Consider the following 71,200-nt stretch of genomic DNA (forward strand, 5'->3'; position numbering starts at 1 on the left):
AAAGATGACACTTATTATGGGTCGACTCAAAAAGAAAAGTAGGACACTTGTTTTCTTATTTAAAAAGGATAGGGTTAAGTATCAAATAAGCCCCTATCACTATCATAGTGGCTCTTATCACGTTTAGATCCCTATAGTCGAAGTTGGGCCAACTAAACCCTCAAAGTACCTAATTTTTAACAATCGGGCCCTCCGTCCTAACGGCTAAGTTTTTTTTTTTTTTAAATTCACCAAAGTCGCCGGAAAATACATCTCTCATTTTCTCTTCCCCCTTCGCCTCCGCCCTCAATGCCACCGGCCTCATGGCCTTCTCCCTCGGCCAAACTCCGGCGGTGGTGGCATACTGAACTTCTCCACAAACGCCGATGATCGCTGATGCTCTTGATAACTAGGAGAAGAGAAATGTTGATGTTCATATTTACCCAACTCGGTTTGATTAACCGGAGATGACATCCGCTGCCCAGCTGAAGCGGACATCCCCCTCTTGCCCTCAACCTGCTGCTAAATCGGAGAGGAAAAGGTCGGCTGCGTACCATCCAAAATTTGTTGCTTATGCTTTTCATAAATCAACTTGGACCTTTCATCGAACACTTGTCGCTCAGGGAAACACACCTGCTGCACCTGCTGAAACAAAGAACCCAGCCTTCTATCCACCTCATCGCCAGCCCCACTGCTCTCCAATTGCGTCCCCTCTTGTATCACCGAAGGTTGTTGACGTTCTTGAGTGAACTCACTACAATCCAGACTCTCAACATTGGCCTTCAATTGTTGGCGTTCTTGAGTTAAGTCACTGCAACCCAAACCCAAAGTGAGTTGGTGAGATTTCGTCTCCGACAACTGTGTGGGGATCCGACGCCACCATCGGCGGAGTTTGGCCGAGGGAGAAGGCCATGAGGCCGGTGGCGTTGAGGGCAGAGGCGAAGGGGAGGAGAAAATGAGAGGTGTATTTTCCGGTGAGTTTCCGGCGACTTTGGCGTAATTAAAAAAAAAAACTCTTAACGGTGTTAAACAGTCATTAGGGCAGAGGGCTCGATTGTTAAAAATTAGGCACTTTGAGGGTTTAGTTGGCTCAACTTCGACTATAGGGATCTAAACGTGATAAGGGCCACTATGATAGGGCTTATTTGATACTTAACCCAAAATGATAATACTTGTTGTAGGACAACTTAAAAAAAAAAACAGAACACTTGTCATGAAATGGATGAAGGAGTAGTATTCTGTATAATAATTTCGGTACAGCAATAGAATCAACCTCTACAATTTTTTTACTGAAAATTTTCGATAATAATACTAGCAATTTCTTGTGTATGAAAAATCTATTCGAGAATGCCAGTAACTTTGTACCAAGAAGTAAAAATGATTATTAAATTCGAACGAATCTATACTATCTTTATATATATAAAAAGCAAAGTAAATGTCAATAAATTTAATTTGAAGGGTAATTTTGGAATTGAGAAAAATTGCATCATCCACTCCTAAGTCCTAACTGCCGGAAATTTAATTGGAAAAAAAAACTGCCCAAATGTTTAATCATACAATTAGTATTCTTCCTTTTTAATCTCATTTTATAGATAAATCACATCTTTTCTATTTTCATTCAATTATATTTTACATAAAAGTATGAATTATACATCTTGATGGAAAAGTCATGAAATTATCTTTAATTTGATATATAATATGGAAAAAATAAATTTAAGATGAACAAATTATAATAATAATAATAATTATACTTTAACATATTAAATAATTTATATTTTGAATAGATATATTTTCCCTAAAATTTGGAACCGCATTTTAGCATGCTGTATCAAAAGAAAGTTTCCATTCATGCATGAAATGAAGTAGATAATTTTATGCTTCTTAAAATTTATTTTTCTTAATGATAATATTTTAGTTTTTTAAAATACTTAAAATATTAAAATTTATGCATTAAAATTTAGATAATTTTATGCATTAAAATTTATTTATATCTAACATACTTAATATATATATATATATAGAGAAAGGTTAAACAGAGAATGACAAATATATAGAGAAAGGAGAATTAATCTTGATCCTTAAAATTTACCAATCTAACGGTTATATTATTTTCGGACTTATTGCCATATTTTTAATCGATAAGGTCAAACTAGTAATATACATATTCATGAAAATCGATAATTAATACATTGAAGATTCTATTGATTCATTTATATTTGGTAAGATATTAAATATCTCAATCTTCACGTAAAATCTGTTATGCAGCCGTTTCTTTTGTCATCACATATATTCTCATTAAAATCTTTATCTTCTGTTCCATAGTCACGAAATAAAATTATATAGTACTGCTATGTCTTCGTTTGTTTGTATGGTGAATTCAATAATTTGTTTTCTTTTTAATTATTTGGTTAATGTGCCAATGAAATATATTTTTTTTCTTTCTGGGATGACTTTTTGCTAAAGATTTATTATTATGTATGTTAATTTGGATCGAGTTGAACACGAAAAAAATTACTTTCACATTTTCACTGATTTATCAGATTGTTTTTTATATTTTAAGTAAAATATAAGTATCAAATTATGTAGAATTGAGAAAAATTGTCCTCTCTTTTATGCTTATTGAAATATTTATGTCAGCAGGAAAAAATTCGAATATTTTATCAAGGTGTTCGTAATTTTTTTACGTTTGTTCAAAATGCTTCATGTTAAATATTTTATGTCAGCAAGTAAAATTTAAAAATTATATTTTAGATGTTCGTAACTTTTTGACGCCTGTTCGAAATGTTTTATGTTTTATGTTCCAAATTCCCAATTCTTTTATTTTCTATAGATGAAGGCACCAACTTTTAATCCATAATATCTCAAAGGATTCCCAGGTTGTAGCATCATTTCATATAGCAATTAAATAAACATCTTCAACAAAAATGTGTAACTTTCAAGATCCCACACCATAGTCAATTGCAATTCACGAAATCCACAACATTATGAGCTAGAACAAAAATTCAAACAACACTAGCTCACTAGCGCAAATGATGATGTTTCGAACCGAGGACACATCCAAACATGAATTTCAATTAGAGTTTGAAGTTTAACCTGTAGTCTTAATTAATATGCTATATTAACTCCAAATATTAACTCTCTCCATTGCTGAAAGTTGGCCTAAGATATAATATTTTGAACAAATATAGAGAATAAATTGAACAGCCAAAGAAAAATTGTGAACATGTGGCTGGAAAAAAATAAGATGTTTATCAAATAATGCAATAAACATTTTGAACAAATATAGAGAATAAATTGAACACTCAGATAAATATTTCGAACGTGTGGTAACAAAGAATCACAATTTGTAAATGAACAGATTACAATTTCTAAATGAACAGAACATACTTTTGTAAATAAACAGATCACAAATTTTAAATGAACAACACATATTTTTTCAATGAACAAATTATTCTTACAACTACTCCTAGTTGTTTCCAGCACCTTTTCCAGCACCTTCACTTCCAATAGCAGACTTGCAATTTAGGGTGTCCCATTTGCGGAGGCTGATTGCTGCTGCCATTGGAGGAGGATTCGGTACATCGACTTGGCCAATATTTCGTCTCCTACAACAATCTCCCTCTTGTCATAATCTAGCCTCCGTCTTGATCTCTGGTTGCTCCGCGGCGAGACGCCACATCCAAGCGCGTAGGCCTTATTCTTGCACCTCTTCCTGCAGACCTTGAGGGGTACATCGCCGGTTGTGGCGGCAATGATTTTGAAGTGATTTCCATGTAAAAACTAACTCCAAACACACAAATTCACCAAATCTATAAAACAACCTGATAATTAGCGACATTATGATTTTAAAAAAAAATGAAAGCTCCTCCAACCATATTCTCAAAAGCTACTGAATGTTCTAAGAAATCGTGTAATGAAAATACCTACCGTGCGCCGTTGATGAATAGGTTATCGTGGAAGAAGAGGTAATGTAGGATATGATATCCCCTAATAAGAGAAATATATTACTCTGTATTAAAAATATAATATGAACATGTAGAAAAAAGAATCCGAACAGATACCTCAAAATTTTCCATTAACTAAGTATTAACACAACTAAAAAACTAATTAAACAGATTATATTAACCCATGAACACAACATATAATTGTTTCGCACAGATCACACTAATACAAATACTCGAACAATTACAAACAGATAAGAAAATATGTCAAATATAGTTACTTATTTTACCTTCTTCATCCGCAGGAGCAGACGTGTCCACTCTTGGGCGTTTATTTTTTATTTTTCTGAAGATCCCTCATTTGAATTGAGAATATTACATTCAGTTTCCATTCAATAAGTCTTCTAAGAAAAAAACTCAAACACATCAAATCTAATAAACACAATACCTTGATTATTTAGATCCACCAAGCGTGATTCAAATCGGCGAACACAGTATGCAAAAACAAGCGAAACAGAAAATCATATTCAAAAAACTGAAATCCCAATATCTGAAATCTCATTTTTCCCAATAATTTCTTCATCGTCAACAACAATCAGTTGTTCGAAACAGAAAATCAAAGTATTCAAAGCAAAAATCTAAATACCTTTTGTTCAATCGGTTGTTCAATTACATGAAGAGGCCCAAAAAATAGAAAAACATCGACATACCCGTTCGATTTCAGCAGATCTTCAAACCTTGCCCCTTTTCAAACAAGTCACCGGTGATTCTTCAAAAACAGAAACGGAATAACAAAAAAAAATTATTGAACAACCGGAGTTTGAATCGATTTGTTTGTTGAAAAATCGAAACTTCAAACGACCTGTCGTTGAAAAGGCAGAAACCCTACCGATCGTGGTTCTGTTCAGAAATTGTGGGAGACGACTTGTGGGAGACGACGCGGTTAATAGGAGTAAATTTCGGACCTTCCGTTTTTACTAGCTTGTAAAGTTACCCAAAATGCCCTAATTCTAATTAAAATGTATTTTCAAACATGGGAAATGCTAATTAAAAAATGCTGGCAGATTTAATTGGAACCACACGATCCAGCATTTTCTAGGGACTAGATTTAATCTCTATTCTCTATAGATAGGGTCATTCTTTGTTTAACTTGACCCTATATATATATATATATATATATATATATATATATATATATATATTACTAATGTATGTTATTTCAAAAATTCAGATGTTATTTTAGTTTTATTTGTTATTTCTTTCTTTATTATATAAAATGCAGACCTTATTTTTAATCAAATATTATATTTTTGCATAAATTACATTGATTATATTAAACTATTAGATCAATTTACAAATAATAAATTTGATATTAAAATTATTTTTTTTACGTTATAATTATGATCTCTACGCCCACAAAAATAGCCTATTTTTGTCATTTAAGGACGTTCACAAAAATTAGTCTCATTATAAATTTGGAAAGTTTGTATCAGGTGATGGATTTGATGAATCTTTTTCTTTACTCACAATATAATTAATTATAATTATTTACACTTCTTTTTAAATATGATCATTTATTCATTCACAATACACTAACAATTTTTATTAAAATTTGTATCATCTCTTTCTATGACTATTTTTTGTGGAAGAAGAAAATATAAATATATAAACAATTTATGCAAATCTAAGATGACAATCACCGCGCATAGCGCGGGAGATACACTAGTATTAAAAAAAAGTAACTTTTAATTTCAAATTAATTTGGATGATAATTTTATAAATAAATTCAATTAAAGAGGGCAAAATTATTATTTAAAAAACTGTCAATAATATTTAAAACATGCACCAACTGCCATTAGGCATTAGGCCACGATTTTGCATGTATCATCTTTTCTAATTATCTTCAAATAATATTACTACTATTTTATTATATGTTATATTAGGTGGATTTAATAACATGTTGCTTTTATTATTCATAAATAAATGTAAAATTAATGATGATCTATCATTTGCTGCAATAATATACATATTTGTAAAAATAAAGTTTCACATTCTAAGCACATTAGTGAAGATGATCAAGTGATAAATTCGAAAAAGAAAATGAAAATATAGAAAATACAATGGAACTTAAAATAAAATTATTAAGGTTATAAGAAAGGGAGACTAAAAGATTTGTTTGATATTTTTGTTTCACAAAATAATACTTCATCCATTCATAAAAAATAGTTCATTTTTTTCATTTTGGGATCTCCACATAAATTACTCTCTTTCTCTACCACAATACAATTAATTATCATGATTAACAATAATTTATATGAATTTTTATTATGAATATAAAGATAAATAAATTTATAAAAAATTTAACAATTACTGAAATTAAAAAATATATATGTTTGCTCTAAGAAATTTATAATTAAATGTAGTATTAATTAAAGTTAGTTCAATATTATATACTCACTATGTCCCTGAAATAAGATCCTCTTTTTTCTTTTTGGGACGTCCCCCAAATAAGTTCCTTTTTCTTTCTTTCTATTTTTGGACAACTACCCCACCACTAATAATACTTTATTTATTTTTACTTTTCACTTTTTCACAACTCTCAATACTAATTATAACACTTTTTCACCTTTTCATCACTCCCAATACTAATTATAACATATTTTTGTCCACTATTAATACACTTTATCATTTTTCCTTAAAGCCTGTGCCGTCCCCAAAAAGAAACTTATTTTGGGGACGGAGGGAGTATTATTTTATATATGACCTTATAATTGGTTGATTCCATTGCATGAGTAATGCATCTATAATTAGTTTAACCTAAATTAGTAGATAATCCATGTATTATTATTAAAACATTATTAATATATAATATAAAAAAAAAGCTGTTTTTTCAAAAATATTAATTGTGATTATTTTGCCAATTCGTAAATGTTCATTTAAAAAAATTAATTTTATGAAATATTAAAGCTTTTATTTTGTTAGTGTACTATTCTATTTTTTTTATAGTACAATTATGAATGTTGTACTCCATAAAATTAAACATTTCAAAATAAACTATGTGTAATTTAATTATATATATAATTTTAATTATAACTATTATCGTGCATCGCTCGATGGCCAAATCTAGTTGTACTTTACAATGAATCTAAAGTTGGCCGGAAAATTGTTGCAACTTTGAGCCTATGTACGTATAGATATTTTAGACATTTAATCCCAAAAGTATAACTTAGGGATAATAGCATTTTAATATACAAACTTTTATATATTTTTAATTTTATACATGAATTTCACCTAGCGGGAAGAAATTCTCATGTTGACTGACGAATCCACACTGATCCTAGGTAAATTCTATATCTAAATATATAAATTTTAGTTTTTTTTTTCTTATAAATTTTGTACACGACGAACATTTTTAATGAATAATGTTTGAGGTAAAAGTTGAAACTGTAACTTAAACAAAACTCTTCCTAAACGATATAGTTTAACTAATAATGAAACATTGTTGTTTAATCATAAAAAAGCCTCAAATTTTAGATTATCATTTACAACATTATTTTTCACAATTTAAAGCTTAGAAAATTGTGAAATTACAATTTAAGGCAGTAGTTCATGATTCAAAACCATGGATTATCCATCAACTCAATTTAGGGGCTTGAGATGTAAAGCTTAGAGAAATTTTTTGCCATGTTGACAAATTATTTTGCCACATTAAACTTGACGTCATTGAAAAGGGTGATTCTATTCATAGCCCCCGTTTTACTCTTTATAACTCTCTTTCTAAAATATTAATAATAATTAATTAAGAATTTACTATTTTACCCTATATTTTATAACCCACAAATTAAATTAATTTTAAATAAATTTGAAAGAATTGTATAGTCCCAATTCAAAATTATGAGAACCATATGAAACAATCAATACAACAATTGACGATGATTGCTTCGTGGCCAAGGATCCAACTGGACAAGAGATCAATGCATTGGCTCAAACACATACACAATCTGCTGACTCCGAAATTATTTAATAATCGGCCAATAAACACAAATCCGCAAAAAAATAAATTTGTTAATTAAAAGTCATCAGATAAGAGCGAAAGACCGAAGAGTTTTATAATCACGAATTAGGCATTTGAATCATTCATCTAAACAGCACTTGGCCATCAAGAGAACTAATTTTGTCAAAAATGTATCTACAAAATTACGGGAAAACAGATCCAAAAACCACAAAAGTAACCCAAAAAAACGAATTTGAATTGGTAGCAACAAACCTCATAAGGAAGGCATTAGTGTATTCGTAATCAGCGAGTAATCATTAATAAATTCCACTTCAATCATCATTGGCTCTTTCAAAAAAAAAATCACAGGAAAACCCAATACCAGATATTCTTTCCAATAATTGAATATACAATACAATCATCGGTAAACATATGAGTAAGCAAAAAAGGGGCAACAAAAGAAACCCTATGAGGATTGGAATACTAAAATGGGAGGACTCAGTTTATGGGTGGTGATATATCAGTATGGTCGGCAAGGCAAACGATATGCCATTACAGAGGAGATCTTCCCCTTCTTTCAATCTGTTGTTCTCTCTAATGAATGCACAATTGTACAGAAATGCTACATTGAGCTGTCGAAGATGGTGAAAGAGAAGCTCGGCCCCATTGATTTCTATTAAGTTTATGAAATTGAAGTTTATGGGGGTTATGAACTAGTAATACACAAATTGGAGAATGGAGACTATGAAATTTCTTCAATTTCAAATAGGGTAAAATAGTAAATTTCTAATTAATTATTACTAATATTTTAAAAAGGGGCTATAAGGAGTAAAATGGGGGCTATGAATAGAATCACCCCATTGGAAATGTTCATCGTATGCAAAATCAAGATAAAATAAATAAGTAAATGAAAATTCAAATATTTAAAGACATGTTTTTTAAATCACATGCAAAATCAAAAATATGTTTACGCGCTAATACCCCTAAAACTTACTATATTTTTATGAATATGGCTCCAAAAATCGTATATCTTTACACATAAAAATTTGGTATAAACGAAGCTTAATAGAAAGGTGCACAAGTTGGTTGCATTTTCCATTTTGGGTCCAAGTAACATAATCAGTTGAAGAGTGATGGAGACAAATGTGTAAGATGACGAGAATGACACAAAACAGGATATCCACTACTATCTCATTCCCTGCTCCCAATGTCATCAGATAGATGCTAAAACGCCAACCCAGCATTGACAGTGAAACACAAGAATGGATCATCAGAAACAATCAAACAGGGTAAAGCAAGGACCGGCAAGCATGCGATGCGAGCTTCACAGTTCAATCATCAGCGAGCAATGTTCCATCGGAGAATACAAACCTGTCTGTTACTCCGAACAAGTTGGCAACTTCTAAGACGATTTCTTGGCATGCGGGACCCATTGGCGACATCACTTCTGGGAGACATGGCATACACTCTGGTAAAAAATCTATCTTATCGAAGGACGGAGAGTAGATTGACAATACTGCTCGACAGAAAATAAATCTGCAATATTTAGAGAAACTATGTCATCTCTGTGGTCACCGTATTCCAAAACATATCACAACATGAATTTGAACATTTGAAATTTGAAAATGCAGCTCATATTCTTTCCGTTCCGATCATTTATCTCACATCAAAGACAACTGAAAAGAGTTAATTGAGTGACATGCAAGGAACACAGGAAAGACAAAACTCAAGGTTAAACCAGCTAGAAAGGAATCCTTAAACATGTGTCCCGTGAAGCTTCCAATCAGGATGAATCAAAATAGTTTGGTAAATTAACGCCTTAGTATAACCACAAGTGAAGGATCTCACAACACGAAATCTTCAAAATAACTTCAAAGTTCATATTATGTGAGAAGCATTAAATATAAGCAAAGAAGAATCAACTACCTCAAAAGGAGTCGCCTCAAGAATGGATCAGTTAAAATTTGAGCCCAGACAGGATCAAGACCATCAGCCGCAGCCAATAATGATCCCAATTTATTTAATGAGGACAGGAGCAATTTCTCTCCTCTATTAGCCAGTTCCTGAAACCCCAGTTTTCATTAAAATAGTACACATTTATATGAGATATTAAAGATTAATAGAACTTTTAAGCATAATTCACGAATAACTAGAACCATACCTTTTCAACATCAGAGCCAGTAAACCCAACCAAAAGGGCGAATGTCTGTAGAGGAGATGTGAGAAAACTGGTGAACAAACTACCACTAGATTGCCGAGATGATTCTGCAGAAGGTAGTGATGTCACTGGAGAAAGTAGAATGGCAGCAGGTTCTCCTTTTTCTGCACCACTCATAGCCTGTAATAGATCATGCTTCGATTAGTTTTGGTTGTGCATAAAAAAGAAATGCTATTTCTCATCAAAAGAAAATCTTTTCGAGCCTTGTGTACTCATTAGCATCCACAGAAGAGGATAACAACAAAATAATTCCAAATGGAGGTGTAATCCACTTTCCATTTCTCAGGTAGTTTTTGCATCAAGATAAGTATGTCAATCACAAATATATTGGGAACCCTAAAATATATTTTACTTAATTGAGTAGGCATAGAAAACAATGATCCATTAAATAAATAGAAAGTTTAATAAATTTACACTATTTTATAGAATAAGTATACTAACACAACTACAAGGCAACTAATTAGAACTGGTAAAACATTACGCAAAATGTGTACTTATCTGTTACCCTAGTTCTATAAACAGCTGAGTAACTATTTGCATGGTGCAAGTAAATAATAGAGTAATGTAACATTCTATAAGCAAAGATTTTCAACATGGCACTATCATTGGGTTCTGGATATGTTCAAATTATACACATATCTCTGACATGATGCTCATGACATTGCCCATAGCGTCAATTCGTTGAATATTAGCAACAGATTTGCAATTTAAACTTGGTGATACGTGACGTTAGAGTGATACTCCGAGAACTTACTGAAGAAAGCTTACCTTGAATGCTTTACTATTATCACTGTCAACAATTAGAAAAATGGGCCTTCTGGTGAAGGGCAATATATCTGAGGGATATATGCAGTTCATACCTGAAATACAACATTAAATATTACTCAGTATCACAGCTTTTAGAAACTGAAAACAAACAATGTAAAAATGGCCTCTTTCTGATGAGATCAAGCTTTAGAATAATAAAATATGGTTAGGACGAAGAGGATTAAATAATTGCTAAGAGCATCAGATAAGATGCTTGAAACAATCTTTTTTCTACTTTCGACCTACATGTAAGTCATCATTAGCTTTGTATTGAATACGAATCTAATGATGATTTACATGTAGGTCATAAAAACAAGAAAAAGTATGTTACGATATCCCACATATGTTCCACATGAAAGTATGGAATGGTATATAGGACATAGGAGGGGGTCAACCCTTTACCCTTGACCATGGTTTTGGGTTAAGTTATATATCTAACAAAGTAAAAACAGAAACAGAGCACGAGAGACTCAAAAGACATAAAGTCACGTCTTTAGGCATCTTGTTTGAGGTGGCAAGGCTGTGACCTGACGCCTTTTGCAGCTCAGGCGCATAGTTATCAGAGGCCCAAGATGAACCAAGGTGCAAAAGCCGGTGGGTGGTGCACAAGGACAAGGAGCTCCCTTTATGGTGGGTGGGTGGCTAGGCGATGGGTCGCTAGGCACAAGGACAAGAAGCTCCCTTTATGGTCACAAGGGGCAAAATGTGTATAAAATTGTTTGGGGGGGTGGGGGGGGGGGGGGGGAGAACCTATACGATTTCGTTTTAAAACTCCTAGAAGTAATATAAGAGCATCTTAGCTAATAATAATCTACCAGACTACCATACAAGCCATAATTCTAGAACAAGAAGTAACGCCCAATTGATAAGAAAAATGACAAAGTCAACCATGTAGGCATGTATACTCTGCTGGGGGGATAATTCTTAGTTCTGGGGTTCTGTTTCCAATCATTTTTTTTCTTTTCAGAACACTGAATCCACGTGCACGGAAATTACATTTTTCCTGCAAAACTCAAATTTTAAAATATAAGAGGCATGCATTTTATACACCTCAGTAGGGTTGTAAATGAATCGAATATTTTTGCCGATTCGAGATTCGATTCGTATTCGATAACAAATATTCGATTCGATTCGGTTATTATTCAAATACGTATATGAAATTTTGATATTCGATTCGATATTCGTAGATATTCGATTCGATATATATATATATATATATATATATATATATAAAGTATTTTAATTATAATTTTATAATATTTAATTCTGACCCTAATTGTATATATACACTATATATATAGAATATTAACATTTGTATTTTAATTCTTGTAATATCTAATTTTTTAACCCTCTTTTTAAAAGAAATAGTAAAAAAAACAACTCTAGCCCTAATTGATTTCTAGCGCGCCTCCATTTCCAAATTCCAATTCCATCTTCTTCCCCTTCAGCGGCCTGCCCTCTTCTTCCCCACGCACGCCGCGTCGCTCGCTGCTCGCCCAGTCGCTCGTCGCCGCGCTGCCAGCACCCCGCCGCGACTCAGCCTCTCCGTCTGCTGCTGTTGTCTCCATCTCCATCAGTCGTCGCCTGCATCGCTCGCCGCGCCGCCCAGTCGCTCGTCGCCCGCCGCCAGCACCCCGCCCCGGACCGTGACGAACACAGGTGAAGAAATTCAAGTGCAGAAATAAAGAGTAATTAATAGGCTGAAACGGATACAAGAGGGAAGCACTGGATTTCTGCTGATTTAAAGAGGCTTGAGCAAGAAACTCGATTCTTGGAGGTTTTAGTATTATTTATACACACCCTTGTGTTTAATCATGTTCGTATTGTTTTGTTTTGTTGTTACCTGGGATATTTACTTTTCAGTTTTCTTGTTTTAGTTTTGATGCATTTTATCATTTCATAACTGTAGCACACTGCAACTTTGCTAGAGAAGTGAATAATTGGGGGATAACATTTGTGTCGTAAATTTTATGTAATGATACATAATTTACAGTTTTCTTCAACAAGTAGATGATTTTAAGTATTGAGTGTTGAAATAAGTGAATTTCATGTAACTTAGTTTGCTGGATTTAGATTCTTATAATTTAATCACTGTCCAATTCATGATTTTTTTGCCTGTGAGCATAAGATATTATGAAGATATTGATTCTTGAGCTTTTATGTTTGTTTGGGCAGAATGCAGTCAATGGACAACTCAAATTTAATAGAAAATACTCCTCAAGTAGATGAGATTATGGTGGAAGAGAATGAGGTGGAGAAAGAAGTTGTGGATATAAATGATGATAAAGATGATAATATAATAGGAGATGATGGGGAGAAAGATATTGTTTATTTTACAAAATTTTGAATTTGTGGCTTATATTGAATATATACCTATATTATTTATTTATTTTTTTTTCCTTCAGAATTTCGAATCGAATATTTTCGAATCGAATAATATAGAATATAAGTCGAATACTCGAATCGAATATTCGAATCGAGTATTCGAAAAAAAAAAAGGTAATTTTATAAGACGAATCGAATACTCGAATCGAATCGAATAATTCGAAAATATCAACGAATCGAATACCGAATCGAATTTAATATTCGAAATCGAATCAAATATTAGTCTCATTTCACGAATACGAATCGAATATGTTGATATTCGCTTCGATTCGATTACAACCCTACACCTCAGGTGATGCAAAAAGGGCACACAAGGCCTGGGTGTGAACCTAGCAAGCTGCCTGCCTTTCAAGGCACAATAGCTTGTGCCTCTTGCACCTTGAGCGTGCCTTTATAACACTGCTCAGTCTTGCCTTTCACAATACCGCACAGATGCCTGGTAAAAGGGAATCAATCTTGGAAGTATTTTGATGACCCATTTTTTAGGATAATTATCCATTTCATCTTTCGGCGAAACTAAAGCATTCATTCCACTCCTATCATTCCCATTCCTATTCACTCCATAAACCAAGCACGTCCAATCTCCCAATTAATCAATTAAAATGGCTTAATTATTCTTTATGGTTAGAGAAGATGAAACTATTATGCATTCAAACTAAAAATGTAACACACGCCCAATAAATAAATGCTTTATAATACTCATTTACCTCCTCCAGGTCCACGAGGTCCAATATGTAAGCAATCAGCAGTATAACCAGAATGGTCCACACTATCATATCCAGTGGTGATGGGATAAGTTGGACTGGAGTCAGAGTTGATCGAATGAAACTGAAAGCCCCTCACTATGTTTTCAGTGTAACCAATAGAACTTCCAGCACGAGTTGGAGATGAAATTACATGCGAGCTGTTTCCTGGAACAAATAAGATGTTGTTCGTCATGTTTGACGATGAGAGTAGAAAGAAACAATATGCATAGTTTCTGCATAGGTTCCACTACCTGAAGCTGAAAGGTATATTAGGAGTATTCCATCAGAAGGAAGCTCCTCGCAAACTGTCCCTAAGACCTAACAAATATGTATCGTCACACTCTAAAGAGAAAGTTCTGCACATCCAAATGGATAGTTAAAAATGAAAATTTGATTTTAGAACTCTATGATAGAGAATTTCTTTGTTCACAAGAAAGAAAGCACATGAGTAGATGAACTTAACCAAACTGCAAGTTTTGATAAATGATGGATAACATAATTTAGCATAACTGAATAATAATATTAGCTAAGATGCTCTTACAGTACTTCTAGGAGTAATAACTGCAAATGTGCAAATGACGGATAACATAATTTAGCATAACTGCAAATGTGCTTAAACAAACCTCAGAATTTTGATATGCAAAATAACATGACGTTCACTACTTAGCGGGGTCAGCATTAGGTTCACAACTCACCTTTGGCATTATTGCACAAAGAGCTATCAACAATGCAAAGTGACACCAAGAGAATTTACAAATATCTCATGCTATCGTAGAAAAGACCCAACCTGCAGTGTTGTGGTGGCATAGAAAAGGAAAGGCTAAGAGAACCTCTTGACAGTGAATACTCACCGCCATGAAATGGGTGACCGATGGGCGAAATAGGATGGCTTTCCTTGGGTTAGGCGGCAAAGTTGGATCAGTAATATCCTGGTTGACACGACTAGGCCCTGAAGCCCCATTTTGACTGGCACCAGATCCAGGCCCCATGGAGGGAGCCAAGCTTGCCTGATAAAATGAGCCACTGGGTTCCCACTCTAAATTTTGTAGCATCCTGAAAGTGTCGAGCGTGAGTTCTGAAAATTTCACCTGATGAACAGCAAAGAGCAACATTGATAGCTTTGTAAACTTAAGCGCTCAATATCATTATTTAACAAGCATGGGAATATTTTAAGTAACAAACTTTGATACTAAAGCACTTAGATATATATTCAATTTTCATTACTGGGTAGTTAGAGAATAAATAATACAAACCTCATTAGGATGGTAACTGCACAATAACACATCTCTTAGCCTTAGTTTTCTCTTCACATCCGTAACATGTGGGAGACAATCTGGGTGAAGGTCCAATACAACACTGTATCTCAAAGGCCTGAGATTCATAAAAGCTGTGTCAGCTTTCAGGAATTTAACTATCTCCTGAATGACGAGCTTCCATTCTTTAAAGTCAGTTTCCTGGAAACAAGACCATCATATAGGTGATTCAACGATCTACAGTCAAACTATGGTAAAAGTACATCGCTGCCATTGCTAAAATGTGCCAAAGATCTTCTGTCATAAAATAAAATATCCAATGAATATAGCATGGATATGAAGCTATGCATTGAAGAACAGGGTATCCACCCCTGGTAGGCACCTATTTATCTAACACTCAACAACATGAATTGGACTTTGATAATGATTATAGCTAGCAATCAATAGACATTCCATGAAAAAAGGGACCACAAGAATGATTAAAAGTAAACTTGATTCAGGCTACTTTTTAAGTTACAAAACTGATCCCAGTATGGCGTCATTAGAAGCAAAAGTCAGGTTTGAATTTGCTGTCAACTTCAGAAATCAAAAGGTAGACACCAAATATAATATTCCCTATTCCTTATAGGCTTATTGAACATGAAAACGAACTCTTAATATTTGCAAGTTGATATACATGGAAAACAAGCAGGGTAGGTAACTTGCTATAAGATTGAAGAAAGCAATGTAGCATCTGAAGCATGTCTAGAGAGTAAGAAATACAGGAATATTCAAATATGCATACATATATATACATCACAACAGTATCAGATACAATTGATTTAATTGTACGACAAACCTATGTCCAACAACCACATAAAGATATACTATTAATATAGAGCATGTTGACTGAGAAAATAACCTGGAAAGTCCTTTTGCACTCGTCAAGCAACATTTTAAGCTGATTCACCAACTGATAAACCATCTCTCGGCGGTTCAAGACCAAACAAACTGTCAGAAAACGAGCAAAGAACCTCAACTGCTTGCTAGCAAGATTGACATCCTGGTGCAGCCCATCCTTGAAATACTCCCTCGTCAAGATAGCCTCATAAAATATGTAAGCTTCTGACAAATAATTGGACTCACTAGTCCTCATATACTGTCCAAAATAAAGCTGCCCAATCCGAGAGGCAATTTCCCCAATCTCCCATCTCTTTAACCCAGCCTCCACCAACTTCTGCCGATTCTCTTGCTGGAACTTCCAAAGCTGAGTGTAGACCTTAAAAACTTTATAGAAGTACGTATCATATCTGCAACACCGTAAGATAGGCACGAAATTCTCAGGTACCGATCATTTCCAGCAATATAACGCCATTAAATTTGGTAAACCAGATCATTCAAATTTAATCCAAACAGGTTTATCTGCTGTATCGCCGTTCTAAAGCAATAACCATGCCCATACCCCTAGCTACAAACTTGGGCAACTCCTAAACTAATCAAGAAGATTTGCACTCAATTCCACAAAACGAAAATCCTCAAAAATCAAAAATAAAAATAATAATACTACCAATAAGAAGAAACGATTAAGACTATGAAAAGGTTTACCTGGTGCGTTGATAGTAAGGCAAATCGCGGATCTTAGAGAACTTTTTATCGGCCTTGGCTACCAGAGTCCAGTACACTTCGGTCACAGGAATATTGCTACTGCCACTCTGCTGCGGCTGATTCTGAGACATTTTTTTGACTTGTTTCCCTGCAATTCTGATATGAAACACCTTCTTCTACGCCATTTCAGTATTGCTGTCTGGTCTAGTTTAGAAAGAGAAAGTATCGGAATCGGACCATCGGCAGTGAATTTACTGCGAGAGAGGCTGTTAGAAGCAAATCAATTTGGGGTTTTAGGAATTTGGGTGGTAAAAATAATTAAAAATATAAAGAAAGAAAGAAAAAGAATTTGAGAGGAAGACGTTTTGGTTTGACTGAAACTTCAGACAAATTCGGCTAAATCTCCTAAATTTATACTCTCCTGGTCCGTATTTTATTTTCGATTCATTTAATTTGGTATGTGTTTTTCTTAGGCCTGCTTATTTGGATACTGTGTATCGGTTATATTCGAACCGAACCGAAATCCGTCGGTTATTGGGTAATCAATACCCGATATTTGGCTCAACGGTGCAATTATCGGGTACGGGCATTGAGAATTTTTGGTTATCGGATATACCCGATAACTGATTAAATTAATTTAAAAATTAAAAATTATAATTTTATTGATATAAATATATAATTTACTAGTAATTTAATGGTGTAAATTATTCAAAACTAATATATTCCATGAAAGGCTGAAACTTAAGCTATTAATATAGTGAATATTTAGTATTTATTTACGAGAGAAGCAAGATATTAGTAACTAAAAATTAATAATCAAATTAACTTAAACTTAATAAAATATTGAACAATAAATATAAACCCTATTAAAATCTTAAGCATTAACTTAAGTTACTTAACTCAATCAATGAATCAAATCATAACTATAGTCTATATACAAAGAGTATTTACGTGAATTATACCTCAACATCTTTAACTAAGAATTAGATTACAGTGGAGAGTACTAACAACCGAAAAGGAAAGAGCGCAATTCCCGGGATCTGTATCCTCCTGCATGTAACGCTCTTATTCCCCGCATAACTGCCCCTCAAATCCCGCAACGTCTGGTACTCAATGATATTAGCAACGCGATCTCCGCGTCGGATTCAATGCTGATAGACGGCCAATCCGCCTTCCACGCTGAGGAGCGGAAACAACGTCGGAGCGTTGCATCGGAAGTTATTGCTACCTCTTCCGCGTCTGAGATCTTTCCCGCCGGTTCGTCCGAGGATGTCTCAGATGCCCACCTCTCTCGATCGGCGGACTCCGGCTTCGGGGTCGGCCGGACCCAATGAATCTTATAAGTTGGAATTGCAGGGGGTTGGGCCACCCCCTCGCAATTTCTACTCTCCGGGAACTCGTGCGAGTTCATAGGCCCGACTTCATTTTCTTATGCGAAACTATTTCCCACAAACATCGTATTGAGGAGATTAAGTTTAGACTAAACTTTGAAGGGTGTTTTGCTATTGATTGTATTGGCAGGAGTGGTGGAATCTGTTTACTTTGGAAATCTTCGGCCCATTGTAAGTTCATTGGCTATTCTCAAAATCACATCGACATGATCATCACTGATACTAAAGGTGATTGGCGTTTCACCGGTTTTTACGGCTTCCCTGAAAGAGGTCGTCGACGTGAGTCCTGGAATCTCTTGCGGCGCCTGGCCGTCATCAACTCCTTACCGTGGGTTATTGCAGGAGATTTCAATGACCTCCTTGATCCCGGGGATAAAAGGGGTCGTGTGGATCACCCAAACTGGCTCTTCTCTGGCTTCAGATCTGCTATCATGGATTGCGGTCTCTCGGATATCCCTCTTACGGGTCACCAATATACGTGGTCCCGTGGTCTGGGGACTGCTCACTCTGTTGAGGAGAGACTCGATCCTGGTATGGCTACGTCCGCCTGGAAACTTCTCTACCCTGACGCGATTCTCATGCCTCTGTCGGTCCCTATTTCCGACCATGCACCTCTCCTCTTGAGGTGCAAAGGTGTGGCTGCTCCTCTGGTCTCCCAGCGCTTCCGCTTTGAAAATAAATAGTGCCTTCAACCGGATTTTCCCAAGATTGTTCGCGATTGTTGGACATTCATGGAATTACTGTCACAGAGAAGTTAACCGTCGTCTCGGAATCTATCTCCATTTGGGCAGCTCATCTCACCCGCCATGATAGACTTGCCAAGTCCAGACTCCAAATTCAGATTGCTAACATCCAAGGGCATACAGACCTCCAATCCATTAAGAAACTGAAACATGCTCGGCAAGCGCTCGCTAATATTCTTCTTAAAGAGGAGACACACTGGCGTCAGCGCGCGAAACAACATTGGTTGCAAGAGGGAGACTGTAACACCAAATTCTTCCACACTATGGCTTCGGCGAGACGCAAAAAGAATAGCATCGTTCGGCTCCAACGTGATGATGGCAGTTGGACGGAAAATGTGGATGATATAAAGCTTGTTGCTCGTAGCTATTTTGAAAACTTGTTTGATGAATCTAACGCTGTTACGGACTTTCATCATGTTCTTGACCGCCTCAGTCCAGGAATCGATGAAGCTATGAACGAGGAGCTCACCAAACCTTTCACCCTGGATGAATTCAAAGCCGCTGTGTTTCAGATGCACCCGGATAAGTCGCCGGGACCGGATGGGTTCAATCCTAATTTCTACCAAAATTGTTGGGATGTGGTTGGCGTGGAGGTCTTTCATAGCTGCTGCACTTGGTTGGAAAATGAGAGCTTTCCCCCAGGCCTCAACCACACCATGGTGTCTCTCATCCCAAAGGTGGACGTGCCTTCAAACATGAAGGAACTCCGGCCCATTGCCCTCTGCAATGTCATCTACAAGATACTTTCCAAAGTCTTATGCAATCGGCTGAAGAAGGTGCTGCCCGGTCTGATCGATCGATCTCAATCTGCGTTTGTGGAGGGACGCTTGATCCAAGATAACATATTGATTGCTTTTGAAGCCATTCATTCAATGAAAAAGAAAACTCGGGGTAAGCACGGCTTCTTTGCTCTCAAAATCGACATAAGTAAAGCATATGATAGAGTTGACTGGAATTACCTTGATGCTATACTTTCCCGATTTGGTTTCTGCGCTAAATGGAGAGCTTGGATGAAAATGTGTGTTGGTACAGTTTCGTATGATATCTTAGTTAATGGGGATCCCGTTGGACCTATTATTCCAGGAAGAGGCCTTCGCCAGGGAGACCCGCTCTCCCCCTATCTCTTTATCTTGTGCGCAGAGGGCTTATCTGCTATGGTTCGTCATGAAACAGCGAGGGGCTCTCTTCACGGACTTCAAATCGGTCGGGGAGGGCCAGGTATCTCTCATCTTCTTTTCGCTGACGATTGCATGTTCTTTTAGTCGGGCCTCGGAGATGGAGTGCTCGGTGCTTAAAAGTGTGCTTGGTGCTTATGAATCCGCCTCTGGCCAGGCTATTAATTTCCAGAAGTCTGGTGTGTTCTTTAGCTCGAATGTGGATGCGGGCACTCGTGATACAATCTCTCATTCCCTGGGAGTTTACTCTCCTTTGAACACGGGCCGTTACTTAGGCTTGCCCTCTTTGATTGGACGCAAAAAAAAGGAGATCTTTCAATATCTTCGGGATCGACTTTGGAACCGTATTCAAGGTTGGAATGGGAAGAAACTCTCAAAGGCGGGGAAGAAAATTCTCATTAAGGGTGTCGCGCAAGCCATCCCGTCTTTTTGTATGAGTATTTTTTCTCTCCCGATTGGCCTAATGGATGAGTTAGAGCGCATGATGAACTCCTTCTGGTGGGGCAATAAGGGCGGCGTTGGAAAAGGGATTAACTGGCTGAAGTGGGAGCGGCTTTGCGTTGATAAAAAACTTGGCGGCTTAGGTTTCCGGAGTCTGCAGCTTCTCAACATTGCCATGTTGGGCAAGACGAGATGGAGATTAATTGATGAGCCAGAGGCGTTGGTTTGTAAGGTGCTCAAGGCAAAGTACTTTCCGCGGGGAGATTTCCTCACAGCAAAAGTGGGCCACAACCCTAGCTACGCCTGGCGGAGCATCTGCTCTGCGCAGGATATTGTTCGGCGAGGTGTGAGATGGAGAATCGAGGACGGATCTCGAGTGCGGGTGTTTGAGGATCCGTGGCTCAGAAAAGATGACTCCTTCTTCGTTGCTTCTCCCTGCCCTCCCGATTGTGCTGGTATCAAGGTGAAGGAGCTGATAAACTTTGATTCTGGTACTTGGAATAGGGAACTGCTGCATGAGCTGGTTAATGTGGGAGATGCTCGACATATTATTAGCATTCCCATCTTCTCTACACCTCGCGATGACAAGCTTATCTAGCATTATTCGAATAACGGAAGATATTCAGTTAAGAGTGCTTATAGACTAGCTAGCTCGTTGGTCCTTGACGACACTCACCAGGTTGAAGGGCAATGGGCAAGCCTGTGGAAGCTCAAAGTCCCACCAAAAGTCAGAAACTTCCTTTGGAGAGCAGGCAGAAATAATCTACCCACTAAGGATAAGCTCTTTTCTCGTGGGATTACGGTTGGAGGCGAGTGCGTGCTGTGCCGGACCGGCTTTGAGAACCTTTGGCATTTGTTTTTTCAATGTCCATTTGCTGATGAATGTTGGAGGATAAGCAACTTGCAGCCGCTCATTGAGGCCGTCGTTGATAGCTGTAAATCCTTTTCTGAAGCTCATTTCAAGATTATGGGGGGTTCGGTGGAGGAAACCACTGCTCGGATCTGCATGACTCTTTGGCAAATATGGAAGGATCGCAACACTGTGGTGTGGAAGAATGCGACCCTAAGTCCAGCTAACTCGATTTTACAAGCGGCACATGCAAGGGCCGAGTGGCTGCTGGCCTGGTCGCGGCGTCCCCAGCGCAACTCTCAGCCGGAGGCGGCGACGATCTGCAAGGGCTGGCATCCCCTTCCCCTCGGAAATGTCAAATGTGATGTGGATGCAGCCTTCTTCAAAGATGATTACTCGATGGGTATATGGCTCGTTCTGCGCGATCATGAGGGTGCCTACATCCTTGGCAAATCTGTCAAAATGCTGGGGTTGAGAAGTGTGGAGGAAGGTGAGCTCATTGGCATTAAGGAGGCCCTCTCTTGGCTCAAAGACCTGGGTTACACGTGCGGCTGGATTGATTCGGATAGCAAACGGGCATGCGACGCCGTGAGCTCGGGGGAGAGGAACATCACGGAACTAGGCGTTATTGTTGCCCTTTGTCGAGCCGACCTGCTGCTCTCTCCGGATATTCGTCTCCGTCATATTAGGAGAAATCAAAATACCATCGCTCATTGTTTAGCGAAGGCCGCGAGGGATATTACGACACAACATGTTTGGAATGAGCCCCCAACCTTTGTGGTGGGTCATCTCCATGTACCATGCTCTTGTGATTAATAAGATATCTCCTCTTTTCCTCAAAAAAAAAAAAAAAAGAATTAGATGCAGAAACTATTTATTTTTCTTAATTCTAGGTGTTTGGTGAGATTATGAAGTTTTTTGTCTTAATATTTAAAATTTTCTTGCTGGGCATTTTTCATTAATTATAATGGCTTTTTACAGATTTTTACCGTTGAAGTTTCTTTCTTGTGGTGGTGATTATAGGTTTGGAAGTATCCAATTGTTAGAGAATGCTTGATAATATTAAGAGGTGATTGGTACGGATTAATGAAATTCAATAGGAATGGAATGATGGTAGGAAAGGAATGATATATAAAAAAATATTAATTCCTATGCTTGGTATGTGTAAGAAATAAGAAAGGAATGAAATCTTGATTACTTTATTGATTCCATTTATATGATTGATATACGAAAATAACACGGAGGAATGGATTAAATATATTTATATTTACAAAATTATCCTTCTACATTTGGACAACCATATCATCGGTGCAATACCAGAACACATTTCAATTTTCCCCACTTAAATTATAATGACAAGTGTCTTTGGTATATTTATTTAAAAATAGCAATCTGTTTAGCTAATACATTACTGACACACGAAAACATAATGGTCATGCATTATATTTTGTAGTCTATGTGCATTAAACTGAAACACAATAATCTAACATAGAGTTTCACAAAAAAATCAGCCTAAATTTCTTGCATTGCTTAAACTCGCGTCGCGTAAATTGAGAGGTTAATTAATAATCCCCAAGTCAATATAACAAACAAGCTAACAAATTGTCAGATACTGTAAGATTTAGACCTGTTAAATAACTACCTCGCATATGAGTTTTCATTCACAGGAATCTAACTAAACTATTGTTGATTTCAAATCAACTTCCTGGTAAGACCCCAACTAACACCATATACCATGATATTCCATAACAACAAATATGAAGAAAACAATAACGCTAAAATTTTAAGCTAAAAAAAGATAAACTCACCATGTTTGACAACATCACTAATAAAACCACACAAAATTGATCAGTTTGACGTCGACTCTCCATTCAATAACTTGAATGCTACTAACTAAAACATTCAGACATAAACAACAGGATTCGCAAAAAATAACTTACTTGTCTTCCTGAAAACTATTCAAACTCTCGATGTAAAACTATTTAAAACTTCACCATTCAATATAGCTCTAACCAGTTGCTCTTTATTTTCTTCATCCATGCTAAAAAACACATCAATCAATTCAGGATGAGTTGCAATATGGCACACCGCTTTGATAACTTCTGCAACGATGAGATTTGAGATCTTCTTTATCTCAGAATTAATCTTTTGCCTCTTTTCGGAAATTTCGGCATCAACTCCAAAAGCTTTACTGAAAATTTGACTAGCATTGGCAATTTCATTTGCAATAATTGAAGCAGCTTCTTTAATTTCTGATGTCGCCGACTTGTCAACTTTTCTTTTCTTCTTCTGATGGTGAGTTCCTTCATTTCTTGGAGAGTGCAAAGGAGAAAATGAAAATGATGCATTAAAATCTTCTGTTATATCAACAATATTATCTTTATTGGTGTTATCATCTTCTCTTTGTATGTCTTCCATCATATCCGTTGAACTCTCTGCATTACTTCCTGTTGCCCGATCTTTCCCAAAAATAATAACCAAATCATCAAAGAAAGGGAATGTTTTATTTCGCCAAGTTGAATGCGTCGGATGACTCTATTTAAAAAATCAGAACATGTGATAAGTAAAATAACAACAGTTAACTAATTTAATAAATGAACCAAAAAAAAAAAACGAACCTGTAGGTATGCATCCCATACTTCATTTTCTAGCAGTAACACATTTTTTATCTGTATCATATCCAAAACCACTTGTGTTGTTTCCATTCAACATGTCATAAACAATATTGAAATCTTTCTTTAATGTCTTGATTCTTGACTCAATATGAGGTTTTGCCTTCAAACCCGAGTTGGGTAAAGAAACTTGCAACTTTTCTTCAACAAAAGTCAAATAACCAGTTTTGAATCCATTATCAGCCTTATATGCTCCAAGATTCGCCATATCGATAAGAGCCTCAATAAGTTTAGAATCTTCAAGAAAGTTCCATTTTCTTTTGTTTTTACGTGGGCCTCTTTCATCTTGATTTTGAGCTTCCATTCTTTTCAAAATAACCATATAGCAAATAAAAAAACGTTATCAAATAAATATCTAACATGATAATCATCAGTGTTAGAATATTAAAAACTCCCAACAAACATTCATTTACAAAATATAGAAACACATTAAGTAATATATATATATATATATATATATATATATATAAACTCCAATCAAAATGCTTCACATAAATAGCTCAGATAGTATTAAATATCAATCTTCTAATTCAAACTCCACTACTTTATCTATTGTTTCTTTGCGATCTCCAGGCACGACAACAGGTTTTGATCGAGTCTCGACTGCTACCGGAAGAGGGGTCCAGCAACTGGTACCCATCATCGAAAGATGTGCTCCGTGTTGACGTGGACATAGCGTTCCGGGAAGCGGGTATGAGGCCTGGAGTGGGGTTCATTGTTCGTGATTATCAGGGCAAAATTATCTTGGCGGGATGTCAAACTATTGGATTTACCACTACTATCCTCATGGGCTAGCTTCACGCCCTCATGCTCGTCGTGGGGCACTGTCTTGAGAACGATACCGACGGTCAGATCGAAATTATTAAAAATCTTAAGAAACTGGGATGACGGGACTGTGAGAGCTATGAGGCCGCCACTATGGTGAAGACCAGACCGAGCGGCGGAAAGCAGTAGACCGACGGCCCTAGACGGCGGCGATCATGGCCGAAAAAAAAAGCCCTAAAGATCGCCAATTAGACTTTGAATCTATCACCATTCCCAGAATGTACAAAGCTCATTTTGTTGGGAGATGAATCTAGGCCTAGATTTGAAAGGCATCATCACCTCGCAAAATTTTAAAACAATAATCGCCTCTCTCATCACACCAAGTCTTCTTCGTGAAGTTTCTGGAAGATTCTTCTTCGCTAATGCATTTTTCTTAATTTGCTTTTTTTGAAGAAATTTGGTTGTGCGCTTGGATCTATAGGTGGGTAATGTATTTTTCTTAATTTGCTTTATGGAAGGAGTTTGACTGTGCGATTGGATTTATAGTTGTAATGCATTTTTTCTCAATTTGTTTTTTTAATTTGTGCGGTAATACATGAGTTATAATTAATCGTAGGAAATGAGTAAATTTTTAGTTCAACTAATGTTTTTCTGAGGATTAGAAGTTGATTTTTAGATTTGAGAAATAAAAAATAATTTTTTATTAATATTCTTGAATTCACAACAAGATCTATGAATTCACAACTTAATGTTCTTGAATTTACAACCTCATCTATGAATTCACAACTTAATGTTCTTGAATTCACAACTAAAACTAGAATTCACAACCACCTCGATGAATTCCCAATCCGAAACATTAATGTTGGTTGTGAATTCTAGGTTTAAAGCTCGAATTCACAATTAATTGTTTTGGTTGTGAATTCGAGTTTTAAAATTAGAATTCACAAAGCTTATGATCGCGTTGAATGGAGTTTTCTTGAGATGGTTTTAAATTCGGTGGGTTTTCTGGCTCGCATGAAACGGGTCATTCTGGAGTGCATATCCACGGTCTCGTTCTCGTTTGTTATGAATAGTAAAGTGTATGGATCTGTGGTCCCTTCCCGAGGTCTTTGGCAGGGTTGTCCGTTGTCCCCTTTCTTATTTCTGTTGTGTGCTCAGGGGTTGTCTGCTATTTTACATGAATATTCGTAGGAGGATGTTTACTGGAGTGCGTGTGGCTAAGCATAGTCCGATGGTGTCTCACCTATTCTTTGCGGATGATAGCCTCCTGTTTTTCAATGCCAAGGCCATTGGAGCTCAAGCTATCCGTCAAGCTCTGGACCTCTATTCTGCCGCATTTGGTCAACTTGTGAACTTTGAGAAATCTGCGGTCTCCTTTAGCCCGTGTGTGTCTCGGCAGGATATGGATAAAGTGGTTTCTATTTTGGGTGTTAAAGAAACCAATGGCCAAGCAGTGTATCTGGGTCTTCCTACGTTTGTTGTGCGGCATAAGATGATTCAATTTGATTATTTACGCGAAAGAGTTTATAAAAAGCTGAATTCATGGAAGAATCGATACTTCTCTGTCGAGGGAAAAGAGGTCCTTATTAAATCGATTATCCAAGCAACTCCCACATGTACCATGAGCTACTTCAAGATACCGAGTGCGGTTTGTCATGACATCGAGATGGCCTGTGCTAATTTTTGGCGGGGTGAGTCGGATATCGGTAAATGCCTTTATTGGGTCTCCTGGAAGGCTCTTTGCGAACAAAAATCTAAGGGCGGTATGGGATTCCGCCGGATGGAGGCTTTTAATCGAGCTTTACTTGCGAAACAAGTGTGGCGTCTTGTGAAATTCCCAAGTTCTTTGGTTGCGCGAGTCCTGAAAGGAAGTACTACAAAGATGATGATTTTTTCGCTGCTAGAGTCCTCTCTAATGCCTCCTATATCTGGCCCTCGATCTGTTGGGGGGTGAACTGATGAAAGAAGGCTTCAAATGGCGGATTGGTGATGGCAGCAAGGTCCGTACGTTCTTGGATCCTTGGATCCCAGGTCATGGGAGTGGGAAAGCGGCGGGCGGTCATCACGCGGTTCCGCCCATCATGGTGAAGGACCTTATTCTTCCTAATGGTTCTTGGGATGTTGATCGGATTCACCATGAGTTCCGGCCACATGAGGCTCGTGCTATTCTTTCCATTGAGAGAACAAACCCTCCCCGCACGATGATATTTTTTAGAAATTTGATGAGAAATGCAGGTTTTCGGTTAAATCAGGTTATCTTCTGGAGGTGGGTTTTTACTCCCCCAATGAGGCGACATCAACTGCAGATGATAAAGTTTTGTGGAACGTTATATGGCAAGCTGATATCCCTCCAAAGATCCAGGTTTTTATGTGGAGAGCAACTAAAGATCTTATTGCATCTTACTTCAATCTAGCTCGACACCATATTCCTACTCGTGGTATTTGCTCATGGTGTCACATCGATTGGGGAACGACAATGCATTGCCTTCTTCTCTGTGGCAGAGTTCAGAGCGCTTGGAAATTGACTAAGTGGTGGCCGATTATTCATAAACTTGAGAGGCTCTCTCTTGAAGATATTTGCAGGCTCGTGAATGAGAAATGTAGTAGGGAGAACTTTGATGCTTTTATGTTTGCCTTTGGTGGGTGTGGACGTGACTGTGTAACGTCAAACACGATTTGAGCTTTCGAGGGGAGCTTGAGTTAGTTGAGGGTTGTAGTGTTTTCCTGCATTCTTTCAAAGAGGCTAGATGTCGGGTGAATGCACAAATGGTTTTGTTACCGAAAGAGGGGGATAAGCGCTCGATTCCGCTAAAACCTGGGCTCCTTCGCCTCGACGTCGATGTCTCCATCCATGCCGACTCGGGTGCTACCGATGTGGGTTTTCTGGTCCGCAACCATCTTGGTGTCATTATCGCAGCTATGGCCCAGAGAATTGGAAGGACCGAAACTATCTTGATGGGCGAGTTGCATGCCCTTCTCCTTGGTGTTAGGTTCTGCATGGAGAACGACATGGTTCCCGTCACTGTTTTAACAGACTCTTTGCTTGCTGTTCATGTGGTGCATGAGAAGAATGATGGTCTTGATTCTCTTTGTGATGAGTTCTACGATGCTTTCCTTCACGCGAGGAGGTTCGCAGTTGTGGATTTTTGCCATGTCCGTAGGGAGGCTAATAGAGTCGCCCATTGTTTGGCTAACTTTGCCGCTTCTTCTACTGGTGTAACTACATAGAAGTCGGATTTTCCAATCCGGCTTTCAGATATTGCTCACCATGATTTAATATAATGCTTCCTTTGGGTAAAAAAAAAAAACCAGTTTGATGAATTCGTGATTGAATTGCTAGTATTAGTTATGAATTTGAGTTTTAAATCTCAAATTCACAACCAACTCTATTGCTAGTTGTGAACTCAAGTAGTCGTGAATTTGAGTTTTAAAGCTTGAATTCACGACTAACAATATTTCTAGTTGTGGTCCTTGTGGATTCACGCTTTAAAACGTAAATTCACGACTAACAAGAATTCACACTTTAAAACTTGAATTCTCGATTAACACTATTTTTAGTTGTGATTTCAACCTTTAAAACTCAAATTCACGACTACTTGAATTAACAACTAAAATGAATGCTGGTTCTGAATTCGACTGGGTGTGAATGCGCGGATAATTTTTAAATTTTTTATATGCAAGGGTAAAATGGTAAGTGTGGCCAATTTTTAATTTTTTTTATCTTAGTTGCCAATTTTTAAATTTACTATTCCAAAGTGGTTATTTTCAAAATCCGCTCTAAATTTAATTTATCATACAAATCAAATCCACAAAAAAATACTAATAAAGTAAATAAAAAAACAAAACAATAATTAAAAAGAATAAAATAATTAAAAGTAATTAGAAAAACATAAAAAAATTAAGAAAAAAGAGTTGGTTGGGGTCGGTCTCATGGGGGCCGTGGGCGGTTTGCAAGTGTAGAAGTGAAAGATTTTTTTATTATTATTAAAATAATTGAAGTGGTGGCCGACCATGGAATAAAAAGATTGTTGCTAGAGTTATTCTTAGGCTAAGGGTGGGAATAGGGTCGGGGTCGGGGTCGGGTTCGGGTACCCTATCCAAAAAAAATCGGGCACTTGAACCCGATTTTACATGAAAAATGCTACCCGACTTCGAACCCTATCTAAAAATCGGGTACCTTAATACCCGATTTGGGTGGCTGAAGCCGAGTCGGGTATTATTTACCCGAAATTACCCTACATTTTTTTTTATTAATAACTGGTTCTCCAATTTCGATACTTTTATGTTCTACATCATAGGCTCCTATCAATCTCCTGCTCAACTAGTCCTTCTTCCCCATTTTTCTCTCCTGAATTTTTGTTATCTAAACAATGCATTTAGAGTAGCAATTAGCAAACATCCGAATCCCACGGCAAAAAATCAAGCACATCCAAAATCAAGAACATCAATAACATGCACAATTTTATTCAAGCACCAAAAGCTCAAAACTAAGCCCACCTTCTAGGTGCGCCAGTGAGGGACGTCGGGACTGCTGGAGCGCTGCCACCGGAGCTTGAATTCGGAGGCGAGCGAAGGCCGAAATCAACGTCTTGCATCTGGCCGTCGCAATTTGCTATAGCGGGGTCAGGTTCAGGTTGAGAAGATGGCCTTCACGGGAGCCGGGAGGGCGAAGGGCCGGCGACGCCGGCTTGGGTTTAGAGAGAGTCAGATGGGGAGAACTGACAGAGGCACACGATTTCAGATGTCCTTTCAATTTCATAGTTCATGGTTTTTCGGTTTCATATTTGATTTTAGGTACTAATAGGGAATTACTATTATTAATTAGGTACTTAAAATTTATAAAAAAAAATCGGGTAATTCGAGTATACCTGAATCCCGGATCGGGTATACCCGATACCCAAACATCACACTATCGTAATACCCAACCCCAACTCGAACTCCAAAAAAATCCGGTATCGGGTTGGGTCGAGTCGGGTAGACCAGATACCCGAATCCGATATTCCCACCCCTATTCTTAAGGATACACTCTAGGTTGAACACATATTTGTATTAAATAGTAAAGTTTATGACATTTTCACGGAGAACACATTTGAATATTTTAGATAATTTGATTTTTCAAACTATTTCCAAACTTTTCAACTATGATTTTGAACATTTTTCATTGTTATGAGAATAAATGGTAATTAAAACCTTGAATTTACTATTCCCTCTATTTAGGAAGATTGTGCATTTTTTTTTCTATACGAGTTTTAAAAATAGCGAAGAAATGAGTGTATGTTATTTATAATATTGTGAATGGAGAATGAAAAGTATGCACATTCTTATGGAATAGATAAAAATGACAAAGTATACACACTTTCGTGGGATTCATACTAAAAATCAGTTTAATGTGAATTTGGGAAAAATGGGCATCGAGACATTTAAACTACCTTTTCATTCAATCGAACATCCTAAACATTCGAAAATCGTTTGTTTAAAAATTGACGTTGTCTCCAAACATTACCACACAATTTGTATAAATGATTTTCGTATGTTGTAGAATTTATTGCAAGTCTCTCCATACACTATCGCTGATTTCAATAATAAGTGTTAATATCCCTAAATAAACCTTTCAGATGTATACCATAAGAATTGGAATCAAGTCATCCTCCTTTCTCAAATGCAGTTTAAGAATCTGCAGAAATATCCAATTTTCGAAGGCACCGTTCAACCGTTGTATTCAACAACATCGTAGAATGTTGAGACAAAAGGATTAGATCTTTAACCCCCAAACTTTCCCCGCATTGTTGTTCTATAGAATAATAGCACTACAATTGTTAGACACATCGAATAAACTCAACGACTTAATAGCATAAAAAATGTATTTACAAATATTTTTTTAACCCCCAAAAATTATTTTGTCTACTATCTTGTGTGTATTGGATATAAAATTATTTTGTCAATTATATTATAATAAAATTCTACAACATCTAATTCTATTTTAAAACTTGATCTTTGAGTAGTATCCAAATTCTTGAAAGTAAATTTGTGTCTTTGATCCTAAATTAAGCGCTATTGCTTGAGCGGTTTCAGATAAATAACACCTTTATGCGATGCTCGTTGAGGAGGTTTTATTCTCTCACGACTGAGTATTCTTTTCTCTTACTTGTTTTTTTCTTGTGCGGGGATTTTATGTTAACAAGGCTCATTTTTCTCTTCATAAGTTTTTTAGTCGTGTTGCTTTGCTCTATGAAGTTTCTTATTATATATGGGTTGTACGAACTTATACTTTAAACTTTTTGGAAACAATAAAATTTATTTACACATATAAGAAGAAAAAAAAAATCTAATTTAGAACAAGTTTCTTGTCCATCTATGAGTTAGCCAACAATAGGAATTGAAAACATTGTTATTTGAATATTAACGATTTTAGAACAAGTTTATTGTCCATCTATGAGAGCATCCACAATGCTTGCACCCATAGTGGGTGCAATACCATGGGTCCCACTTCTATTGCACCCACTCCCACAATGGTATTGCACTCACTATGGGTGCAATAGATTTTATTTTATTTTTGAATTAGTTTTATTCTAGTTTCCATTTTACAATAATTAAGAAATTAAAATTTCATTGAATTAAAATTCAAATCCTACATTGTTAGAAATAAAAGAAATACAAGAAATTGAAATCCTAAATTACTTAAATTAAAACAAACATAAAATAAAAAATCCTAAAAATCTACGGGATGTTGTGTCGTTTTTTTATCTCCGCCACCTTGCACATGTGAAACGCCAATTCGTCGGGATTCATTTGAGAGGTGTCCCGGCTCATCAACATGCTATCGGCGAGGTCACGTTGAACTTGGGAGAATGTTTCCATTGCATTCACCATATTCGCCATGTACCCGAGAGCTTTTTGGTTATCCTCCGACGTCTCTTCGGCCTTTTTCTTGCCTTTGCGCTTGTCTCGCTTGGCCGCCTTTTGGCCTTGGGGCCGGGTGGAGATAGAGGCGTCACTAGAAGTCGTTGTTGGAAGACCGTCGGACCCCTTTGATCGTTTGTCCGAATGGACATCGGAGTGAACATCCCCGCCGAGACTTGAAAATTTCTTCGACTCGCGCAAAATCTTCCATGCATGCGAATACCGGAACGGAACACGGTACTCGGCTAGCCACATTGCCTCTGCTTGCTCCAGGATTTGAATATCACTCATGCCTGATTTCCATTGATCATGGCATTTTTTGTGCATGGCCTCAAACCTCTTCGTATCCTTCGACACCCGTTGAAAGTGAGATTTGATTTGCGTGACGTCGCGTGAAATAGATCCTTCGGGCCTTTTAGCGTTGTACTCGGCGCAGATGGAGCCCCAAAACTTCGCCCCTTTTTGATCGGCACCCACCACAGAGTCGTGGGTGTGCTCGCAATACAAACGGCAAATTAGCACCGTTTCTGCCGGATAATAGTTGCTACGTTTGGATGCCGCTGGCATAGAAGCAATCTCCTCCACGTCGGGCTCGGGCTCGGCAACGGCGGCAAAACGGGGGTTCAAATTGGTGCCCGCCGCTTGAAAGGCATTGGATTCTTGCGTGAACGGCGAGAATCCTTGCCTGGAAGCATTTGATTCGCCGGGGGATGGATTTTGAGGATGTTCACGCCAATAGTTGCTCCAATCGCCTTCCATTGCTATTTGTTGAAATAATTTAGAAGATGAGGGGAATGGATGAATGAGGAGAATGGGTGAATGATAGATGATGAAGAAGAGAATGAGGTTGTATATGTATATATAGAGGGAGTATAGAAATTAAAAAAAAAAAAAAAATCATCAACGGAAAAGAAAAAACGGTCGAAAACGGCTACTTTTTTAATTTTTTTTTTTTTTTTCGGCCGAAAAGGGGCGCGTGTTTTACACGCCCCCTCCATCGCACCCACTATTCACGAGTGCGAACGCACGCCTCCCTCCCATCACACCCGGGTGCGGCATTGCTGGTGGGTGCGATAGGCCGGGTTCGATCCGGCCATCGCACCCACCATTGTGGATGCTCTGAGTCAGCCAAAAATGTAACCTTATTAGTTACAGTATTACAATATCAAAATTGGGGAATTGAAAAAAAACGGAGTAAATAAAATTGGAGGCTTATTAGTTACAGTATTACAATATCAAAATTGGGGAATTGAAAAAAACAGAAAAAATGGAATAAGATTGGAGATGCGGGGTATCAAAATTGGGGAATTGAAAAAAATAGAAAAAATGGAATAAGATTGGAGGAGATGCGGGGTATCAAAATTGGGGAATTGAAAAAAATAGAAAAAATGGAATAAGATTGGAGATGCGGGGTATCGATCCCCGTACCTCTCGCATGCTAAGCGAGCGCTCTACCATCTGAGCTACATCCCCTTTTTGACTATTATTTCACAACGTATTTATATTCACAATGTTACCTTCCATATTATTGGTGCACAGCACCGAAGACTGCAGATTTTTTACAACGTTTACAATTTTTTTCAAAGTTTGAAAATTTAAAAAAAAATACACAAATTTTGGGACCAAACTTATACTGAAGTTGATGCTTAGGTAAAAATAGATATCAACGCAATATCCACTCGAATTTAAATAGAATCTTTCTAATTTTCATATATTTTTCAAAATATCATAAAATTTGAGGTTTTTTTCTTTCTTGAGGGGGAAATTTGAGGTTTTTTTTTTAAAAAAAAAATGGGTTTTGGCAAATGAAATCACGAACTATTTTGAATTTATAATTGTAACTTGACTTTTGAAGTGTGACGAATTAAATCACTACCTTTTCAATTTTTACAATTTCATCGTCTAATTTTTTTTCGATCGCCAAAGTGTTCAATTGGAGCTTACATGGATTAGTAAAGAAGATGTCATATTTGTGAGTCCTAAACGACATCGTTTCGTACAATTTCAATTATTTTATTTTTTTTGAGAAGTTTCAATTATTTTTTTTCCAAATTATAAAGGGATCGTATTCTGTATTTGTAACATAATTTCCAATATTCAACCATTTTATTGCAAATGACGCCGTAACATAAATATTGCGTGGAGAATTAATCCATGTAAACTCTAACTCAACAATACGATGATCAGAAAAAAATTAAGGGGACGAAATTGTAAAAATTAAAAAAATAGTGATTTAATTCACCACGCTTCAAAAATCACGTTAAAATTACAAATTCAAAATAATTCATGGCTTTATTTGCCAAAACCCCCTTTTTTTTAAATAATGTTTCAAAATATTGTGGTGATAAAAACTGTATTCTCATCTCCTTAATTTTTTCAATTCAGCCAATATGATACGTGTATAGTGTATGTGTGTTGAACTTGAAAACGAAAGCCTGCGGGTCCCTTATGAACCATGTTGCTGCGTTGCCGCCGCAGTCGCGCCATCTCTTCGCCGGACTCCGCGCCTTCATCGACCAGAAAAACATCTCCAACGGAAAATGCATCCACGCCCATCTCCTCAAAACTGGGATCCTCCCTGCATGCGCACCCTTCTCCATCAGCCTCCTCATCTTGTATGCCAAATGCAGCCTCTTCTCCGACGCCCGCCGCCTGTTCGACCAAATGCCGCTCAAGCATGATGCAGTTCCGTGGAACATCCTTATTAATGGCTACTCCCAATCGGGCCATGCCCGCTACTCATTTTCTGCTCTCCAACTGTTCAAAGAAATGCTCCATAGCAGTACCCTTCCCGAGTCGCATACTTTCGCCGGTGTTTTCTCCGCCTCCGCTGTCTTGGAGGACGCGGTTATGGCCCAACAGGCGCACTCTTTCGTGGTGAAGCTCTGTGATTATTGTGATGTCTTCGTGTATAGTTCTATGCTGAACGTTTACTGCAAGTTGGGGTTTCTAAGCGATGGTCGCAAAGTGTTCGATGAAATGTCTGAGCGGAATTCGATCACCTGGTCTACTTTAATTTCAGGCTACGCGTCGCAGAGGCTGGGGAGTGAGGCTTTTGAGATTTTCAGAGCGATGGTTTCTGGGGGAGAGGAAGAAGTTAATGAGTTTGTATTGACTAGTGTTCTGAGCGCTTTCACGTCGCCTCACTATGTGAATTTGGGAAACCAAATTCATTGCTTAGCAGTTAAGAACGGTTGCTCACAAATTGCTTCTGTAGGGAATGCAGTTATTACTATGCACGCCAAGTGCGGAAGCTTGAAGGATGCGGTTCGGGTGTTTGAGCTTTCCACGGGTAAGAACGAGATCACATGGTCTGCCATGATCACCGGGCACGCGCAGATGGGGGCTGGTGAGAAGGCACAGGCTATGTTCAAGGATATGCATTCATTTGCGATGAAACCGAGCAAGTACACCCTTGTAGGGGTGCTTAATGCTTGTAGTGACACTCAAGGAATTGTTGTAGGCAAGCAGGTGCATGCGTATTTGGTGAAATTGGGATTTGAGTTTCAGATGTATATAATGACGGCTTTGATTGACATGTATGCTAAATGCGGCTTCCTAGTGGACGCCCAACAGGGGTTCGACACACTGGATGAAGATGATCTTGTGCTGTGGACATCCATGATTGGAGGGTACGTACAAAATGGTGATAATGAGAGTGCTTTTGGTTTGTATTGTAGAATGCAGAGGCGAGGGATTCCTCCCAACGAGTTAACATTGGCGAGTGTGTTGAAGGCCTGCTCGAGCCTTTCAGCTCTGGAGCAAGGGAAACAGATGCACGCTCACGTGGTTAAGAATGGCTTCACTCTTGAAATTCCAATAGGAAGCGCCCTCTCGACTATGTATGCAAAGAGTGGGAGCCTTGATGATGGGCATGCCGTCTTTAGGAGAATGCCTGCTAGGGATGTGGTGTCGTGGAACGCAATGATCTCTGGATATTCTCAGAATGGTCGAGGGATTGAAGCTCTTGACCTTTTCGAAGAGATGCTGCTGGAGGGCGTCACACCTGATTATGTTACCTTTGTTAATATCCTCTCTGCCTGCAGCCACATGGGGATGGTGGATCGAGGAAGGGAGTATTTTCAGGTGATGTCACAGAAATTTTCCATGGCTCCGAGGGTGGAGCATTATGCCTGTATGGTTGATATATTAGGTCGTGCCGGGAAGCTCCAAGAAGCAAAAGAGTTTATTGAATCAGCGGGCATTGATCATGGTCTCTGTTTGTGGCGGATCTTGTTGAGTGCTAGCAGAAACCATGGTGAGTATGAGTTAGGTGCTTATGCGGGAGAGAAGTTGATGGAATTAGGGTCAAAAGAGTCGTCTGCGTATGTGTTGTTGTCGAGCATTTATTCAGCATTGGGGAAACCAGATGATGTTTCGCGAGTTAGAAAAATGATGAGCAGCAGGGGGGTGAGCAAAGACCCTGGATGCAGCTGGATTGAGCTCAAGAATCAAGTTCACGTGTTTCTAGCCGGAGAAGTGCTGCACCCGGAGATTAAGGGCATACGGGAAGAGCTATCGAGGTTTAGCAGACTGATGAAGGATCCTGAGCTTTACCAACTCAAATATGATCCGTTTTTGGGAGAATAGAAGCTAGGGAAATAAACCAAACGAATGAAGGAGGCTGAGATTCACCAACTAGAATATGATCCATTTGATCATTTCATGTTTCATAGCCAACGTTGTGGATATGAATTCAGATTATAGCAGTTGCTTTCCAGATATGATCTCAGTAGAGAAGACAGTTATCTTTCCATTTCCTTCATTTCCTATTGAAAATGGAAGCTCACCAATTCGACCGGAAAAAAGATAGGTAAAGAAACAATTTTTCAAGCCTTTGTGCTGTGTTATTGGGACAAGTTTTCTTTGGTTTCTCCAACTATATCTCAAGAACATATAACTTCTCCTCGTAATCATGCTAGCAACTTTTCTTTAAAGCCACGTTGTTTTAAGTTTAAGATTGAAACAAAATCACATCATGAATTTGACATTTCTTAAATTTAAAACAATGTCATTAAACTCCAAGTGAAATGAAAAAAATTCATAGAATTTTTACATAATATACATGTCAACTTCGAGCTTTTACGTCATAGTTCGAAACTAAAAGTGTAAGTCATACTTCCTCTGACCCAATAATAAAGACACACTTTTCTTATTGGGTTGTCTCAATAATAAAGACACTTCTAATAATAAAGACACTTCTAAAACTAGAACACCAAGTTTACGTGGTTCGGTTCAATTGAACCTACGTCCATGGCAGAGTCACCAACAAATTCACTATAAATCGAGAAGCGCTCAAGATTATCTTTTTCTCTTGAAGAAACCAATAAAACTCTCGAAACATAAAAAATAGCAGCAACAATGAAAAACAACAAAGCTCTGCTTTATACAGCTGTGAGTTAGTTAACAAACTAACTTTACTCCTAGTTTGCATCTGAGTCCCTCAAGAGTGTATAATTGCATTATATCCTCCATGCATACGTGGAATGTGTCATCACATATCAACCGTTTTAAAACTAACCCTTTCTATAACTCACATAATGAATATCAAGTATTAGAGAAGAGTTATTGAGAAAGAAATTAGAAGAAAGAATCCACTATATAAATCTATACAATTCAATATAAAAAGTAAACTACACCTACAAGCGTGGACTATTCGATGTGCCAACTGCAATGAATTCAAAATTTAAACTCAACAAATAGAAAATATTATGAAAAAATCGTTATAGAAAAAGTAAAGAAATTGGATTTAATTTGTATTTGAATGATAAATATAAAATTTACATACACTACCTACTATTTTTTATTCTATTTTTTCTTTTCGAAAAACCTACCCCTCCGCCACTGAAGTGGTAAGGTAATAAACATTTGATCATCAGGCTTGCTCTGTTCAGTAGAACCACTTTTAGTAAATCACAAGTATAGTTTATTACTATCAATTTATTATACTACTAGTTTTCTAAATCATTGGACGGTGCAACTAACTGTAGAAAACTAATTCGAAGTCATTGTTTATGAATTAGCTTGTGATGTTTTAATTTGCCTTGGATTCTCAACTAAATCGGCTACTTGAAAAAAGTATATACTGAATAATGATGGCTTAATATATACCCACCTAATTGCAGTTAATGAATTAACAGATCATGAAGAATAACCCGCCTATCAAAAGTTTCAAAATTTAAATGTTGGTGATTAATTAATTATAGGGTGTCTATAAGAATAAGAATATTTATTGAGAGTTTGTAAATTTTGTGTTATACGTAATTTCCTAAAATTATTTAAGATAAAAGTGAGAGAGAGAGAAAGGGTTGGTGGAAAGCCGCTTTTGTTATTGGTCAAGTATTGTTATTCGCTTTCACCAACTAACTTGAAATCTACTTCAAATTGGTTGAGCAGTTTTTCCAACCAACACCGTTTCTTTGCTAAACAAACAATCATTTTACATTTTTAACTAGGAATCAATCACAACAGCTAGCCTTCGCATTCATATCCGTTTAACAACTTTTTATTATGTATGGGTTCGCTCTTAAAAGGGAAAATATATTGAGCGTGTGTTAACTTCGGTGGCAAAGTAGTTAATGCTTAAGGTCAAATATTTGAGTTCAAATTAAAGCAATTTGTACAGAATCTGTCATTATAAATAAAGAAACAAAAGTAGATGAGACCTAGTTGATGACAAGTAAATACTTGTATATAAATTTATAAAGAAATAAAAGTAGATGAGACCTAGTTTAATACTTGTATATAGAGTTTGAACTATATTGAATTGTTTATTTAGCTAGTCTTTTTTTTAAATACAAGATACATACTATGAATGTAATATAAATTTAAAAGAATCTAAATATATAATTCACATAAATGATCAAGCTAATAAACTACACATCCAAATAAATTGAAAGACAATCCCACACTTACCAAAATTCTCTCAAAATTTTTATCACTCAACTTTACCACTTAGACTATACTACATCAACTTATTTACCTTAGTTTTACTTATAGAAATGTAAGATATATTATCAAAATCTGTTTCTTGAAAAAGATACACATACATCAACTTCAAGTGTCACCTTAGTTTCCTTCCCTTCTAAGCCCTCTTAATTAGGCTTCCACTTCTCTCAACCCAATCAATTCCCCACACAAATATTACACAAATCTGAGCTTCAAAAGATTAGATTTGATGAGATGGGATCCGCCGCAGGGAATCAGAACAATGAGTACAAGGATTGCTCAGTAGGAATGTGCAGCATCTACTGCCCGCAGTTCTGCTACTTCATCTTCCCCCCGCCGCTGCCGCCGCCCGACGACGACTCCGCCTCCCCTTTCTCCCCTCTCATCATCGCCGTGATCGGCGTCCTGGCCAGCGCCTTCGTCCTCGTCAGCTACTACACCATCGTCACCAGGTACTGCACCAGGGGCCAGGGCGCCGAATATTCAGGCGACGAGGCGCAGGCGGCGGCGGCAACGGGGGGCGGGCTGGAGGAGGCGGCGATCAGGGCCATAACGGTGCGCAGGTACCGGAAGGGCGAGGGGCTGATCGAAGGGGCGGAATGCGCGGTTTGTTTGAGCGAGTTTGAGGAAGAGGAGTGCCTGAGGCTGCTGCCCAAGTGCAGCCACGCCTTCCACCTCCCCTGCATCGACACCTGGCTCAAATCGCACCCGAACTGCCCCTTGTGCCGCGCCGCGGTCGTCGCCGCCGAGGTGATTGTGGCGGCGGATGAGCCCAAGAGCCCGGAAGCGAGTGCCGGAGGTGTGAGGCAGTTGAGAAGATCGGTTTCTTTGCCGCATGTTGTGGTTGAGATGGGCGAATTTGGTGAGGATTTGGAGAGGAAGAGATGTCTATCTTGGAGGGAGATATGAATTTCCAGTTTAACACTATTGTATATTGTATTCCTTCACATGCATCCATCATTTCTCACCACCTATTATTTTGTACATGCCTAATTTTATTAACACCAGACAAACTAAGGTATGTTTTGGTTCTAATTTTTTCAGTTTTGATTTTCTAGTTCTTGTCATTTTGAATGTAGATTGGGTTTTGTGGGAAATCTCATGATTTTGGTACGCATGATGACTCGATATTATAGATTTGAAAAATAATACTCCCTCGAATTATGTCAATTTTGCCATTTTTATAGTCCACCAAAATTACGGTACTTCTCTTTTCAGAACACGACCTTACATTTTTTACTTATCTTTTATCCTTATAACTAATTTTATTTATATAAAAAGAATTACTCCTAATTCAATTTCATGCAATAGTGAAACTCTTTATCTACTATATAAAAGTCACTATTCATTTTATTAAAACATGTGCCCACCAAAAATGTAATAATTTTTGTAGACGGAGTGACCAAGTGAGTAGTAATTTTTTAAGTAAGGTGCGAAACAATAACTATTGAGTATGCTTGTTTTCAGTAGAGACGGATTCATAATTTATTAGTACATTTATTTATTTTATTTAAATTTAATTAAAGTATATAATAAATAAGTAAACCTTTAAACCTTCACTTCCCAATAAATTTGGATTATTATGTAGCAATTCTTTTGGTAATAGACTTAATCTTTTATGTAGTATTTTTTTTTTTACGTATTTTATGTTTATCGTTATTTTGTGTCTTTATAATAATTGAAAAAGAAAGGATCGGTCCCTGGTTTTCAGACTTCGAGTAATCTTCAGTTCTTTTATTTATGCTATTGTAATGTCTACATTAATTGATTGACAATTATTGAAAAACATAAAATGGAGAATTTAGAAAAATAAGAATAAAAAATTCTTAAAATTCCAAATAGTAACGAGGATGATTGTGAATATATGTGTATATATATTATTGATACATTATGCTAAAATATATGAGCACCCAAATATTCTCCTTTGTAAAAGGTCTTAAATTTAATTCCGCCTACCTACGTGCGGTGATATTTTCCATAATTAATTATATTCAGCTGTTATGGTAAAAAATATGGGAATTCAAAAGATGCAAGTCGAAAATGAAAATGTGTAAAACAAACATGCCTTGAATAATTTGCATATTACGCTGCATTAATTTTCAACTTCGCTGGAAAAATTATCCACTTCATAAAACATGTAAAAAGAGTGAAAATGTGTAAAAGAAAAATATACATTTTCCACAATTTTTTCATCAATGATAATGCAACTATAAAGAAATGGGAAAAGAGGAATATAACTGATATTCATGGTGTTTGGTTGAGGTAGTCTTGGGTGCATTTGGCCACACCAATTTATTTATTTAAGTTTAATTATCAGCATCTAACAAGTTATCTTCTTTATAGCTCCATCTGATAAGTTCTGTGGAGGCTACAAGATTTCTATGAAATCCTACATGTAAAATTTTGATAGTTATATTCCAACTTATTTATACATTTAGTATATGTGTGCTTGCATGCGTTGAAAGGATCCCTTATGTAGATGTTTAACGAAAAAAATAATAATAAAAAATAAAAAACATCTCTAATTCTTTTTGAACTGTCTCAACTAACTTGATCATTTTCTTTATATGGTAAAAAAAAAATTCTTTATTCAACTTTTTACTTTTTTTTCACCTACTACACTTAACACACTAAACAGTAGTTAAAATTTGTGCCGAAAAGAAATTAAAGTGATCAAATTAGTTGGGACGAAGGGAGTAACAAAATTAAATCGAAGTTTCAATTAGTATTATATGTGTGAATGTGTAATTTTACAATAAATACAGATACATACATATGCCTGACTTATTAAAATGACTTGTAAGTTGAATCGTCTACTTGAGTAGTTTTATATAGTATAACTAATGTATGTGTGAATGTGTAATTTTAGAATACATACAGATGTCTTAGTTATTGAAATGACTTGTCAGTTGAATCATCTAATTGAGTAGTTCTGTATATGCATATATTGTTATATTATATTTTTCATATAGAAAATTAGCAAAATGTAAATAATGAGGTGACACGTACCATCTCATATATTCACTTTCACCAACTAACTTGAAATGTGCTTTGAATTGGTTGAGCAGTTGTCCTTCCAATTTCCAAAGCCCGACCAGTAATATTTATTTGGTGCAATATCGTTTACAAAATGGAATAGATGCCTTTCCTAATTAATGGCTGTCAAACAATTTTTTTTTAAAATTTGATATTTTTTGTTTTACAAAGGTCCACATGTAGTTACCTCCGTCGTCGCCCAATAGAAAGGCGACCGATGTCGTTGGGGTGGCGAGCAATGTAACACCCCAATTTTCATAAACTTTTCAATATAAAATCTTTGAAAACTAATAGATAAAATAAAATTTCTTGAATTATAAAAGTTTAAATCAATTTAAATCATCTTGCCAAAACTAAAGTAGTATCATAAAAATAAAATAAAACTTAATAAGTTCAACTGATATGTTCAGTGTAAAATCATTATCCCTAGTCATTCTCCACTTCCATGGCCACTTCGACTCTGAAACTGCAAAACTGAAAAGATAAGGGGAGAGCATATTGAAAATATACTCAGTGAGGAACATAACAAAATATTCATATACGTCACATATATAATCAAATCACGTTATCATACTTGCAAACATACGCCAAGAGACCGGAGTCCCTTGACAAACATAATCATAGTTTGAGTCGATGGCTTAAGTCCCATGACCAAACACATACATAAATCAATGGCTTAGGTCCCATGATCGATCAATGGCTTAGGTCCCATGATCGCACATAACATAGATCAATGGCTTAGGTCCCATGATCGCACATAACATAGATCAATGGCTTAGGTCCCATGATCGCACATAACATAGATCAATGGCTTAGGTCCCATGATCACACATAACATAGATCAATGGCTTAGGTCCCATGATCGCACATAACATAGATCAATGGCTTAGGTCCCATGATCACACATAACAACAGAGTCATAAGACGCACGTAAACAAGTAATCAAGTGATAATAAAAACATATATAACCATATGAATAAGCGTAAAATCCCTCACCTTTAAAGTCGAAGCTAAATAAATTCAATCAAAATCCGGAACGAGGTCTTAATAGCGCCGCACCAGAAGAATTCGTCAAAATCGCAGCTGAACAGACCAGTCAGCTTCAAGCCTTCGTTTGAAGCCTCAAACGTCCTCAAATCGTATTTTTCCCAGAAATACGACTTCTTCGTCTTCGAGAGAGATTTCCGTGGCCGCCTGTTTCGCTTGAATCGGAGTTCTGTGGAGGAAGTTATGGCCGTTCTCCTGAAATTGCCAGAACTTGATTTCCTGCGAAAATCTGACTCCCCACGTTTGTGGCCCTCTCTGCTCTCTAAAACCCTAATTAATTAGTGTGTCCGTCTCTTTTAGGGTTTGAAAATAGATCCCATATTTATACTAGTTTCTAAAGAGCTTTTGATAAATATAAAAAAATTATTTTCTATGTATATCTCCTACTAAGATAAAGAATAAAGATGATAAAAGGAGTTTTAATTCTAATAGGAATCATTAATAATAATAATAATAATAGTAATAATAATAATAATAATAATAATAATAATAATAATAATAATAATAATAATAATAATAATAAGCTATACAAGAAAATACCATTAATTAAACTTATAAAATAAATCTAAGTTATCGGGGTGTTACAAGCAAAGAGGACGATATCGCCAGCATCGAGCCTCTTCTTCATGATGAAGAGATTCCACCCGATGTCAACACGTTGATCTGCTTGTTCTAGTACGAGTATCGAAATTGCCACGATTTCTCGACCTCGTCCGCGATGCCCAACAACAGCCACTTCTTGTTGTTGTGAATTAATGAGCTTGTTTAGTTATGACGAGGCAATTGAGATTGTTGATGTTGCTCGATGCCAGAAGCTTCTAGAACAAGGGCTCTTTGAAGAAATTGTGTTTCGAGGCGGTGGTGGCGGCAGTAGAATTTCCGCCGCCATCCATCACTATTGTTGTCGGCTCGTCGATCAAAACCATATCTATGACTTTGTTGTTGAGGTAAAGAAGAAACACCATGCTCTGGCCAGAGAGCATAGTGCGGGGACGGGCAGTGTGTTGGGAACCTTGTGGAATATCCTAACCCTTGTTTTGATGATACCAAAATTCATAGGACTTATATGTAATAGACTAGAATCGTTTTTGAACTCAAGTGTTAGAGTTCGTTTCTAGTTTAGTTGCGGTGTCGAAGACTGAAGACTGAAGACTGAAGAACGAAGACTGAAGACTGCAGATACCAACTGAAGTATCAGTTGAAGAATCAGTTGAAGACTGATTATTTAATGCGCGCAAAGGACTGATACTAAAGTCAAGTATCAGTTGAACATTCCTCCTAGGACTGATCTTCCAACGTTCAGAGGAAGCCACGTACGCACAAGTACAGCCGCATTAAATGCAGAGATCTCAGAATATCTTATCTCTGCAGAGGTCATTCCTATCTGGTGGTTACTTTTCAGAGACGTCACATCTCCTGTCCATCAAAGAGAGCCGTTTCCACACAGACAAGAAACCTCGAAGATTGAAGCCTCAACCCAAATTCGAATTGCTCTCCAACGGAAGAAATCTTGAGGACGATTTACGCCAACGGATCTATTCAAGAGTTCTCCTACAAATAGCGCTCGAGGATCATTTCAACCTTCACCGATTCAACGACATAAGCTGAAGCTCTGCCAAAATTGCTACTCAGCCTAAAGCTTAACCGCCCCAAAGCTTGAATCGAAGAAGAGAATTCCAAAGCCAAAATCAGTCACTGCTGATTACATACATTCTCTTAGACCCTAGGTATATATCTGTTTACCCAGAAGCCAAAGGTCAAACTTGCTTCAAAGAAGTTGTTCTTTGTAAGTATAGTTGGCACTCGTTCAAACCTCCCCCCCCATAAGAGTGTTTGAGTGGTTCGGAGTTCAGGGAGGTACTCTGAACTCTGAGTGAAAAGTCTGAGCACGAGGTGTGCTTAGCAGGGAAATCCTACGTGAGGTAGTGTGGGTGCTGAAGAAGGGTTTTTCTTCAGTTCACGGTTGTGTGCACCAGGCAAGCACACGGGTACGGTGCTGTAGATATATTCTCGATGGTGTGGTTGCCCTAAATGAGATTATAGAGGTAGTTAAGAGGAAGAAAAAAAGCACTCTGCTCTTCAAAGTTGATTTTGCAAAAGCCTATGATACGGTCGATTGGAATTTCTTGGATATCATGCTCGAGAAGATGAATTTCAGCGTAACTTGGAGAAAGTGGATTAGTGGATGTCTCAGTTCAGCATCAACAAACATCCTGGTCAATGGCAGTCCTTCTGGAGAATTCCAACTTGAAAGAGGCCTTAGACAAGGCGACCCTCTCTCACCGTTCCTCTTTCTTATCGTGGCCGAAGGTTTGAATCTCCTTATTGAAAGATCAATCCGGGCTTGTCTGTTGGTACCTCTCGAGCTTGGGCAAAGTGGATTCAGAATTTCGCATTTTCAATATGCGGATGATACGATGTTTGTGGCTCCGGGTACAAAAAAGAATGCGTAGGCCTTTAAATGTATCCTTAGACTCTTTGAGGCGCTGTCGGGTCTATCTGTTAACTTCGAAAAAAGTCGTCTGATTGGCATCGGGATTGAGGAAGCTCTCTGCGTGGAAATGGCTGATATCATTAAATGTAGTGTCGGTGAATTACCTACTAAATACCTTGGCATTAAAATTGGGATGCGTCTTTCTTGGTCTTCGGAGTGGAAATACCTTGTTGATAAAGTCAAGAGCAAGATTGATGGGTGGAAGAAACGCAAGTTTTCGTTTGCAGGAAGACTAACCTTGCTTCGTTCTGTTTTGGCCTCAATTCCGATTTACCAGCTTTCATTCTCAAAAATTCCAAATTGTGTGTTGTCAGATATTCGGACTGCTTTTTGCAGGTTCCTTTGGGGGGGAGGACCGGAAGCCAGGAGAATACATTGGGTAAAATGGGAAGACATGTGCGTCGACAAGAATATGGGAGGGCTTAATATTAAAAATCTTTCTTGGTTTAATTTGGCTCTTATGGCTAAGTGGATTTGGAGGTTTCTTTCGGAGAAGGATCTTCTTTGGACTAAAGTTATTAAGACTTGTCAGGGGGATCACACTTGGGATGGGGGAGGGTTTCGGGTGACTGGGAATAAGGCAGCTAGACATGGGTGGTGGAAGAAAGTGGTAGAGATGAGTGGTGGAGAAGGCGGGAAGTGGTTTAGAGACAATATGGAGGTGAAAATTGGGGAGGGGGACGGTTTTCTTTTTTGGCATCATTGTTGGGCAGGAAATTTTAGGTTGTCTGAACTGTTTCCTCGGTTATTCCATCTTAGCAACAACAAGGGGGGAGCGATTAGTAGTATGGGTACTTGGATTGAGGGGGAGTGGAGATGGGACTTGAAGTGGAATCGTGAACTTCGACAGAGAGAGCTTGATCAAGTTCAACAGCTTACTTCATCCATTTGTAATGTTCGTTTGATTGCAGGCTCGAAAGATAGCTGGTGCTGGAAAGCTAGCAAAAATGGAGTTTTCTCAGTTCAATCGGCCTATAATGTTCTTGGCCTGGAGTCTCGATCGATGGATGAACGTAGGGTCGAGAATGAAATGGCATTGATTTGGAAAGCTCCGGCTCCGGCAAAGGCAGTTATCACAGCCTGGAAAGTACTTAGAGGAAGGCTTCCTACTTTCGATAATCTTAGGAGGAGACAGGTGAATTTCCAGTCGGGGAACCTGTGTGTGCTGTGCAACTCTTGCGAGGAGTCGATTAATCATCTCTTCTTTTCTTGTCAAAAAACTGATGCTATTTGGAAGGATATTATTTCTTGGCTTGGCAAGCAAACAGCGTCCCAGTCACAGGCGAAAGCACACTTTAACGCCTTCATTAATTTGGGAAATAAAGATTACGTTAAGCTGCTTCTTAGTGTGTGGATCTGCACGATTTGGTGCTTTTGGAGGAAGAGGAATGACTGCATTTTCAAACAAGGTATGTGGAATAGGGATAGGATTTTTTCTGAAATCAAGTCGATACTTTGGGGTTGGAAAATGGCTTTCAACCTGGTGACGCCATACTCGGAGTTTAGAAGGTGGTTCTCTGCTGAAGCTTTGATTACTTAGACCTCCTGATTTGGTTTTTTGGTTTTCCTTGTTTTTCTGCTTTCTCCTGCTCCCTTTCTGTATTCTGTATTTTTTGGTACCTCTGGTACCTGCTATCTTTTTAATCAATTTATTTTTTTCTGATAAAAAAAAGCACACGGGTACGGTTTGCAGTGCACCAGTGAAGCACTTGCGGAGTGGATTGTTGGTCTGATCAACCAACCGTGGATGTAGGAAAGGGTTTTTCCGAACCACGTAAAAGTCTCTGTGTTGTTTACAGCTTTCAGTTTTACATTCTTACTTGTGCTATTTCATTTGATAAAACTGAACACTGACTAACAGCAAAGAGAAACCTTAAACCAACAACCTGCTCCACCGAGGCTATTACGAAACAAAGTTCAATTTCCGCTGCGTATGATATTGATCTGACTGAACTATCCTCTGATAGTCAGGAAGAGTGATATCATCTCTATCTTAGCAAACACGACTGAAGCCCTTACTTGCATCAGTTAAGTTCCAGCAACTTAACTGATAACTCATTACTGAAGAGCTTTCAGTATCAGTCGTCAACCCTGTTGGTCAAAACTGATTTCAGTAAAACAGGAGTCTTTGTTTGCATGCAAAGTTTCGTTTTGATCTCTGACTGAGATCCCTCTGATTGAGGTCAGTAGATTGTGCAAAAATATCCTATAGGTGTATTCCCCCCCCCCCATACACCTATTCGAGACCCTCAGGACCTAACACAGTGCTAGCCCAAAAATTGGCGGGAGAAGTTACATGTTGGACTATTTTGTGAAAATAAAAAACAAATCGAATTTTTTGGACATTCGTTTGCCAATTGTTAGTCGGGAGAGGCATTTGCCCCATTTGTGAATTATGGGAAGCAAGTTGGACGAAACATAATGTTAAGGAGTCAGTTAATTTTTTTGTGTGTAAATATTAGGGATGTTTTTGCTACTTAACCAACAAACTATAACTCATAAATGGTAACATTAGTCGGCAACACGGTGGAGCCACAATGTTGGTTGAAACTCCCTCGACCACCAAAACCAAGGTCTATTGCATCATAGAATTCGCCAAGAGTGGCGAGGTCTTCACCAAGATTGCCAAAGATAAATTTAGCAAGGATCTCAGTCGGAAGCAATTCATATCTATCGTTGATTACTATCACTCACATGACATATTCCACCGCGATATGAAGCCCGATAATCTATTCCTCAACAAGAATTGAGATTTAAAGATCACTGATTTTGGCCTCAGTGTCTTCATGAGCCAGACCTGACGAGACGGTATGCTCCACACGTTGTGCAGCCCGCCGTCTTATACGGCGCTAGAAATCCTTGTGAAGAAAGGTTACGATGGCGCAAGATTGCAACAATGGGTGTGAATTGAGAAAGAGAAATGGAGAAGATGGAGAGAATTACGTGAAAGGTGGGAGAAGGAGAATAAAATAAGGGCAATGATGTAATCTTAATAAAAAATTGGTTATTTTAAGTTTCTTTAGGAAAAAGTTCATATAAATAAAATAAACTTTGCTCCCTCTTTTATTTTGCACATGACTTTTATTTATTTTTATATAAAATCATCAACTTTCGATTTTATTCAATGTTTTCATAATTTTAAATTTGTAATGCATGGATTTTGCTCTGTCTTTCATTTTGCACATGACTTTTTGATTTTTCCTGTAAAATCGCCATTTTTTTTTGTTCAATGTTTTCACAATTTTATAGTTCGACCAAATTGAAACCAATTTGGCGCTTATGTGGAAGTCGGGCTTGTGCCGACCTCTCATCCATCATTATAGCGTCGTTCATACCTAAACTTAGGACGAAATTAGGGAAAATTTTGATTTTTCAAATTTGTTTAATCTCAAGCGAAATTAGGGCGAAATTCGTCGATAAGCTGTAGCATTTTTATGGCGAGACAATCTTACATTCCAAGTGGCATTCTTCACGTATACAATATGTCTTCTTCCTCATCTTGATATACTATTTTGCAAATTGTAGGATATTTGAGCGATTTTTTTCAAACGACTTCTATAAATTTTCATTTTTTCTAGATTCTTGCACTATATATATATATATATATATATATATATATATAGGGTGCGGTTATAGTGAGAACCACAATTATCGTGAGAACAAAAGAACCAATAAAATTACTGCATCTGCTATACAAATTAATGCATCCGCTATTAAATTTAATGCATCCGAAAAAAATAATTTTTTTGCTCCCTTCAGGATTCGAACCCAGCACCTGCATCCATCCACCAAGATGATGCATCCACCGTAGATCTTGATGATCGAATGGCTTAAAATGGTTCTCCGTTCTTATTTTATTAGTGGTTCTTATTTGAACCTCTCCCTATATATATATATATATATATATTAAATACTATTGTTCAATCTAAATTGGTGTAGATTGCAACATGACAAATGCATGAAAAAAAAATAAAGAACCGAAAATGAAAGAATTTGTCGAAGCCATTTGAAAAAATTGCCCAGATATCCTAAAATGTGTAGAACTCTATAAATCAAGATGAGGAAGAAGACAAATTTGTATACATGAACAATGTCAATTTGAATTTAAGATTGTTTCGCCTAAAAAATACTACTTATTGCTAAATTTAGCCCTAATTTCGCTTGAGATGGGATGAAACATATTCGAAAAAATCTAATTTCGATTTAAGTATAAATGACGTCGTAATGATGTAAAAGAGGCTCATACATGTTCGAGTGTCACATAAACGTCAAATCATATTCAATTTGTACAGAATTTGACAAAATCAAAAGTTAGCTATTTGACACAAAAAATTCAAAAGTCATATACAAAATGAAAGAGAGGAGCGTATTTATATGCATCTCTCTCTCTCTTAAATCTTAGGTGTGTATTTTTTATTTTTGTTATATAAGAATTAATAATTTCATGTACTGACTCCTCTTAAAAATCTCACGTTATAACACAACTTAAAATTTATTAGTTTAGTGAGTTATGAGTACAAAAGATGATCCACATTATTTACAGTGTTGTGGGATAGAAAGAGACTCATATATAATATTTATTGTAATTAAGTTGAAACACCAAGTTTAAAAAAATAATGAATACTACCTCCGTCCATAAAGAGTAGTGTTAATACATAAAAATGCCCTATCTTATAAAAAAACTTGATCTTATGTCCAAATTTGAATGAACTTCCTAATAAATCTTGGATGCTGGCAATTATGTATTACGTCTTGGTCAATTGCTGAAAAAGTAACAAATTATTTCAATTTTTTAAAATGTTGATGTCGGTAGTGGTAATTTAAAATTGAATGATTTTTAATTTTTTTATTATTAAACTATAGTTTAAAATTTTGAATTAATTCATTATTTATGAAAAGAAAAAAAAAATACATGGTTCGACTATAAATTAAATATGCTACATCACAATATAGGTTGGCCGGAAAAGTAGATTGCCGGCCGACGATTGAGGTTGGTGCGGAGATGGCAACCTTTGTTTTCCCCAAAATTAATACAATTGCTTCATAGTACATTATTTTTGCAGCTTTCGTACCTTTAATCGTGAATGTATAGTCATATTTACTACAATGAATTTAGTACAATAATATATGACACGAATTTATAGTTTAAAATCTTGAATTTATCCATTATTTATGAAAAAATACATATATATTTCAACTGGAAATTAAATATGGTACATTAGAATATAGGTTGCCAGCCAACGGTTGAGGTTGCTGCCGCTTTTTTCCAAATTTAATGCAATTAGTTCATAGTACTACATGATTTCTGCAGCTTTCTTACCTTTAAAATTCATATGAATGTATAGTCACATTTATTATAGTTAATTCAGTACAATAAATAAAGATGATTAATTTATGCTCTCGTCTATTGTTCCCGTGAGAGTCAAATAGTACTAATTAATTTATTAACTAGTCAATTATGAATTGACAACACAATAATTAAGTACTAAAAAATCTACAAAGTAACAAATTATAAATTAATTTACTAATAATTTGAATTAGTCAAATAATAAAATTTGAATTAGTGAAAATCGAATTTACTAATAATTCAAAACTAATCAATTAACTATTAATTAAGTCGTGTATCTAATAATCAAATAGAAAAATAATATAATAAAGTTGTGTATATCCATTAATATATTTTTCATAATTTTAAGCCACTAATCATCAAATAGTAACTAACTAAACAACAATAATTGAGTTATATCGAGAAATAAATTTAGTTAAATCCAAAATTAAGTCATTAAACCAATTACAAACATAATTAACACAAAAAAAACGAGCTTGTTGCCCGTAAATTTTATGTTTCCGAGCGGTCGATAATCTCATAATCAAAAGGGTAAATATCAGTTTTTGGCCCATCGTTTGGGCGTTTTCTCAAATATATCCCACCCTAAGCATATTTACAAAATAACACTCATCGTTTCATTTTTTTCTTATTTGTGGCCCGCAAAAATAAGCCGGCGATCCGGTATTTGACATGTTCCGGTCAAGTGACACGTAGATACTACACGTCAGAATTAAAAAAATAAAAAATTAAACAGAAAATACACGTAATTAAGGAAAACAAAGGCGTGTCTAACTTCTAATCCCCCCCCCCCCACCATCTTCTTTGCTTCCCCTCCCCACCGCCAACTCCTTCGTCATCCTCTGCCCAAATCCAGAATTCAAATCTAGTGCTAGACAGTGTTGAAAATGGGGGACAAAACCCAACCATACATGTTAAATTATTCCATCGTACATCTACAATAAATTCAATGGCATACTAGCATTTTCGTAGCGAATTTCACAATAGACTAAAATATTGAACACAACCTGCATATGATTTCCAGGTTATGTATTATGGCCAACATAAATAGTTGTAAAAGAAGATTTTCGAAGAAGAGACAACGACGGCACAGAAAGCATATCATGTTCTTCTACGATTACCTGCAACGGAGTACAGGAAAGAAAAATTTCCATTCCAGAAATAACTAATAAACAGAAGAAAAAATAATTTTCTTACTAATTTAGGAGCGTGAAGCGAGAGTCTGGTGAGGCGAGGGCAATCGGCAGAGAGTGACAGACATGAAGGCGAGGGAGATGGCGGCGGGGGATAAAGCACGAAGGAGATGGCGAGGGAGGGAATAATCGATGGATGAGTGTCGCTGCCGTGTGTTGATTGGAGGTAGTGTTTATGGGTAGAGTGATGAAACATCAATGATCGATTCTTTTCTTATTCTCTTTGTTCTATTTAATGTAGATAACATTAAGGAAGATGCATGTATTTATTTAATCATCTCACTTAATCCTATGTTTGACTACATTAAGTAAAATATTGAATAAGGATAGTTTAGTAAAATAATATTTTTATTTAATTTAAATTTAAGAAATGGACTATTATTTTGGGACATCCTAAAATAGAATAAGGGACTCAAACGGTGGGACGGAGGGAGTAACAATTTTCTTCCACTGTCAATACACTTAATAACTTTTTCTTTAAACCCGTGTCGTCCCCTACAAGAAAGTTATTTAGGGGACGAATGAAGTATACTCATTATGAATGCAGATAAGCATATTTTATGAATAAAGTAATTTTTATTTTTATAAGGGTTAATAGTGTTTTATGTCCAGAGTTTTCAGTGTTTTCTATATAATGTTTCGAACCTTTATTTTTTTCTAAAAAATCTCAAAATTTCAGTTTTTTTCATAAAATATCCCGCTAAATAAAATTTGATGACGAAAAGATGACAAAAAACTTTGAACTTTCAACATCTTCCAACAATGATGGTTTCTAATATGATTTTCCAACAATAATTATTTCTAAAATATTTCATTCGGGGAGATAAATCATATTTTCATCATCGAATTTTGTATAACATAAGTATTTTATATTAAAAAAATTGAAAATTTGGAATTGTTTAGGAGAAAATGAAAGTTCGAGACATTTTATGAAAAATGCTGAAAGTTCGGCACATAAAACATTATTAACACTGTTTATAATAAATAATTAGTGGGATATTTGACGGCTTAACTCCCAAAGCTTCTTCACTCCGCCTCGAAATTTACATGGCCGCCGACGAAGCGGCGGAGAGCAGGCTGTCGGAGTGCTGCATATCGCACAAGTTCTATAAAGTCGCCTCTAAATCCCCCAACAAGATAGCAGTTATACACGCGTCCGGTTTCGCCCGAAATGCCCGTGATTCCGCTCAACCAGATGGTGATAGCACCAAATTTGCTACCGCGGAATCCCGACCTCCGCTTTATGATGGCGACCAGTGCTTCACTTTCTCTGATATTCTCTCCGCCGTCGACAATCTGAGTTGGCGGCTCAATCGAGTCCTTCACGGCACCGGTGACCCGTCTTTGATTAAACCTCGGCCAGGTATAGGCGAATGGTAAATAGTGTTGTTCAAAAATGTTTTGGACTAGACATGTATTTGCTTGCTGTAATATACTAAGTCCAAGTGACTAAGTCGATCGATTTTTGCTATATTACTCTGGGGAATGGAGGTTTTTGCATAATGTCCCATGCCATGTCTTCAATTTGAGATGATTGCTCCTTGCAATGGATAATTTGTATGAATATGAGGTGGGGAACATTTTTTTACCGGATTAAGAGTAAATTAGATAAGGAAACATGTCGAGAAGAATAGAGAGTTTCTGAGCGGGAACAAACATGTCGAGAAGAATAGAGAGTTTCTGAGCGGGAACGAAGTAATTAGAATCAATTTCATGCTATATTAGCTTATCTAATTTTAAAAGGATAACATGCACATTTAGGGGCGGACGCAGAAAATTAATTTGGAGGGAGCTAAAATCAAAATTTTCCGAGAACGATGGGTGCTAAAAAAATAAAATAAGTAAAAAAAAGATATTGGTTGGGGGGTGCTTCAGCTGGACCCTAGCACCACCTGGATCAGCTATCGTGCACATTGACATCTCGGGAAGTAGTGATTAGCTATTGGCTCTTGAAATTGTAATGCTTTGAGTAAACATTGTCATGTAGCCAACTAATTAAAATCAGAAGAGATGGGAGACAATATGGTGCCCCTAAGTTAGAACATGGCTGAGAGCTATTAAAGTATTACTGTGTAGGCTAAGAGCCTTAAACTGACAGAAATTTTATGATCCTATCTTTAATTTTTCAAGATTTATGAATATATGTAATTGTACAGAGATATTGTCTAGCAGGCTTGTATCATTTTAATTGGAAATGGTATTTATATTTGAATGTATTGCAGTTAATATTCTTCGTGAAAAGTCTACACACGTTTCTGAATATTTGGCAAGCTCAAGTCGAAGCATTCAACGGCCAACTAAGAATAGGAACATGCCAAAAGTGGTAGGAATATACATGGAGCCGTCTGTGGAGTACATTGTTGCCGTTCTTTCTGTTTTAAGGTGTGGGGAAGCATTCATGCCTCTAGATCCCACTTGGCCGAAAGCAAGGATATTGTCATTAATATCCTATTCAAAAGCTGATCTAGTCATTGGGACAGATACGTCAATCGAGGGGAGTTGTTGTCACAGGCTTGATTCATCAAAATGGCTTGTTGATGAAGGACAAAGTCCTGTTTTGTCTTTTTCTTTGAAGGAGACCATCAACGAACAGTCTCGTTTAATATTAGGGTGGCCTTGTGAAAATGAAAGCTTAAGATCATTCTGTTACTTGATGTATACATCAGGATCTACTGGAAAACCTAAAGGTGTATGTGGCACCGAAATAGGTGAGCTTTCATTATGAGATCCTCTCTTGGAATTTAGACTTCCAGATAATTATGACATGTCTAGATATTTTAATTTGCTCACCACACCAGTGCTCTTACGGCGAATCAAACTATTGTAGGTCTTCTCAATCGTCTTTTATGGATGCAAGAAATGTATCCTCTACATGAAGGAGATGTAGTGCTTTTCAAAACATCAATAAGCTTCATTGATCACCTGCAAGAGTTTCTTGGATCTGTACTCTCTACGTGTACGTTGGTGATACCTCCTTTCAGTCAGCTGAAAGAAAATATATTTTATATCATAGACTTTTTACAGGTACATGATAAATGCTGTGCTGCAAAGTGATTTGTATAATGCTTGACGTGAGACCAAATTGAAAATCACTATGTTCCTGAATAGAGTGTGCATCTGCTGCTTCTAAAGAGAACAGAGAGATGTAGCGATATAAAACTTATATACTATTGTTTTCCCAAAACCAAATGTATGCTGTGATATCATCAAAGAGACAGCTAAATTATATATTTTCACATTTTGATTGTGTGAACTACTATTTAAAAGAAGCTATTAGAATCTATTTCCATAATGCTGTTCATTTCTCTTCTTAGTACCATAATGACTCGTTTCTTATCTTTTTATTTTTCTTGTCTCCCTTCTCTCATTCAGGGATACTTCATTAGCAGACTTGTAGCAGTACCCTCCTTAATGAGGACAATCCTTCCTTGTCTGCGAGGTTCATGTTTAGCAGCAATTCAAGATTCATTGAAGTTACTTGTGCTAAGTGGTGAAGTTCTAAACATTCCCTTGTGCAATATGCTTCTGAAGTCACTACCCCAGACGTCGATTTTGAATCTTTATGGGAGCACTGAGGTTAGATCTGAAAAACATGGTACTGGTTTAAGCTTTTGGTTGGTACTTGCTGCAATGTTTCTTATTATAAATCTAAAAATAATAATAGTGTTTTTAATTTGGAAATTCTCAAAACTAAAGCCTTTGAGTATTAAATTGGATAAATCTCATAACCAAATCAACAGTAACAAATTAGCTCTATTGTCTGTGTAGCCTTTCCCCTTTCAAATTATGTATGTGACTGCTTGAGTAACTTATCTTTCCATATGACATATGCCTGCATGAGCACAGCCCTAAAGCAAACTAGTAAAGGTTAGCCTCCATGAAGACAGCCCTGCGTAAAGCTTAACTATTACACTCTTTCTAAATACTTTATGACTGGCAACATAAATATCAGGTGAATACCTTGCTTTTGAAAATTTTAGTATGTCCAGTAGCTGTCTCTTTATTTGAAGTTGAGGAGAGCTCTATCGTGGTTTGGAGATAAATTATTTTAATATGTCTACTGGCTATTCCTTTTGAATTGCTTAAGCTTTGACATGATGTGGTCATTTGACATTGTAAAAATGAAGTTCATTCAGTTTTAATGTTATAAGATAAACCCCTTCATCTCAAGTAGCAAACAGGATGTTTGATAATTTCTTTATTGGTCATTGTACTTGAAATTGTTTATTCTAACTACAGTGATTCTCGAATATACACGTGGAAGCTAATTTTACATCAGTAGCTGCTTCTATTCCAATTATATATATGTTCGTATTTTCCAGCCATTTGGAGCCACACTGCAGGCACCTTTTACTGATTTGTTCTCAAGAAAAAGCTTCTGTATTCTGGATTTATATCTCATTTCATCTCTTATTTTTATTTTATTTTTTATTTTTTATTTTTTTTCTGTACCTCTTAGTTCTCAAAGAAGATTATATTACAAGGTTTGTGTGTTTTAATTGTGCTATTGTGGTGGATATTTATATGAAATATGTTCATATCTAGGTGACAGGTGACTGTACATACTTTGACTGCAAGAGATTGTCTCTGCTTCTGGAAAAGGAGGTGCTAAGCAGCGTACCAATTGGTTTGCCTATGCCTAACTGTGATGTGGCTCTTGTTGGTGAAAATGCTCCACATGAAGGGGAGATATATGTTGGTGGTCTATGTGTTGCAGCAGGTTACTTCCTTTATCCTAATCTCAAGCCCTTAGTAGATGAGAATTTGTCTTCAGAACATGATACTAGTGTGTGTAGAGTTCAGCATCACTTTAAAACTGGTGATTTCGCCAGAAAGCTCCCTAGTGGTGATTTGATTTTTCTTGGAAGGAAAGATCGTACAGTAAAGGTTAGTGGGCATCGCATTGCTCTTGAGGAAATTGAGAATGCATTCCGGGATCATCCTGATGTAGCTGATGCTGCAGTGTTATCCCGTGAGGTTGATGGAGAATTCTTACTTCTGGAAGCTCATGTGGTGATGGAGAAAACTGCCAAACATGATAAATGCTTGAAAAATTCCCTTAGGAATTGGTTACTGGGCAAGCTTCCAAGGATAATGATACCAGCCAGCATCTTGTTAACCAAGTCATTACCTTTGACTTCTTCAGGGAAGGTTGACTTCCTTTCATTAGCTGCTTCAACACTTCCCGACCAACAATCCGTGATTGATATCGGAGAAATTCCTCAGGACCACGTCATTCAAGTCATCAGAAAGGTTCTCCTTGCAGATCACATCAATTTTAAGCCTCCTTACTACGAAACATCCTAACAATCATTTAATTTTTCTGCCTCATGTGTGCTAGGAGAAACACATTTGTATCATTAAGCATATATTGCTATTGTTAAGGGCAGAAAAATAGATTGAGAACTTGATTTAATACAGAATCTTATGTGTTACAAAGAAGAGGTGCATTTTTTTCGTTTGATGTGTCTGATCACCAAGTGGCAATCAGTATCATTATTTTTTTGAGGGGGAAGTGACTATCAGTATCTGTTTCCTATTAATGGTATTATTTATTGAAGAGTCCATGTATGTTTTTGCTGTTTATTTCTTATCACGGATGACAATATAAAAGTTTGCCACCTAGCACCTTAAGAGAACATGATGATGTAATCTCTAGTTTCTGATTGCAGGTAGCAAATTAATATTGTCTCTGGAAGCTTTAAGACTTCTTTTACATATAAAGTCGTTCATAAAATGAAATATCAATGTAGGTAATTCCTGATTTTGCCTTGAGGCTCAATGGTTTAGGCATTTATGTACGGACTGATACATTTGTTGTCATGCTTGTAGCCTTTGTGTAGCTTGAGATGAGGAAAGCAAATTAGATCAATCACTGCTCTAAAAGCATAAGAATTGAGAAATAAGTAATCCCTACTTCTTTATATTTCCATGAAAAAAATTCTTTTGGCTAGATGTTTATACAGTATTCCATTATGTAACAACCTCTTGTTCTCGGATCTATCCTAATTTTTTTTTAATGGTTATAGTTTAAAACTACAAAAATCAACAGTAATTCCTCGCTCTTTCACAATTTTCGGATTCAGTTCAAATTTCAATTACCAATTTTAGGATAACTACTTCCTATTTTCTCAATCTTTGACTTCTACACCATTTGAATTGTCATATTGTAGCGGGTACATAGAATAAAGCTGAGTTTCAGACAAGGCAAGAATGATGACATCAACACCATGTGAATTATCATATTGTAGCATGAATAAGGAATAAACTGGAGTTTCACATAATACAAGATTAGATGATTAACATGGACAGTTTCCTTGCAAAATATCCTCTCTCTCTCTCTCTCTCTCTCTCTCTCTCTCTCTCTCTCTCTCTCTCTCCTTTTGTCATTAAATATACTTCTGAATAAATTTCGTTTTTACATTTTGGTCCTGCTTGCTTGCTGGTTGATGAAACCTTTTCACTTTAGAGTTTGGTTCTCTAAAGAAGTATCTTGATTTTCCACATTCAGGTCTTTTCTGAAGCGTTAATGGTTGAGAAGGTTTCAGTTCATGACGATTTTTTTGTGATGGGTGGTAATTCTATATCTGCAGCCTATGTCTCATTCAAGTTGGGAATCCATATGAAGTTTCTATACACTTTTCCAACTCCGTTGAGGCTTCAAATGGCCCTTTTGTCACCCAGGTCTTATCTAGAAACTAATACTGATTTGGCAATGGATTCCAGAAGGCTGGAAGGCGGGCTTTTACCAAGGGAGTCAAGGATTTCCAGTACTCTTGTCGACGAGACTCCTAAAATATTAATTCAGGCTGATACTGATGGGGGCATTTATAGTCCTACCAAAAAGTCAAAGACTGAATCAAATGCATGTTCCTCAGAGAAGCAAAGCCCTACCAATAGTTTGTGGAATCCCACTGCGGTGCAAACTGAATGCTCGTTTAGTCGATGCAACAAAAGCACACATGGAAGACAATGTGACAGAAGTTACATATGCGATAGTATATGGTCCAATATTGTACCAGGAGATGGAAAAGGATTTATGCGAAAACATTGGAAAGTTGACATGGGTTCTTGTGTTGATGCATCACCTCTTGTGGTTTCCAGAGGAAGTAATATATATTTATTCATTGGATCTCACTCGAACAAGTTTGTTTGTATTGATGGAAGAAGGTAATACTTGTAGTGCTACTAATTCAGAAACTATGTCTATGTTTCTGTTAATTTCTGATGTTAATTTATAAAAGATCTGCTGGAAGTATCTGCATTAAACTATTTTAAGTATCAGTCTCTTGATATCTAGAAGAGCTCTTTAATTTTGAGTTGTTTGATTGAGAGTCTCAGAATAGCTGTTGCCTTAGTTTTTGGCATAAGGTATAGTTTCTGTACATTACTCCTTCTCACTCATACATTGGTATATAGTGCTTAATGAACTAGCTGTACAGTGGACTGTGCCACGGTTTATGATTTGTTTTCATATAATCTTTCCAAGTGTTTTGTTATATGTCTATAAATAATTGATCATCATCAAATACTCTTTTGCTTGAAAATCAATACAATTAATGGTTTGCAGTGGGATTGTTCAATGGGACACCAAATTAGAGGGACGTGTAGAATGCTCAGCTGCAATTGTTGATGAATTTTCTCAGGTTCAGTCTCATGTTGTGTACTACCTTGTTTATTCCTTTCGGAAAACTTTAGATTGATATGGGTGGTTTTTGTAGATTGTAGTTGGTTGTTACCAAGGAAATATTTACTTCCTTGACTTTTCAAATGGCAATGTCAGCTGGAGTTTTCGAACAAATGGTGAGGTATGGTAATATCCAAACCTTGCTTCCTTTCATCATTTATGATAGTGTAGAATAGCCAATGCAATTTTGGATAAGATTTTTCTTTTTCTTTTTAATTTTCCTTTGTTTTTGTGTATATGAAGTCTATGTTACATTATATAAGTATCATTGCATGGAGGAGCTATACTAACTGTGTGTTTGTAGGCATTTCTATCAGTGCTTCTACATGTGTAAAAACTGTTGAAAACTACATCCCCCTGTAAAGACTGAAGACAAATAGACCTGAAACAATTAATGATCTTTTATTACATATATGACAAGAACTTATGTAGTTGCTTAAGATGTCAAATACTAAACCCTACAAAAAGAAGAGAAATGTACTACTGTCAGTCCTACCCAATTTCACCTTAGTCCTCTGGGTTGTCTAAACTGACATTGATATTGATTTATTATACAATAGATGTTTGTTTGATTTCCCAAATGATTATGAAATTCAGACCTTAAAATTTAGTTCTCTGTACATACTACAAATTTACCCCTATGAGTTTACTAAGAAATTGCAGTTGTGCTAGTGTGCTATATTGAGGTTAAAATGAAAAAAGAAAAATGTAACTGCTTTTGAGGATAGAAGGAAGTAAATAAGCAGTATGGCGGAGGGCAACTTGCACATTCTTTGCTTACTTTGTTTTTTATGCAATCTATGTTGTGGCTGGGCTATACGAAATGTAGAGCGCATTTTAGTGTCCCACATTGGTTGGCAACTTGTTATCAACTTGTAACTATTTGGCAAAGCGAGGATGAGTGCTGAGTACTTGCTACTGACGAGGTCCTTGGGCAATACATGCATCCATTAAGACAGTTATTTCCTATCTTTAAATCTTGACATTCATTTTGTTGTGCAGTATCATAGCATTGATTGTTTTAGGATCGGAAATCTTTCGAAACTGGCTGGTTGGTTGCATACTACTATTTATTTAGTTGAACTGCCCTTTTCTTGCTACCAGTTATAATTTGTGAAAACTTTTCAATTGGCTTTATTGGTTCGTATTTCTTCTTAACTTTCAAAGGTAAAATCGCAGCCAGTGGTTGACAAGTGCCGACATTTGGTTTGGTAATCTTTCTTTCTTTTTCTTTTTGTACAAACTAGTTTTGTTACACCTTAATATATAACAATCTTTTATCTTTTGATCCTGAATCTTGAATCCAATCTGTTGCATTATTGTTTGTTCTGATTATGTGTGCCTCTCTTGTCATAAGAAACCATCCATGATGTACGAGGACCTAAGGAAAGACATCAAAATGTCTAAGAAACAATAACCAGGATTGTGGTCTTTCAACATAGAAGTTGATATTTTTGTTTCCTTGCATGCTTGAAATCTTTTTTTGGTTTTTATTCAATTTTTATCTGTATAGATATAAATGTGATGCTATTGCCAAGTGAATGAAAAGGAAGCTTTATTTTGTCTAATACACTTTTGTATATGATTTATCTGACAAAGTAGCTGATATGAACTTGTATCATGAAGCTGCTGCACATCATTTTCTTGGTCAAATGTATTTACCTATTAGTTTACACTTTACTAGGTGTGGATCTTATGATCACAGTCTGTATGCCATTGACTACAAAAGCTACTGCTGTATTTATAAACTTCCTTGTGGGGGCAGTATATTTGGTTCACCTGCTATAAATGAGGTGAGTTTGGCAAATTCATTATGACATGCATCTTTATTTTATACCATGACTATTCCCTCATCTTATCACCATTTCCTGTAGCCACAAACCAATTTATGCTCTCTTGTATTTCCTGGGTTTGTTTTCTATACAATATTGTTTTTGTCTCGGCTAAGTTTATGGACATGTTCTAGCTATTAGTCTAGCTTTATCTGTGGACAAGAACGAGAAATAGAACTGAAAACAGATTGCAATAATTGAACACAAAACACCTCAAAGAGGCCTACAGCTAAGCAGTCCCGAATCCTCCAGAAAACCAGAATGATGATAGCTCCATCTAGAACCCTATTAAGACAAACCCTAACAGGCCCAAACCAAAAGCCCATTCACGTCAGGCTTGGCAAAGAAGACTCAGATAAAACCAATAATAATAATAATAAGCAAAAACTAAATAAATCAAATAACTATCATAATTCAATAATCGACGATAGATATCTTCCCACATGCGTAAACCCTCTACGGCGCACGTGCTATCAAAAGGTCTGAATGTGTAAAGGGGCATAGACAATCTTTTAATCCCGCTAAGTTACAAGTCCATGGCCATTTTTGGAAGACAATATTCACTTTTGCATGTAATAAGATTAAGCGGGAAACACCACCTTAAAAGAGTCTTACCTATTTGTGGTTCTCAGGGAAAGGAATGTATTCTCCTGTCATAATATTAAGGCTATCCTCTATCATGGAAGGACTATCTCTGTTACAAGTCCCTGTCTTGGATTGCCATAACTATCGGTGGACTTTAACAGACTTCAACAACCAAATGCTGGCCCATCTTCACCTAGATGTTGTTACGAAACTAATATTCTCAAACTCCTTGGCAGCCTATTTTTTCTTTAGGTATTGATTTTAGGTTGTTTTGTAATGTTGAATATACAAATTGCGAATTTCTGGACAATGTTATATTATATATTTAACCATGTTAATATGGTAGGAGACAGTGAGGGAATTTCCTTGTAGTCTCAAATCTTGATGTGGTTATCTGTTTATTAATTTTTATACTTTGCAAAATCAACCAAGATGGATTGCTATCACCCAGGTAAGGATTCAAATATCAGTTGATGCCTTTAATAAAGTACCATATATAGACTCTCACTTTACTTCCTCTATAACTTGTTCCAGACATATATAAATGCATGAATCAACTTATCATCTTGTTATGTGCTCTAAGAGTTCAGTCAATGAGTATTTGTATTTACATATGCTCTATGGGCGCCAAGATACTTTACAGCTTCTTAACATGAGTTCATCTGATCTTCCTTAGCTGTGGACTTTTTTTTTGGTTTTGCAGATGCAACAAACGCTTTATGTAGCATCCACCAATGGTCATGTTACAGCATTGGAAATTAAGGTTTTGAGTCCTCAAAATCTACAGTTTTTCTATAAGATTCTCTTTTCGGTATTTGTCTTCTGCCTTTATCACCAAATTTAATAAACGCATTAACTAAAATCAAACTTTATCTGAGTTCTTGGCTGTTAACATTTTAGTGGCTTGTAACAACTAACTGGGGCAGATTGAGAAATCATGCATCTAGATCATGTTGGTGGAATGGTTAATTAATTTTAGCACAAAAATATTCAGTTTGTCTGAAAAAACTCATAGTTAGACTTAGATATGAGAAGTTACAGATAAGCTTTCTTGTGCTCCACTATTTATAACATTTATCTTTGGCTGCTCCTCTAAAATATTTGGCATTTGTGTATTAAATAAAACAATTTAACATGATTATGCATATAAGTATTCTGAATCTTGTGTTTATTGCATTGCATGTGATTTTTCATTATTTATTGTTTTCAGTTACCTGGCTCAGTAATAATTGAGCAAGCATCTTGTGTAGGCTAACCACCAATTTATCAACTATATGTATTTATTTATTTATTTTATTCAGTTTTTCCTTTATTTTCTCTTGTTGGGGGACTGTCACTCTCTCATCTGAGATGCAATGCAGATGGCTTTTTCTTATATGAGATTTTATATGTTGTGTAGAATCTGCCCTTTAAGAAGTTATGGAAGCAAAATGTCGGGGCACCTGTTTTTGGCTCTCTTTCAATCAATAATTCTGATGGAAATAGTATGTACATTTTTCATTTAACCATCTGGATCTGTGGTTTGTGATCTCCTTTATCAGTACAAAGACTTGTTTCCAACATTATGATATCATTTCTTTGCAATTTGATTTGTTTAATATTTTAGGAGAAAGATCTTTTATGTCCATCTGCTTAGAAATTATACTTTACCTTCATTATCATTTTTATGCATGTATTATTACCATTCAGTGCATGGTCATACAGTAGTGAACTTGTACTGTTCAGTGTTCATTACCTTGCATCTACTGGTGTTGAGATGCCTCATTCACATGTGTTTGTTTCTTGAGTTGCAGTAATTTGTTGCTTGGTAGATGGGACTGTTGTTGTCCTCAGAACCTGTGGGTCCATTGTTTGGAAGGTACGGGATAACTTTCTGCTTAGTCATGTCCTCTACCTTCTTGACGTTAAATGACTTTTAGGGGGAGTTTACTTTGAAGGATTAGCCTTGATACATAAAAATAGTAAGGCTAGTCCCTTGTTTACTTTGATGGATTGAAGCTTTGGGATATCCCAAGGCCCTTGATTATTTCTATCATTTAAGCTAGTTTTGCTTGATTCTTATCCATTGAAAGGGTGGGATTGGAGAAATCCTACTCTTGTGGATAAAAATACTCAATCATACTTCTTATCATTCATGCAAAGTAAACGCCCCCTTATTCTATTCCATTTAAGATTTTGTATATTAGATTATTAGTGTTGGGTACACAAGTTACTTGGTTGCTGAGAGATTCTTGAGTTATTAAGCATCCTTCTGCTTGAAGAATATTAGTGGCCTCTTCCTGGTTTACAATGGTCGACGCATTTGTTTCTCATTTTCCACTGTTGTTTCTAACATTTTTTTCAATACTCAACCTTTGTTTTCCTTTATTCATGTTTTAGTTTACAGTTAGTATGCAATAGGAAATAACTGGTTTCTGATGGAGGCTAGTCTATATATTGTGGGTGCAACTTTTTTATGGACAATCAAATAAACTGTTTGTGCCGAGCATGTGGTCAATTCATTGTTTATTATTTATAGTAATAGGTTTAGCCACTTGGAAGCATCTCATTGATGCGTGACACTGCACTGCGTGGATTTTTTTTTCATGGAGAATAAAGAGAAAAACCTATTTTGATCGTGATGACACTCCTGTAGAATATTAGTACCTTATCCTCATTCAATTGTCTTGCTTCAGGTCAGTACTGATGGGCCAATTTTTGCTGGACCCTGCACAGCTCAAGCATTGCCTTCTCAGGTTGGTTTTTAGTTCCAGACGCTGTTTGCGTAGATTATAACTGTAAGGTTGGGCATACTGCTTAAAATAAACCGTTTTACTCTTAAATATGTTGATATTTATTATAGTAAAGGAGAACTAACACCAACATGAAGAACTCAAATAATGGATTTAACTGAATAATCAATGTTCAAAGGTAAAAACAACTAGTATTAGAAATGAAACCTCTTCTGCCCAAGTGCTTATGCGCCCTTATTGCTATAAGAAAAGGAGCCCGCAGCTCAAAACTATTACTGACTACCCAAAACAATGAAACTAACTCAAATAAAAGACAAGGGGGGAGTGAACGACGCATCTATGCTCACGCCCTTCTCAAATAAACTAACAATATCAAATATGGTAGGTAGTTATTGATGTTAAGCTGATTGGAAATTATAGAGGTTAAGCTGAACTTAGCCTCAATTTAGTCTCAATGGGAAGTTCTATAATTTGAATCTTTACCTTTTTCTCATAGTGTACTTGTCTCCTTCCAAAATAAACAAGCTCAACCCTTTTCTCCTATATTTTATGCATCCATTTTTCTACTCCGTATTGCAGTTGAATCTCCTTGGTAAGCATGACAGAGAATCTATCATTGCTATAGAAAAAATATTGACAGTTGAATCCTGAAAACCAATTTTTTCATTCTAGAAAAGTAAGATTATCTTTCCCTGCCAGCATTATAAATCAGGTGGCAGAGACAGACACAAACTTTTGTTGCTAGATTGTACATTAGTGTATATTGTAATGGTGAATTTATTTATTAACAAAGTACTATTAACATGAAACCTCGCAGACATTATTGAACTCTTTTATCTGACATGCTGTGAGTTTCATCAGTAATGCAACTTTGAGTGCAAATTTAATTTGTGTGCAGGTGCTCATATGCTCTAGAGATGGATGCATCTATTCCTTTGAGATGGTGAGATCGGCTTTCTGCATGTATTTAAGCCCCTCAGTCTTTGTTAAGTTGAATTCTCGACCTGTTTGTTTCTCATTTCCACATCTGAAGAATCAACTTGAATATGCGGGATTTCCATATAGCTTGGGCCTGATAGGCTCTGAACTTGATTTTTAATATGGTGCATCTTTTGATTTGGAGCAACTCCCAAAAAGATTAACCAATTGTATTGTCATACAGGAGACGGGTATCCTGATCTGGAAGTACGCATTAGGACACCCAATCACATCATCTCCTTATGTTGATGAGAACACCCACTTGATGTCCAATAACACCAACTCATTTGACAGGTGATTGTTTACAGTTTCGTGTTACATTGGCTTGTGGAGTAAATTTGTTCTTAACATCATAATTATTCCTCGTTCGTTTCAGGTTAATTTGTGTCTGTGACAGTTCTGGTAGTATTTATGTTCTTAGAGTCAGCTCCAACATGGACAAAGTCGAGGAATTTGCTCGACTGGACCTGGAAGGCGATATCTTCTCTTCCCCAGTGATGATTGGGGGCAGGATTTTTGTGGGTTGTAGGGATGACCATGTGTATTGCATTAAGCTTGACGTCAAATAGCTCAAACCTCGACTATCCATCTCCACTTCCTCAGCCTCTTGGTTCTACAACCATCTAATAACTGGTAAATGTTCTTCCGATGCTTATAGTCAAGATTATGGTTTAATGAAGGGGATTAAGATTGAAAATTAGATTACGTTAATGATCTAAGAAGAAATTTAGCTCCTTTTACACATGTAGTCGTTTTACTTAATTTGAGGGTCATGTAAATATACAAATTCCACAATTCAATTATACAATCTGGTTACCGAACAATACAGATAAAATAACCATATGAATAGGTATGTATTGTACAAAAACACAATTATATTGTAAGCATGTTAGGCTGCTCGGTTTTCATATAAACCTAACATGATGCTGTTAACTTAGCATGATTGATAAGATGTACTCCCTCCGTCCCAGCTGAAATGTCTTGTTTCTTTTCGGCACGGAGATTAAGAAATGTGTATAAAGTAGATAAAGTGGGTTGGTGGAAATTATTTAAATATTAAGTATAGAGAGAGAGTGTATTGCCAAAAAAGGAAACATGGCATTTCAAGTGGGACAACCCAAAAAGAAAAATAGGACATTTCAGCTGGGACGGAGGGAGTATATGATTGAATATTTCTATCCTTAAAGACTGATTTCTACTATCTTACCTTTTCAATGGAATATGAATCAAGCAAAACAAGCTTAAATGATGGGTTATCAAGGGAGATTTCAAAGCTCTAATCCATCAAAGTTTTTAAGTAGGGAGTTAGTCTTATTATTTTTACATGTATGGGCTAATACTAAAACGCTCTTTTGCTAGGTAGGTTCTTATTGGTCACATGCCCTCATGGAATGTATGTTGTTAATTTTATTTTTAGAATATAGTTTCTTGGTGGCATGACATGCATTGATGCTATATACATTAAGCTTAATGTGGTGAGTGTGGTGAGGGCCGACGTAGGCCGACCATTTCTTGATTGGACCAAACTCATTTTATATTTTTAAAAGGAACTAATTGTATTTGTTTTTAATATATTGTATATGTCAATAGTTTCTCACTAAGAAGCATTTAGCAGTAAAAGTTTGAGTGGCATTAGACTTTTTTTTAAAGATCCCGCTACAAGGGACTCAAACCCAAGACCTTTGGCCTTAAGCATTAATAGATATTATATCTTTTGAATGTTCTCCTTTATTATATATAGATAGATGCGTTTTCTTTAATTATAAATTTATTATGGGAATGAGAAATAAAGGGATAAGAAAAAAATGGATTATTTTATCACATTTTTTTTATCTCATTTATTTCAAAAGAAAAATGTAGGATAATATTTTCACATAATTATCTAATGATAATCATCATGAATTAAAGTGAAAAGGATAAAAAATTAGTGTTAATATATAAGAGTAGCCACTTTTATATAGTAAAAATAAATTTTACCCACTCAAATAAAAACATAAAAAAATACCCACTTTTTGTGTTAAAAGGACTAAATTACCCTTCTATATAAATGGGCAAACCCTAATTTCCTTTCATTCTCTCATTTCTCTCTTTTGTACCCGCTCTCTCTCTCTCTCCTCTCTCTCTCTCTCTCTCTCGATCTTTCTCAGCGTTGATTTCTCTCTCTCTCTCTCCCTCAGCTTCTCGTCCTCTCTCTCGATCTCTCTCGATTTCTGCTTCCGATCGCGTCCAGCGGAGCCTGGCCTCGGCCGCACCGCCCCGTCGTTCACCACGCCACCGCCCTGGATCTGCAGCGCCCACGCAGTCTGGAGAAGCACCAGAGACTTCGACTTCTGCCGCGCCGCCGTCTACTTCCTCCCGGCGCTGACCGCTACGAGCCGGAGGTGGCGTACAACGACCGTGCGAAGTCCGCGAAGGTCGGCGTGAAGGGAGCCTGGCCTAATTTAGTTTCCTGATTTGGTTTTTGATTTAGTTTTTGATTTAGTTTCCTGATTTGGGGAAATCGTGCCCTAATTCGAGATGAACTTGGGGCTTTTTTAAATTTTTCTTATTTTGGGGATTTTCGATGTTTACAAGCGATGTATTTCGTTTCAAGAAAGGAAATGTAATAAATTTTCTGCATAAGCTTTGCTTTGATTGAATACTAAGTATATTGGATCACAGATTGAAGTTGTTGATGAAAATCGCGCAATTTTGTACAAATGTTCTTGAATTCACAACTGAATTATCGGCGTTAGTTGTGAATTCACAATTGAAATAGTGTTGATTGTGAATTAAAGTTTTATTGGTTGTGAATTCACAACTTGAAAAAATGTTGGTTGTGAATTCAAGTTTTATCGGTTGTGAATTCACAACTTGAAATAGTGTGGGTTGTGAATTCACGCGAATTCACAACTAACACTATTTATAGTTGAACTCACAACCAATACTTGTTATTCAGTTGTGAATTCACTGGTTGTGAATTCGTGTGTATTTGTAAAAAATTATATGCAAGGGTAAAATGGTAAATGTGGGTATTTTTTAAAGTTTTTATATTAGTGGGTAAAATTTATTTTTACTATATAAAAGTGACTATTTTCAAAATCCACTCAAAAAATTATTCCTATTTTTTTCTATATTGCTAAAAAATACTCCCTCCGTCCGCCAAAAGTATTCCACTTTGGCCGGGCACGGAGTTTAATAAAATGTGTGATGATATTGATGTAGTGGAGAAAGGATCCCACCACTTTATGAGATGTGTGGTTGAGATTGAATTTGGGGTGAGTTTTTTGTAAATAAAGAGTGTTTGTAAGGATAAAATATAAATGTGGATGGTGGGACCATGGCTTAAAAAGGAAAGTGGAATACTTTTTGCGGACACCAAATATAGTAATTGTGGAATACTTTTGGCGGACGGATGGAGTAATTATTATTCAACATAAAGAAATAATGTGTCAAAAGAGTAAGAAACTATTAAAATTATATATTTTTCATTAATAGAACACTACAAAATAATCGGGCGATTTGCGACGAAAGTTTCCGCTAAAAATGAAAATTTCATCACTAAAGTCGATCAATGACGGATTAATGACATTTATTTTGAATCTAGATTCATGATCGCTAGCAAAAAGTTCACAAGTCGACCAAAAATTCACGAGTCGAGCTATGTAGAACAACGATATAAAGCTTCAAATAGTAGAGCAGGGCGATAGACGGTCGCGATGGATGATGGATAGTGGGGCAGCGAGGGAGAGGGTGGGCTGGGGGAGGGGGGAATATAGGTGGGGTGGTGCGATGAACGGTGGGGCGACTATAGAAAAAGATCGGAAGTGAGACAAGGTGGACTTGGGAGAAGAATTTAGGGATTTGACCTGGACAATTGATGAACAACTTATTTCTTGTTTTTTATTTTTTTTTTATTACTACTCCTTCCGTCCCATTACAAATGTCTCATTACTTTTGGACATGGAGATTAAGAAATGTGTAATTAGTAGATAAAAGTGGGTTGATGGAAGATGTTTAAATATTAGGTATAGAAAAAGAATATGTTGCCAAAAAGAAGAATGAGACATTTGTAATGGAACAACCCATTATGCAAAGTGGGACATTTGTAATGGGACGCAGGGAGTATTAATGATTTTCATAATTTTAGTAATGTATGTGTGGTGAAGGCGATTTCGAATATTGATCTTATTTGGGCTAAATTTTTGCCAAGGCATTGAATGTGTTTTTATAATGATGAGTCTCATGCGACTTATAGACTATTACCACTAAAGGTATTTTGATAATTTCAGCTCTGAATGAGGAGGGGTATTTTCGTCATTTCAGCTCTATTCCTCTTGAGGCCTAAGGATAATTTCGTTTCTTCACATCTTCAAGTGCCATGTCAGCTGACAACAAATATTCAACCGCCTTCATGTGTCAGGGGTGGTTGTTAGACTACCTGCGAAAACAGTTATGGGACCACTTATTGGTGCGCCACGCAGTGTCAATTTTAAAATGTTTTTTTGTCTTATTTCTCTAGCTCTGAATATCCCGAGATCAGCGCTGTCAGCGGGTGTCAAGTTTTTCTCATATTATCTCATTCTTCGTGCGAGCCCGGTGCGCACCGGCTCCCGAGCTCCTCACTGTGGATGCTCTAACAATAAGTATCCCTAGCTAAAAAATAATAATAACAATTGTTCAACTGTATTGATTTTAGGGTTAAGGTGCAGATTCACTCTTAAAGTAGAGGCCCCTAGAGCGTTTATCCCCCCATTCTCGACCTTGGCGCAAGTACCTCCCCATAGTCCAAGAAAAGGGTGCAATTAAATCCAGACCTCTAACGCCGTTAAGTGCCGTTAAAAGTCTGGGTTTAATTGCACCGTCTACTTCAGGGGTGGATCTGCACCTTAACCTTTTTTTTTCAATTTCGACAACCCACCTTCGGCATCAGCTTAGCTGCCTCAGTACTCATCGGCTCCGACTTGCATCTTGTCAACTCGCACGCGCCCAATTTCTTGGTCGTCGACTGCCCACCGCCTGACATGAGCAACGCCACCAGCTTCTTCATCGCCCCGCACAACAGCATCGACGATCAAGAGATTGGGTGCATGCGAGCTGACAAGGTGCAAGTCGGAGCCGATGAGTACGGAGGCGGCTAAGCTGATGTCGGAGGTGGGCTGCCGAAATTGAAAAAAAAAAGGGAAAAAATGCAGATTGGCTTCCGAAGTAGTAGCCCCTATATAACCCTCTTACTCACTGTGTATGCAACTAAACCCCTGAACTCTGAGAAAAGGGTGCAAATTCCCCCCTCTGACCTAACGCCGTTAAGTGTCCGTTAACATTTGGGTTTAATTGCACCCTCTACTTCAGGGGTGGATCTGCACCTTAATTTTTTTTTTTAAATTTCAGCAACCCACCTCCGGCATCAACTTAACCGCCCCCCGTACTCATCGGCTCCAACTTACACTTTGTCAACTCGCACGCGATCAATCTCTTGATCGTCGATTGCTTACCGC

General features: G+C 36.7%; 6 protein-coding genes, 1 long non-coding RNA gene and 3 other non-coding genes across 17 annotated transcripts; 5 read left to right on the top strand and 5 right to left on the bottom strand.

Annotated features, from left to right (window-relative positions):
* Positions 1 to 3,262: 3,262 nt before the first annotated feature.
* Positions 3,263 to 5,058, bottom strand: LOC131015880 (uncharacterized). 2 transcript variants are annotated; one of them, XR_009098714.1, is made up of 2 exons: positions 4,810 to 5,058; positions 3,263 to 4,689 (listed from the first exon to the last, which is right to left on the bottom strand). It is a non-coding gene; the product is annotated as an uncharacterized LOC131015880 (long non-coding RNA). The 2 variants fall into 2 exon arrangements; XR_009098715.1 differs by having other exon boundaries at positions 4,783 to 5,058.
* Positions 5,059 to 8,184: 3,126 nt separating this feature from the next.
* On the bottom strand, positions 8,185 to 8,262 carry LOC131019247 (small nucleolar RNA U83). The gene has a single exon (XR_009100167.1). It is a non-coding gene; the product is annotated as a small nucleolar RNA U83 (small nucleolar RNA).
* A 146-nt stretch (positions 8,263 to 8,408) lies between these two features.
* Positions 8,409 to 8,505, bottom strand: LOC131019246 (small nucleolar RNA Z43). The gene has a single exon (XR_009100166.1). It is a non-coding gene; the product is annotated as a small nucleolar RNA Z43 (small nucleolar RNA).
* Positions 8,506 to 8,959: 454 nt separating this feature from the next.
* LOC131015881 (uncharacterized) lies at positions 8,960 to 17,325 on the bottom strand. The gene is made up of 10 exons (XM_057944351.1): positions 16,908 to 17,325; positions 16,225 to 16,612; positions 15,324 to 15,524; positions 14,922 to 15,158; positions 14,322 to 14,388; positions 14,032 to 14,235; positions 10,901 to 10,992; positions 10,076 to 10,252; positions 9,841 to 9,977; positions 8,960 to 9,450 (listed from the first exon to the last, which is right to left on the bottom strand). Exons 1-10 carry the CDS (start codon positions 17,036 to 17,038, stop codon positions 9,246 to 9,248), a joined length of 1,839 nt encoding a protein of 612 aa, XP_057800334.1. The 5' UTR covers positions 17,039 to 17,325; the 3' UTR covers positions 8,960 to 9,245.
* Positions 17,326 to 18,504: 1,179 nt separating this feature from the next.
* On the top strand, positions 18,505 to 22,323 carry LOC131018835 (uncharacterized). Its single transcript, XM_057947538.1, has 4 exons — positions 18,505 to 18,931; positions 19,048 to 20,173; positions 20,304 to 21,180; positions 21,337 to 22,323. The coding sequence occupies exons 1-4, from the start codon at positions 18,505 to 18,507 to the stop codon at positions 22,321 to 22,323; spliced, it is 3,417 nt and encodes a 1,138-aa protein (XP_057803521.1).
* A 3,798-nt stretch (positions 22,324 to 26,121) lies between these two features.
* On the top strand, positions 26,122 to 26,898 carry LOC131018836 (uncharacterized). Its single transcript, XM_057947539.1, has one exon. It carries the CDS (start codon positions 26,122 to 26,124, stop codon positions 26,896 to 26,898), a length of 777 nt encoding a protein of 258 aa, XP_057803522.1.
* A 6,346-nt stretch (positions 26,899 to 33,244) lies between these two features.
* On the bottom strand, positions 33,245 to 33,317 carry TRNAA-AGC (transfer RNA alanine (anticodon AGC)). Its single transcript has one exon. It is a non-coding gene; the product is annotated as a tRNA-Ala (tRNA).
* Positions 33,318 to 34,124: 807 nt separating this feature from the next.
* LOC131015882 (pentatricopeptide repeat-containing protein At2g33680) lies at positions 34,125 to 36,757 on the top strand. Its single transcript, XM_057944352.1, has one exon. It carries the CDS (start codon positions 34,293 to 34,295, stop codon positions 36,432 to 36,434), a length of 2,142 nt encoding a protein of 713 aa, XP_057800335.1. The 5' UTR covers positions 34,125 to 34,292; the 3' UTR covers positions 36,435 to 36,757.
* A 1,962-nt stretch (positions 36,758 to 38,719) lies between these two features.
* On the top strand, positions 38,720 to 39,827 carry LOC131015883 (RING-H2 finger protein ATL51). The gene has a single exon (XM_057944354.1). It carries the CDS (start codon positions 39,027 to 39,029, stop codon positions 39,699 to 39,701), a length of 675 nt encoding a protein of 224 aa, XP_057800337.1. The 5' UTR covers positions 38,720 to 39,026; the 3' UTR covers positions 39,702 to 39,827.
* Positions 39,828 to 52,903: 13,076 nt separating this feature from the next.
* Positions 52,904 to 70,385, top strand: LOC131015884 (putative acyl-activating enzyme 19). 7 transcript variants are annotated; one of them, XR_009098717.1, is made up of 18 exons: positions 52,916 to 53,272; positions 54,132 to 54,617; positions 54,737 to 54,933; positions 55,282 to 55,485; positions 56,455 to 57,162; positions 58,421 to 59,079; positions 59,480 to 59,555; positions 59,631 to 59,717; positions 60,764 to 60,807; positions 61,281 to 61,389; positions 62,717 to 62,776; positions 63,413 to 63,497; positions 63,807 to 63,871; positions 64,689 to 64,748; positions 65,644 to 65,688; positions 65,908 to 66,017; positions 66,100 to 66,356; positions 69,995 to 70,385. XR_009098717.1 is itself a non-coding variant. In XM_057944355.1 (17 exons), the coding sequence occupies exons 1-17, from the start codon at positions 52,957 to 52,959 to the stop codon at positions 66,290 to 66,292; spliced, it is 3,504 nt and encodes a 1,167-aa protein (XP_057800338.1). In that variant the 5' UTR covers positions 52,904 to 52,956; the 3' UTR covers positions 66,293 to 66,637. The 7 variants fall into 7 exon arrangements, 3 of the variants coding, with proteins under 3 accessions (XP_057800338.1, XP_057800339.1, XP_057800340.1); XR_009098716.1 differs by lacking the exon at positions 69,995 to 70,385 and adding an exon at positions 66,955 to 67,442; XM_057944355.1 differs by lacking the exon at positions 69,995 to 70,385 and having other exon boundaries at positions 52,904 to 53,272; positions 66,100 to 66,637.
* The last annotated feature ends 815 nt before the right edge of the window (positions 70,386 to 71,200 follow it).

Source organism: Salvia miltiorrhiza, chromosome 3 (genome assembly GCF_028751815.1).
Source record: "Salvia miltiorrhiza cultivar Shanhuang (shh) chromosome 3, IMPLAD_Smil_shh, whole genome shotgun sequence".
In the NCBI taxonomy this organism is placed as follows: Eukaryota; Viridiplantae; Streptophyta; class Magnoliopsida; order Lamiales; family Lamiaceae; genus Salvia; species Salvia miltiorrhiza.

Excerpts from the sequence above, each read along its gene's own strand:
- LOC131015881 (XM_057944351.1), bottom strand. The coding sequence starts at position 17,038 with ATGTCTCAGAATCAGCCGCAGCAGAGTGGCAGTAGCAATATTCCTGTG. Across the intron at positions 15,159-15,323 it reads GCAGTTACCATCCTAATGAG|GTGAAATTTTCAGAACTCAC; the intron begins GTTTGTATTATT and ends GCTGTTCATCAG. Across the intron at positions 14,236-14,321 it reads AATATACCTTTCAGCTTCAG|GAAACAGCTCGCATGTAATT; the intron begins GTAGTGGAACCT and ends TATTTGTTCCAG.
- LOC131018835 (XM_057947538.1), top strand. The coding sequence starts at position 18,505 with ATGATCATCACTGATACTAAAGGTGATTGGCGTTTCACCGGTTTTTAC. Across the intron at positions 18,932-19,047 it reads TCTCCTCTTGAGGTGCAAAG|AGAAGTTAACCGTCGTCTCG; the intron begins GTGTGGCTGCTC and ends TTACTGTCACAG. Across the intron at positions 20,174-20,303 it reads TCCCCCTATCTCTTTATCTT|TCGGGCCTCGGAGATGGAGT; the intron begins GTGCGCAGAGGG and ends ATGTTCTTTTAG.
- LOC131018836 (XM_057947539.1), top strand. The coding sequence starts at position 26,122 with ATGAATATTCGTAGGAGGATGTTTACTGGAGTGCGTGTGGCTAAGCAT.
- LOC131015882 (XM_057944352.1), top strand. The coding sequence starts at position 34,293 with ATGAACCATGTTGCTGCGTTGCCGCCGCAGTCGCGCCATCTCTTCGCC.
- LOC131015883 (XM_057944354.1), top strand. The coding sequence starts at position 39,027 with ATGGGATCCGCCGCAGGGAATCAGAACAATGAGTACAAGGATTGCTCA.
- LOC131015884 (XM_057944355.1), top strand. The coding sequence starts at position 52,957 with ATGGCCGCCGACGAAGCGGCGGAGAGCAGGCTGTCGGAGTGCTGCATA. Across the intron at positions 53,273-54,131 it reads TTTGATTAAACCTCGGCCAG|TTAATATTCTTCGTGAAAAG; the intron begins GTATAGGCGAAT and ends AATGTATTGCAG. Across the intron at positions 55,486-56,454 it reads ATCTTTATGGGAGCACTGAG|GTGACAGGTGACTGTACATA; the intron begins GTTAGATCTGAA and ends GTTCATATCTAG.